Genomic DNA, 72,089 nt, shown 5'->3' with positions numbered 1-72,089 from the left:
AGAGGAGGAGGAAAGTGCCATTAGATGGCGGTTGAGCGCGTATGCGCCCGTGATACGGACGGCGCAGCGAGATGAAACTGCAACGCTCGGTGCCGAGTTAGGCGTGAATCGGCTAGTATAAATTAAAAAATAAAACATGGACCACCATCAATAATTTGAACGAAGCGGGGCCTGTGTCCAATTGGTGAAGGTCGTACAACGAAGTCACTGTCAGTGGACGGCGGGCCGAATCATTCTTTTGGTCACTTGCGTGAAAACTGCGGCAAGATGCCAATGAAATAATCGGCTCACCGATCTCAGGGACGTGGAGCGATATACGCGGTTTGAAATTAGTGACTGAACACGAGAAGTGTTCGGCCACATACGTCCACTAACAATGGGTCGTCGGCGCCTCTCTTTCAGCCGTGATCGTCTGAAAAACATAAATCATAAAATATTAATGACAAAGTGACATGGAGGATTGAAATATAGAAATGAAAATCATAGCTAAGTTCACTTTGACTATATTATAAGCACTCAAGGTACATTTTAACATGCATTCATACAGTCATGACAACGCATCCGTACCTAATAAGAGCGGGAACAGAACAAAAACCAGCGGACGCTAGACAAAAGAATTAAAACATAAAAATGACTAAATAAATTAAACAGACGTTGTACGTCAGCAGATACATCGATAAGTACACACAGATGAAACTATAAGACAGGATGTAATATGGAATCTCTGACTCCATAAATGTCGAAAATAATTTTAAAGGCAAAATAAGTGCTACTAATTAAAAAGTAATACCACAGTGCCCCCCTCGAAGGCTTGAAGGCATACGAACCACCGAATGCCTCAAAGTCTTCGACTAACGTTAGGGTGAAGCCAAGGTACGAAGCATTTGCATATGAATCAGCAACTGATTGACAGTTTAAGTTTTCAGATATTTCGTGCAATGCATCAAATATTCTAAGTAAAAAAAAAATACGTGTTATTTACATACATACTCATGACACAACCATACGAGCATCTTGACATAGAACAGAGGTAAACAAATAACAATTGTTTCTTAAAAGGTCAAATTCCGTAGACAAGCAATGATTTACACAAAGTAGCTTTACAACGAATTGTCAATGTGCAATAATTTAGCTGGAGATGTTTTCATAAAACAGAATTCATCAGACAATAAAATAGCATAAGGCAAAACAGACTGAAGGTCTTGATAATTCTAGTTTTTAAGTTCAAAGAAAAATTGGATGTGTGTAAGCTCAATGTGAACTCGACGTCTTCCTGGTGTTGGTGGTTTCGCCGAAACGTGCAAAAGTTACAGATAGTAGCCGAAGAAACGTCGAAGGTGTAAGGAATTTATATAAACCAAAGTAGACTCGAAGTGTTCTTGCGCTGGTGGTTGCGGACAATGTCAAAGATATAAGGAATTTGTATACACCAAAGTAGACGCGAAGTCTTCTTGTGCTGGATGGCATCAGTATTTTCGATGAAAATGAATGGATACGAACTCAGAGTAGACTCGTGGTCATCTGGTGGAGTTGCGTTATGGAAATGTTAAATTATACAATCTCAATGTAGACTTGATGTTTGCCTCAGCGCGGCTACGGTGGAGCGCGCTTGTGGAGTGTCTGCGCCGCGTTTTTAGAACGCCATGTCGTAAAACTTTGTTAGTACGTATTGAATGTAGTTAAGGTTTTGGTTTTTATTTTTAACTGTATATAGGTGTCTTTCCTTACAGCACGCGATTTTACACAAAAAAAATTTTAAAATAAAAAGGCGAATTTCGTGTTTCTTGGGAACGGCTTTAACAGTTCGGATAAAATTTTACATTTAGGTACGGATTTTGATTTTTAAGTTTATCTGTATTGGTGTTTTTCCTGAAAAAACTCGATTTTACACAATAAGTATTTTATATCGCAATTTCGTAAATCTTTGTTACTATTGGATGTTACAGTAGAAGTGTATCAAAATTTTATGAGATGTCGGTATAACATTATCCGAAGAACACGTTGGACCTACCGTACATCCTAGATATGTTTTAGGTTAGACATGGTTTCCTCTGATCGCTGGTATCTTGGAAATGAAAATTTACATTTAGTCAACTGTTTGCTTTCAACTTTATTTGAATAAGTAGCTTCTCCCAAAAAATATGATTTTACAAAAAGAATCAGAGCTAAGCTCGATCTTCCACACATTATGGTAATAACAAGAGTAATATGCACATTACAGAATTAGATTACTGATTACTTGCATAACTGTATCAGTTTTTTGTCTAAACACAGTTCAAAGCAAATATTGTCACAAACATATACAGTTCAGGCAAGGCCTTCCAGCGCGACTCGTGACGTCATGACTAGGGGTCTGAAATGCCGAGCGGCTTGTTAGGCTCTGCGCCACGTATATGAAAACATTAAACATTTTCCCGGTAGACTACTCATAGTGTTTTATACATAAATTTGTAAACAAACGCTAATCCTTCTCACTGGACAATTAAATCGTTCAAATTTCGTAAACTATAGCTCCAAAGGTGAAAATACTTTTTCGTAAATCGCGTCACTCAGTCGTTTTGCAACTGCGAATTTCTATAATCAGCAGTGTCACGTATATAAAGACATTCAACACTTTCCTGGTAAATTATGCATTGTTTTTTAAGTAAATATGTAAACAAACATTAAAACTTCTCATTTCAGAATTAAATTGTTCAAATCTCGTAAACTGCAGCTCCGAAGGCGAAAAAACTTTTTCGTAATTTCCGTCACTTGCGTTTTGAAAATGCGAATTTCAAATTCCGTAACTCTAACCACTATTTACACCGTGTAAGTCGCCTTGCATTATTTAATAGAAAATGAGGTACCGTAATCGGAAACACTGACAATGAATCGAAGTAGGTACTCTTGAGACTTGTATCTATGTCCAATTTCATTTTTGTATGACATATACCTCATTTGGCAGTCATCTACAGTTTTATACTTAAGAAAACATTACCGTACAGAAACTAGTGCAAGCTTCACTGAAACGTCTACGTACTACATAGTTTAAGAGATTTGCCAGTGGAAGACTAGGTAGTGGTAAGTTATTAGGTATTATAAATTGACATGGTAACCACACATTAGAATTATTACAAACTCTGAAAAACTTGCCCACTGTCAGCCATTGTTTATCAACTTGAAAATATTAACTGTTATAAACCTGCACATTTACACTGTTCTACTGAATACAAAGACTGACTTACCAGAATACCAGCTTAGGCAGGATTTACACTCTCATGGAACTGATGTTTAACTGAAGAATGGGACACCACCTATCAGCTTCGCTATGACATATCTTAAGAACCTGTTATTACTTTTTACTGTACAAACTGATCCATTTATATTCACCCATCCACATACTGATCCCCGTCTTTTAATTAAAATACCTGTCATTTGATACATTGATCATTGGCAATAGGTATTACAGTGTTGTAAAAATTTAAAATGTCATCTGTAGGGTCATCTGTGAAAGCAGATGAGGGGTATCCCAATTTTCAGTAATGCCAGAACTAGAAATAGTAGGCATCTTCACATACCTTACTGCAGATTATCTAAATCATAAACAGCTATGTAGTGAGTATGAAGCTGTTCAACAAACTGCCTCTAGAATGGGTAGAAGCTTAATTTGATTTATTCAAGCACAAGTAGTACAGTTGGTTATCGGTAAATCCTTCCTACTCTCTTGAATGTATGAGTATAAATATCACAGTGATCACTGCTTGATGAGTGTACCATAATTTTCTTAATGATTTCAACTTAAGATATACTGCACAAATCGTTTTAGCTTGAATATTTTACTTTATGGAAAATCTATTGTAACATTGTTTTTTATTTTGTGTAAAGTAATTTTTGTATACATGCTGTATACTTTTTAAACATTTGTCTGTCTATTGCTGCAATAGCTAAATGACAATAAAATTCTTTTATTATTCACTATTTAATGTTGTCCCAGAGGAAAAAAAGCACTGCTATTCCAAACTCCAAAAACGTTATCAAATAAAGTTGTGTATTGGTTGTATTGACAGACTGGACCTGATCTGCAGATTAATTTTTACTTATGATGATGGGAGACTAACATGCTAATACTGGCAATGAATTGTTTTCCTTGTGAGAATAATTAAATTAATTTACTGACTGGAGAAAAGTATATACAAAAACTTGTCAACCATAGAGCAGGAGCAGCATTAATTATATATTTACTGATAAACAGAAAATACTGTTCCCCTAATTCTATGAGATTGGGGTTTCACAGAGAATTTGTGGTAACAAATTAATCTGTAGCAAAGCCTCATGTTTACGGCTGCACCATATCGAAGAGAGCAGAAGGGGTCCAATACATAACATTTACCAACAAGATGTATGAGATAATGTGCATGAAATAAAAACAGAACATAGAAATAAACATTTCACATCATCTTCCCAAGCCCCAAACAGTGAAAATATACAACCACAGTATAATTTAACATTTTTCCAATCTTTTGTACACAGCTACTTTTTTAACAGTAGTTTCATCATTTCTCCTTTTGGTGAAATTGTTTAGCAAAATATTTGCACAGCAAAACGGTATGCAATTCATGACTGAATCAAGTGTGTATTTCTACAGTGAATCCCATAAAAAAGATTGCTGGGAATGTTGTGGGATTCTACCTGCACAAGTACATTTCTCTGATTTGCCTGTTCTAAAAATAAAATTTCCTGGTCTTTCAGAATTTTCTGTAGAGTTAGACATATGTCACACACACTACTACATCATCTGCAGGATATGTCAACCCTCCTCTGTCTTTTACCATAATCAAATCATCACCCTGCTTCATTTCATCTGTAGTAAGGAATACCTTACAATATTCACAATGTGTGTGTTTTTTTTTTAGCTTGGTGTGAGCAGTAAACTGCTATGTAATGCAATGGTGGCCAAGTATTCTCATCTATTCCATCAACATCATTTTCATCTACTGCTACATTTAAAAATTCTGGTATTTATGTTTCTTTTAATCCCTAAATTTCAGTTTGAGTAGAAAAAATATCAGTGGTCTTAATAACAACATCCCCAACTACTTTTGACCAAAGCACAAGGGAAAACATAGACTGTGCCCTTAGGTTTTGTTCAGTTTCAAAAACTTGTCTTAGAGAAACATGATAATTTCCCCCACATAGCTGGCGGTATTTACCGAAACTGTCTGTACTTTTCCTAACACCAAATTTGATCCGTTTCTCTCAGAAAGCCTGTAGTCACTGAAGTCGATCAAAGCAGCAGTTGTGTGTTTCAAAGTGCTATGTGTGTCTAGAGTAAGTTTTCTTTAATCACTACAATCTTCCCAAGAACATAACCATGAGATGAAACACTGTAAGAATTCTTGTATGTGATGGGAATTACTGGTCACAGGTTCTTGGGAAGTATTTCTTAACCTGTGCCCCTTGAGTAATGTTTTTACATTTACAATATCCCACCAACGATTTATTATTTTTATGAATGTTGCAGTACTTTCCCATTTGCTAATTGCTTTCTTTGAATCAAATGTGTCCAAAGCAACAACTGTCATATCATTGAAAATACGCAACACTAACTTGACATTTTGGCGCTCAATTGAGTTAGGAAATAGAGGCTTCAAAGTTACGGAACTGCCATATTGCAGTAGTTCATCTTTTTCTATCGAGTGCAATTCTTTCAGTGCTCCAACAGATGACCAACCTCCCTTCAAACTGTTTGGTTAAACCAGTTATTGCGGATACACTTCAAAATATGGACAGTGTCCACAAAATTATACAATGGGTGATATGGAGAAGACTGTACAGACTGATCGCACTTTATTTTCACATCTGGAGGAGTAGAAAACTTACAAGCGTTATTGTCTGCTACTATACCAACCACCTCAAATCCAACTGCTTCTAATTTAAGAATGACTGCTTTAATGTAAGAGAACAGAACATCACCCTGAATAGTATGAACTGGCAGAATAGATACCACATCCTTGTAAGGTGATTCCATGCTATGAACCATAAAAACATAGGCACTGGTTGCACACAGAAGTTTATCAGTGTTAAAGGCACATCCTACAACATTTCCAGCTTTGTAATCAAGCTGAGACTTCAGATGAATTTCATCCATCAACAGGAGCACAGTTTCATCATCTGAGGATAAAGTACCTACTTCATTTGTGATGTAGCTCATAAATTGATCACCCTGTTGCTCAATGACAGGATTTGTTGAGAGTTAACTACAAAGCCTTGAAAGGGTGTTAGGACTAGGCATAGAAAAACTATCAGTGTTCCTCAAAAATTTCTAAGCATGTGGGCTAATAGAATGTACTATCATAGAGTTAGCATCATACCTAGATTGAGTTGAACTTCTGCACTTCGAAAATGAAATCTGTTCCTTCAAAAATGTAATTTTAGTTTCGTTTCGTGGCAACTTTTCTAATAAATTTTGCAATAACTGGTCAATTAAAGACAAAATGTTATCTACAGGAGCCTCAGAACTATTATACAGAAGTGCCCTTAAGAACATCACTCACCACCTGTATGTTTACTTTCACGGGAAATTTCACCAATACATTTCACTTCAATGTCATTACTGAAGACACTAAGTAATAAACCACTGTTTATAACTACGTGGCAAAAACTTCTTGGGTAAGGATTATGCTTTAGTAACACTAGGCTCACACTGTCAGATTTGTTTATCACTACCCAGTCACTATGCTGTTCACATTCACTCAACTTTGTTTTCAGTTGTTCTAAACTATCGAACGATATCGCACCAATCATTTTCGCATGTGTGTCTACCCTTTCTTGGTTAGCATTTTGAACAGCTCAATTTTCTAAACGCCCCCTACGAATTTCTGGGTCCTCTCGTACTGCAGTTTGATGACTCGACAAGTAAGATGGGCATCCAGGCAACTTCTATGGGATAGCACCTGAAAAAATTAATAACGAGGTGTGAAACAGATCTCACAGCGTAAAAGTGAAATAACGCTAGTTCTTATGCCAGTGCACTTTACTAAGAGCGTGTTTCATAACTCACCTTTTCTCAAGCGTCAAGAGTGTATCAGGTTTCGGGTCATACATGCTGGTACTGCTTAAAATATCGTCCTTGTTAAAATACAGTTCACATATCTAAAAACAAGCATACAGTTCTCTTTAAAACATATAACGAAAATTAATGAGGTATGAGATTAGAAATACATTCTTATGTTTACTGTATTACATTTCAAGTAACTACGACACACTAACCAAACAAACACACTGATACAACAGAGTGCTTACTCGGTGCCCAGTCTTGTCTGTGAACAGCCGATAACCATTTTCATCTTAAATTCTCGTCAGATGGAAAATAAAATACACTGACTTTTCAATTTTGAACTTGGCCGATAATGCAGCAACCGTAGACGAAATTTATAATATTACTTGAAAACACAGCTCTCCGTTTGCTCAGGTAAAAAATTTTCAACTTTACCTAGGTTTCAACTGCTCTAAGGCAGCCTTCATCAGAAGTAAAAAAAAATTTGCATTACATAGAGTAAATAGTTATGACATGGTTTAGAGCAACAGTGCTCACGTTAAAGGTAAAAATATATTTGTACATTATAACTGACTTTAGGTCCATTATTGTAATTGTCCTTGCAATCGGCATACACCACCTTCGGGGCATTGTAACTGAGTATAGATCAAATAACCACTCATGATCAGCACAAAGTACAATATGGAAACGCTTCGAATCACGTGTGTTGGTACCTAGCTTCTCAGTCCCTACCCGTGACGTCACAGGCTCCTTAGACTCACGATGTGTGGCCTTGTTCCTAGGTGGCGTTGGTTTAGGCTCAGTTCACTTAACCTAACCTAACTTAACGTCGTAAGTCTGTGAGAGTATTTCCAGCCCTTGAAAAAACATGCTCACAAGGAACTGAGCTTCCCACCACACACAAACTTCTTAACATGAGCTGGTACAGTCTCGGGTGGTATATCTTATGTTCACTCTACCATCTAAAAGGGTCTGCCTTTCTTCCGGAAGGCTGAATTTCGATGTACTTGTCGAATTGTGTTATTGAAGACGTCATGGGTGTAATAGTTTGACTCGAAGAGCGTTGAACACTGGAGTCAAAATCTTCCCAAAATAAATCTTCCTCCGTGTCTGCCGATTGTTCCTGTTCTTCAGGCTGTTTTGCCTCATCATCGCTGGATGTTCTTAATACTGCAGCTTTTTGTATAACAGATTGTTTTGCTTTGTTGTACGAATTTGTTGACAGAAACGCTTGCTATTTAAAACTGAGATCAAGCAAGGTAGCTTCGGCCAACATAGCTCTATCTTCAATATCTTTTAAACGTCTATCAAGTTCGCCCTTGATTTTTCTAATAACAGATAATACCTGTCTAGGTTTGTTCGTAGTATCGTATTTCCCCAAATACACTTTGAAACATTGCCAGGGTTGAATTCCAACTTGTTTGAAGGTCTTGTTTCACAGTCTGCTCGGGAAGACCCATTTGTTTTTGTATTTCCTTTAATTTTGAAAGTGCATGTGGACTTCGTTTAAAATATTCCACTGCTGTTTTTACTTTTGTTTGCAGCTCTTTTATTTCAGCTATTGCATTTTGCACAACCAGATTTAGGGTGTGAGCAAAACATGGAATACTTTGCCAATGCAAATATCTCACAGCTGAAATCATATTAGCGGCATTGTCAGTCACAGTTGCGACAATTTTATTGTCAATTTCCCACTCTCGACAAACCCTCTTTATTTCGTGGGAGATATTTTCGGCAGTGTGATTTTCACTGAACGCAAAACAATCAAGTAACGCGCTGCATAATTTAGGGGTTTCATCTAAATAGTGCACAGTTATTCCGTAATTTTTTATTTTTTATTTATTTTGTCCTGTTGATTACATTTTATACAGCCAGTGTACAAGTAATATAGGACAAGTCAATTGATGCAATTACAGCAGTACATTAACATTTGTACATCACATTGCACAGACATTGGTTTATTTTACAAGAACAATTACTTGCATGCAGTATCAAAGCCTGCACTATGCTAAAAACAGTTTAAATGGTTGTTTAAAATAGTAGAATAAGTGACAGTGCATAACTTTGCTACTGACATATATAAGGAAGTAAATTTTCTTCATGGTCATGGTTTGAATGAATACAAGTTTTAACGGCATTCCTTAAGAAGAGGTTTAAGTGAATGCTCAAGAATGGTATACATGGGAGTTCACACTTTATCGTAATGAAACAGATAAATTCACATTTTACCACCACAATTTCAGTTAAACTACAAGTAACAGCATCACACTTTATCTTTAAGGGAGTGCTTTTCTTAGGCAGTTTCCCCCACTCTTGTACATCATAACTCTAAGTATTCATTCATTTTATAGAAAGTTTGTTCGATGAGAAATAATTTTAGTTTCCTTTTGAAAGCCTGTACATTATTTATTTCCTTTTTTATATTGATGGGGAGCTTATTGAAGACCTTAATACCTGACCCAGTAACTCCCCTATGTACTTTAGTGAGAGTTGGAGACTTGATGAAAATTTTTCACCTGTCTTGTGTCATGGTTGTGGATGTCACAATTTTTCAGAAACAGTTCCCTGTTGTTGGCTACAAATAACATCAGTGAGTATATATACTGACCTGTGATGGTAAGTATCCTGAGATTTGAAGAGACCTCTGCAAGATGTCCCATTAGGGACCTCACATATAGCCTCACTGCTCGTTTTTGTATTCTGAAGACTTTTTCAACCCCTACAGCATTTCCCCAGAAGATTATGCCATAGGAGAGAACAGAATGGAAATATGCAAAGTATGACAACAACATTATTTCTCTGTCTACTAACTGATGGAGAGCTCTTAGTGCAAAGCACGATGAGCTAAGTTTTTTGACCAGCTGATCAATTTGTTCTTTCCATCTTAGGTGACTGTCTATCTGGATACCTAGGAATTTTGTACGTGTTGTTTCATTAATTTTGTGATTGTTAACATGTATTTCAGCTTTATTTTTTATTTTTTGTCAGAAACTGTATCATATTGGTTTTTGGAATGTTTAAGGTTAGGCTATTCGCAGTGAACCATTTGTGTACTTGAGTAGAGACTGTCATGGCTGTATCCTGCATTGTGGAGTTGGGTCCTTTTACGAGGATGTTTGTATCGTCGGCAAACAGTACTATTTTTGCTCTGTTGTTAATTGTGATTGGTAGATCGTTAATGTATATCAGGAAAATTAATGGCCCCAGAATTGAGCCCTGTGGGACTCCATACTTTATATTTCCCTAGTCTGATGTTAATGCTGTTCCTGTCCTTAAGACAACCCTTTGCTTCCTGTTCTGTAAGTATGATTCTAACCAAGACAAAGATTTGTCTTTAATACCATAATGTGGAAGCTTTTTTAAGTGTGTTGTGATCTACACAATCAAATGCCTTGGCAAGGTCACAAAATATCCCCTCTGGGTACCTTTTGCAATTTAGTTCACCTCAAATTTCATCTGTTAGGTTAAATATAGCTCTGTCTGTGGAGGAGCCCTTACGAAACCCGAACTGTGTAGGAGCCAGTAAGCCATTTTGTGTAATGCGACTATAAATCCTATCGTACAATATTCTCTCAAATACCTTTCAGAATACTGGCAGCAGGGAGATGGGCCGATAGTTGGATATTTCATCCCTTGCTCAACTTTTGTGGATTGGCATCAGTACTGCATGTTTTAATCTATCTAGGAACACACCAGTTTCCATAGATTGGTTACACAAATAGCACAATATATAACTGATTAAGTCTGCACATGATTTTAAAATCCTACTTGATATGCCATCGTATCCACAGGAATCTGAGTTTTTGAGTAATTTTATGATTTTTTCAATTTCTTTAGGGGTTATACTTCTGAAATGAAGTGCTACTTTAGATGTTATTTTCATATGGTTAAGTAGTTCAATAGCTTCTGTGTGAGCCTGTTTATTATGGTTCACTGTTTTTTCCGCTACAGAAAGAAAAAAAGTTGCTGAAGTCTGAGGCTGCAGCTTTGTGTTTATTATTGTCAGGTTTTATGTTCTTATTTATCTCATTTTTTATGATGTGCCATATGGTTTTTATTTTATTGTTTGAATTGCTAATTTTTTGTGCATAGTGCAACTGTTTGGCCTTCTTGATTGCACTTGTTAGAATTTTACAGTATTTCTTGTAATGTAACTTTTTTGCTGTGTCTGTACTAGTCATCTGTTGCACATACAGATCTCTTTTTGTTACATGATATTTTTATGCCAGTAGTTAGCCACTCTTTCCTTTTACTACAGGTTGGTTTGATTTTAATCTGTCTTTGGAGGGAAAAAGCTTCAAAATGTTTAAGGAGTAAGTTCAGGAATGAGTTGAACTTCTCATTCACTGTGTCAGCGTCGTATACTTCGTCCCATTGTTCATGGCATAAACTATTTCTGAACAAGCAAGTAGACTCAGCATTTATTGATCTAACATGTTTAACTTTGTTACAAGGTGCCATGTGTTGTTTTTCTGCTGGCAAGTTTTAGGGTTGTCATTTGACCGTCGTGATCAGACAGACCATTTGTTACTGCCCGTGTCATCACTTCATTGTAATTTGTGGGACCTAGGAACAGATTATCAATCAGGGTCTTGCTGTGCCAATATAATTTTTTTGGGAATGAGATCATGGGGAGCAGATTGAAGGTTAACAGTAGTGATTCTAATAGTTTCTGGTTGTTATTTTTTGTGAGTAAGTTTATGTTAGTCACCACATATGATGACATTACTATTGTTTCTATAAAGTTTAGTAAGAACTGTTTCTAGCTGAGAGAGAAATTTTTGACTGTCTCGCATATGTGACCTGTAAACTGTTACTATGATCAGGAACTGTGTTTCAAGCTCTAATTTGACTGCACAACATTCAAAGTGCTGTTCAATACAGTATTTAGATAAATCTATAACTTGTGACCTAATAGTATTGTGTGTGTAAATTGCCATTCCGCCTTGTCTTAAATTGCTCCGACAGTAGGAAGAATCAATTTTATAACTATTTAAATGTAGCTGATTAATTTCTGTGGCTTACAAGTAATGTTCAGTTAAGCAGAGCACATCAGGAATAATTCTGTCTGTGTCAGCTGTTGCTTGCAGTGAAAGCAGCAGCTCTTCTTTTTTATTCAAAAGACTTCTTATGCCCTGACGCTATATTTTTAAACAATCTAGCTTATCAATTGTATTTTTAACTGGTTCCTTAATGTTAGTTTTCACACAAGTTAAATTATCAAAAGGTACAACATTTACACTGTGCTCTCTTCTGTTCTTTAGCCTAAAAAAGATCTTATTTGAGTGTTGACTACTACTGGAATGTGTTGCTGTGGGAAAAAAATCACTATTTTTCTTTTCTGTGGTTGGCGATGAAACAAATTTTTTCATTACTGTTGAATTTGCAGTAAAACTGTTGCCTGTGCTTCTTTCAATTAGATTTTGTGCTAGGAACCTTTTCCCAAGACTGTTCAAATGAAGCCCATGTGAGGTGTGGAATCTTCGACCAACACCACTTCATCTAGAACATTTACATTTTTAAACTGTTTACATACGTTTGAGAGCTGTTCATTTGCAAGTTTGATCTCTCTGTTCACACAAGACGACTGATGTAAGTCGTACCTCTGTGGAATGTTTACATATATTACATTTGTGTGTCCTAGATAATACAAGCACTTCTTTAGTTCTTGGCAGGCTACTGATGTTTCATTGTGGTACACGTCATTAGAGCTGCCGAGTAGTACAATGAAATCCTTGGATGACAACTTGCCGATTTGTTCTGAATGTATATACGTACATATTTAAGAGAGAGATGCTCGAGGCTTGACAAATCCTGTTGCCTTCACAGTTTCAGCAGTTTCATTTATACGAGAAGCAATCTCTCGACCGTGACTATCGGCAAGAATCACAAGCTTCCTCGGAATACCATAATGCGATTTATGTTGACAGATGGTTTTCGGGACAGGAACAGCAGCATCACACGGAACTTGAAAATCTGCTTGTTGAAATTCGGAAGTGGTAGTGCTTCCAGTAAGAGTTACTGCAGCATTCGATGATTGAGAATGTTCTGTATGAGCTTCAAGAGCATCATCGTTACATCGTAAGAATCGTGCCATCGCAGACTAGAATGAATCGTGAAAGAATCGTAAACAAATCGTAGGAATCGATTAGCAACGTGAGATTGAATTGTAGGAATCGAATCTTGGAAAAGAATCGTGTTGCCCAATTCTAATCTGCAGAGAGGGGAAGTGGTCAGCTGATGGTTCCGGTCAATGACAGCAGGTCGCCCCTCACCACGGAAGTGGCAGGCGCGACGTCGTATGGCTGAACGCATTCCGCTGAATTCCAAGTTGCTGCCAACTGTTGCCCAGTATTCCACGGGATCATGGAACAAAATTTTTCCCGGCATCAATGCTTTGTCCAGGGGACAGAGTATGAAGCTCTGCAATAGGTCTTATGAGGATAGATGATCATATCATAAACTTAATCTCTTATGATATCCGGTAGATCAATAAATACTTCATGGTATCTGAATAACAATTTTAATTGTCCAGCTTGTGAAACGTCAATGCAAATTGCCTCTTTCACCTTCTCCTCTATTGTTGCACCGATGACACTCATGATATTGGGTGCATCATTATTTCGGTTAATGACACTTTTTTGGGTGATCATATTCTAACACCAGCTTTTGTTTGCCGATAGATACATCTAATTCTCTTTTCAGTGGAAGCCTCGCACCGAACTCCCGATTTAGCTTCAACGTTATTGGTCGCTGCCGGTACTTAAGTACACGTGTTCCCCAAGTGAGATCTGTTATAGCCTCCGTCCCGTAAAAGCTCTAGGCCCAGTAACACCGGTATTGATAAGTTTTCCATTAATAAGAACGTGCATATAACGCTATCATTTCCAAAGGAAACTTCAACCTGTATCTGGTACTTTATAATTTGTGCCTTCTTTCCCAGCGCTCCTATAACTCTGCAATTCGTAACAGGCAAAACTGGCAGTCATTTTATTTGCGTTACCTTCTTAAAAAATTATGCGTTCATCACCGATACACTCGCACCTGTGTCGAGGAGGATAATGGTTGCTACACCAATGATGGTTACATTGACGCTTGCCTGAATACTTTTTCTTCCCTATCAGCGCCGGCAGATTCTTGATAGAGTTCATCTTCCATTTTCTTACCATTCTGATAGCGAATTATATTAACATTCTCTTTCATAGACCTATTGCCCTCATTCTTAGTCTCGGTCTCCTGGTGAAGACCAACAGGGACAGAAATTAGTTTGTTCGCTTTGGTATAGTTTGTTTCAGCTCCGAGGATTACCTCCACTATTTTCACATTTTGATTCTACAGTCTACTCGGGTCCCAGCATTGTGGATACTGGATATTCGATATAGGTATAGCCTGTACGTAATTTACTGGCTGACCAGGATTCATAAATTTTTGTTGTGACTGGCAATGATTTGGCCCTGGTTGTCACCAATATTCGTTGTCACCATGCATGATTTTTGGTTTATCCTTGTATGAACTGTCCGATTTATTTTCATTTCGTCTTTTACGATAAGAATTATTATTATTGTTGTTGTCATTTTCATTACTATATTGCCTTTGATTACCATTCGGATGCTGGTAGTCACTGGTTTCCTGGCTATTATTATTATTATTATTATTATTATTATTATTGAAGTAATCAGATTTTTTATTGTAAAGATTTTTACCATTACTATACTTTCCATTGCCATGGGTTTTGTTTTTGTTTTCCTGGAACTGCCTTCGCCCCTATTTCCATGACTACCGTTCCAGGAACCTTTTCCATTAGAACAGTTAGCTCTATTTGTTGCGTCATAATTCTTTCTGGCGTCTTCTTGGACTAAGTCCAACGAGACTGTCACAGATAAAAAGTCGTTAAGATCAGTATCTGTGACGTTAGTTTCTCCCTAATATCTATTGGCAATCTAGCCTTCAGTACTCGTAACAAGCCCCATGTGGTTAGTTCATCCCAGTACCGAGTCATATTAATATATTTTTCAAAGTATTTTCTCAAAGAGCCTGTCTTCGGGTTATATATTTCTGCGTTATACAGGGTGTTACAAAAAGGTAGGCCAAACTTTCAGGAAACATCCCTCACACAAATAAAGAAAAGATGTTATGTGGACGCATAATTTCCATGTTAGAGCTCAATTTAGTTTCGTCAGTATGTACTGTACTTCCTCGATTCACCGCCATGATTTCATACGGGATACTCTACCTGTGCTGATAGAACATGTGCCTTTACAAGTACGACAAAACATGTGATTCATGCAGGATGGAGCTCCTGCACATTTCAGTCGAAGTGTTCGTACGCTTCTCACCAACAGATTCGGTGACCGATGGATTGGTAGAGGCGGACCAATTCCATGGTCTCCATGCTCTCCTGACCTCAACCCTCTTGACTTTCATTTATGGGGGCATTCGAAGGCTCTTGTCTACGCAACCCCGGTACCAAATGTAGATACTATTCGTGCTCGTATTGTGGATGGCTGTGATACAATACGCCATTCTCCAGGGCTGCATCAGCGCATCAGGGATTCCATGCGACGGAGGGTGGATGCATGTGTCCTCGCTAACAGAGGACATTTTGAACATTTCCTGTAACAAAGTGTTCGAAGTCACGCTGGTACGTTCTGGTGCTATGTGTTTCCATTCCATGATTAATGTGATTTGAAGTAATTAAATGAGCTCTAACATGGAAAGTAAGCATTTCCGGACACATGTCCACATAACATATTTTCTTTCTTTGTGTGTGAGTTCTTGAGTCGACGCTGACCAAAACTGGTCGAGAAACGCCTTCTCAGATTCATTAAATACTTTGCATGCTTCTGCTGCGTTCAACTCTCAAAGCGATACGTCACCGGATATGTGTGAAACCACAAACTGTATTTTCTGGAGATCCAAGAGTTTGGAAGAACAATTCTAAAGTTTCTAACAAAAACTACGGGATGAAAATTCTTCTTACTCTCCTCGTTGAATACTTGGAATTGACGGTGTTTAATTATGCTGTCTTCATACATTAAGGTACTTAAGTGCATGGAGTTATTAGCAGGCGGTGTACTGACTTTATTACAAGTACACTCTGCTTCATAATTCGGGTTTCTTGGTGAAACAAAATGCTGGGGTAATTTAGGCTGATTACCGAGACTTGGTCTTTCGTGCTCTGCAATAGAGGTCGTCGGCAAATTTTCATTATTCCTTTGCCTGTCTTTACCAGCGTCCTTGTTTCTGAGTGCTGACATTGATTCAAAATTGTGGATTTCCATGTTCAATATCTTGGCTACTTCCGTTCTGGCTTGTTTCTGTAGTTCTGTCTCATTCTGTATTGACTCCACAGTAGTAGCCAAAGCTTTGAGCTGGGATTCTAACTTATCTACTTCGGTTAGAAGACTATTCACTTGAGTTGGTATGTTTGCCAACGGTTCAATAAAAGTTTTTTATTGGACTGATTTCTTTGTTGAAACGAGTCGTAATTGCTTTATCACGATCGGCTAACACTTGATAAATTAATTCTCTGGACAATTTACTTATCCCGTTCTATAAAAATATTATTTGTTCCATGAATTTCCTCTCAAGCTCCTGGTCCCTGAGCTCGTGTTACGGTTCACGCTCCTTCTCCCCTTGCTCGCGTTTCTGTTTTTCTTTAGCCTTTTCTTGTCTACGTGTTTCCTTTTCCTGTTCCATGATATTGAACTGTTCCATGATATTAAACTTTACAACTAATACTAGCATATCCGGTAGTGGCATAGCTTGAGAATTGCTAATTTCTGCCCCCTTGCTCAGTAGCAATATAATCATTCACTTCTAAGTGCAGGAATGTCAGTTTGTATTGACAACTCCTCAGTTTCATTTTCGCTTAGAATATAAGGTAATAAATTGTCATCAATATTCACATTCAATACTTCCATTCTCAAGTACTTACACTGAAGTGTGCAAAGGTTGATATATTTGAGGGTCCCATTTCTGCATCAGCCTGATCATTCGAATTCACTTATATAAACTGACAGTAACAATTTTCCACAAAATACGTTACAGCTAACACATATACACAAAAAGCAATAGCAAAAATGGGTGAAATGTGTGCACAGAATATCTAAAAGACAAATATACTTGAAAATATTACACTCGCAGCCGGAATACTGTAGCACTACTACTTAGGGCTGCTGTCACTGTAACTGAAGTGTGCTAAAATTTAAAAGCACAGAAACAACCAATGCTAATAGCGTGCGTGTTGGAACATTAACATCCTTTAAAAGCACAGAAACAACAAATATTAATAGTGTGCATGTTGGAACATTAACATCTGTGTCCACCTTGTCAGCCGTCGATGGACAGCACAGCTTAATTGATGTTCCTTACATCATCTCAGATGACATATACATACGTTCGGTAATTTCTCCCGTGTCGGATTGTCAATGTTATACGAAAAGAAAATAACATAAATATTAATTATTAATAATAATTATGGTACACTACATTTGCAAAGAATTACAATATTATAATAAATGTTGTGTATTGTGGCCCCCCCACGTTGGGCGCGAATGTGGCGTGCGAGTATTGTGGCCTGATTGCAAGTTGTACAATTTCAGCAAGATTACAATAAAACTAGTTAGTCATTATCAATGTAACATGAGGTTTTATTTAAACACTGCTTTTCCTGGCTAATGATCTTTATTTTGCTAAAGAAATCGCCACCTGGCAACGTGTAACAATGCTTTCAAATAACTTCCGGGAATTCAGCCAGGTAACACTTTCAGCGACCGCCGATATTGCTGTCTGTCAAGCAGTGTAAATACGGTGGCACTAAGTTCCATATCGTTTATCGAATTTAAAGCTACTGTTGTTAGAAGTGGCAGCACTTTTCTTTAAGCATAATGAATAGTTTTGTCACAAAATACTACACAACACTAATGTAATTTTCCTGTCAAAATCTTTCAGAAAAGTAATGAAATATGCCATGCTGTTTTGTAAACGCATGTTGTTAATAGATTAGTCACTGTGGGGGAGGAGAAGTGTGAGAAGGAATTTTCTTGTTTGTCTTCCAGTGATAACAACCCACAGTTATGTACATCTCAAATCTGTCAAATGCTTACGGTAAAAATTAAACATGTAAATAACATGGATTCATAATGCGCATTATACAGATGATCATCATCAAATGTGCGAGCATACTTACTTGCAACAAGGAATACACAAATAGTGCTGTTGTAATAAAACGCAGTTAATAGGGGGAAAAAGACATTTTAAAGATTTGATAAGCGTTTGTGATTGTACTGCGTAAGATATATTAAAATAAATATGATTATTATCGTTATTAATTAAACACACCTGCTAATGTACTCTTCCGTTTCTCAATCCACATTGCACTTACAAATTTCTTGAATTGTGCATGTTAGTGTATAAGGTGATTCGAAACCATAAAACATCGATGCAATCCTAACGCCCCTGCGTCTCTTCTGCTTTTGTAGGAGCACAAATATCGTTCATATGTTGGTTAGCTGTGTTGTTTATTATTAGCGGAGAATTGTTCCTTCAAGAAAGCACCAGTTCCTGCAAAACTGAATACAGTAAGAATACAATCTGTCGAGTGTCAAGCTTTTTATTTGAGTAGTGACAGGACATAAACATTAAAATGCATAGCTGTATTTATATTCTATCTGCTTTCGCAGTACTGCAGTGCATATTAATAAATCATTTGGGCAAATTGTGAATGCTGTAATAGATGTGAGACAAAACTAATCTCCTCTTGCCAAAAGTTGATGGTAAATGTCCAGGAATGTTTTTCTAAAAACTCCTAATCCTGTAGATATTTCTTAGGCCCATTAATGATGAAACCTCTTGTTTGAAACTTGTGAAATGGATTAATTAGCTCACCGTTCTTCTTGTTTTTTTTTTTAAATTTTTTTTCGAGTTTACCGTATTCTGAATGATTAATAACTTTTCCAGTGCCACAAGGGAAAATGGCTGTCCCTAAAGCTTATAGCTCTTCAGGGTATTGTAGGAGGTGATTTCAACGTGCCAACAATAGTTTCTTCGTCACTCTTTTCGTTATTTAAACGCCACAAAATCACAAGATTATTCGTCATCACGCAAGTATAGTGCCACAACTGTTCAATCGCTATCATTGGTAGCAGTGTGACACAGAGCACAGTCACCATAAAGTGTTCCAAGTGGTGCTCTTGATTCTCTTCATGCACAAATGGTCGCTGTCGATAATCTTTCGCACAGAACTTCCGGCCATCAAGGTTTGAAAAAAATTGTTCGTACCTTAGACAGCATATGACTTGCCAGATAAAACCACACTTAAATGTTCGCTGACACAAAATTACATGAGGATGAAAAAATAAATTAGGAAAAGCCCTTACAAAATGTAATTTTTTGATTGTCACAATCGGCGTGTGACAAACAACACAAATGAATGGATACTGGCACTGACTTGCCACTTTATAATGGATGAAAATTAGTTTCACCCATATTAAAAGTGACAAAAATTGCAGGTCATGACAATGGCACATCATCTATGGCACATGTAAGTAATATTTTTAAAAAGGTTTTCTTCTTTAACTCGTCGATTCCATGCTGAGTTTCGGTTCATTTTTGTGGTCGGTACACGTCGATACAAGGTAAGAATCGGCATCGATTGCCAAGCTTTCCTTGGCAGCTTCACCCCCCACCCTCCCCGTCTTGTCGATAGAAATCTGAAGACGTTGTGTCATTTGTGCTCTGTTTACAGACACAACCAACCTTAATAAATCATTGATTAACTGCGTTTCAACTGCTAAGTTAATTTTCTTATTCATTACTACAAATTAGTAACACATTTGAACGTGGGTCTCTCCGTAATGCGCTTTCTCAAAACGTTGTTACTGCCGCGCGCCATTTATAGCGGCCCGACCAAGGTTTACTTTTGAGAGGTGCATTTCTAATTTGTACGGTAACAAAGTAACAAGTGAGAAACGAATGCGAAACACAACACCACTTGAACCAAAATTAATGCAGCATCACAAATCAGCTTGTCGTGGCGTTACTATTACTGTGTTCAGAGTAGGTAAACAACATGCTTTGGTGTGTGATTTATACGGAAGTGCTTCCATTGTGTTACAAGTCGGAACAGAATTAAAACTATTGGTGGTTTTAAAATGGCGTCAATATTAATGTACATCTTTTACGAAAAAAGACTCCATATTAACCGAATTGGAATTTTTGAATGGTAAAGGAAAACGTTGAGCTATTATGTAATTTAAGCTGTTTACGAACTTGCAGCATGCTGCAGCTGAAAAATAGATCAGCAACTTGACTTTTTATAGAGAAATTACAAATAGATACTACTCAATGCAACTTACGGTGGAGCTACAACCATTTATTTCTATTTTAAGCTGTTGTATCTCAACTCTGGGGAGGCCGACGAAACACTTATCAGGATCTGTCAAGTGTGAACTTTGAGCAGCCCGGTTATATTATAGCAATACATTGGTATGATGGGTGAAGGTGTCAGCACTGCTGTCTCTCCCCGCACCTTTCCTTGCCCTTCATCACTGTTGTGCTCTTTATATCACTCCATGTACTTACCTCTGCAAACAGCGAAACTCCCGAGAAAAATTCTACAAGTTACACACTTTGTCAACTGCATTAAGGTCACGACTGCTGCAGACCTCAGCTATGTAGCGGCTGTAGCACTACAGCAGAGTGATGGGCCTATTATTTTGTATTCAGTGTGAACTCAGCTGAGAAACACCCCTGCTCTCTTCAGTGCGTTCACACTACACCTTTTTACTCCTATCTGCTACTGTTCACCAGCAAACAGACAAACTTAAGGTAGTAGCATTACATGGCATACCAGTACACATTTCCCCTCCTCCATACCTATTCCTCATAGTGATCTTATTCTCCTTCTCCTTCCTCCTGCTTTCCACATGTTTCTAAGATGCTGAAGTTCAACTTGGGAATGGCAAGTAATATAATGCCCCAATTTTTATGAGAATTATTTTTTATACACGAAAGTAATTTTGCACATTAACAAGATGTTGAAAAATAAATTTTTGAGAATATTATGCAAAATTTCGGGCATATTGGCAATTAATTATAACATTATATTTTCTTTTAGGTCATCAATCAAATGTTACCTGTAAACAATATTCATGATAAGACAGTAGTAGTGGTTACAGACAATGTTGCAGTTATGAAAAACCTGCCAAAATCTTAAGGAATAGACATTCACCCTGTTTCTCCCACTGCATCAATGTAGTACTGTAAGACTGTTTCAAAGTAGAATCATTTGCCGAAATTTTATTGAAAACTAAGGCTCTTGTGACTTTCTTTCACAACTTCACACTAGCCACTAAGAAACTCCACAATGCTAAAAAAAGAGCAAACAAAAAAGAGCTGAAACTAACACAACAGCTGCCGACTCGATGGAACAGCTCATACTAAATTTTCAGACGAATTTCGAAGTAACAAGTGAGCTTGCGATTGCAATCAGTGAAAGTTCAGAAGCATCACCTTCCCTCACAACAGAAAATTACTCAGCTATACAAGAGATAATAGGTCTTCTTGAACCTTTTGCATTAGCAGCAGCAACAATATCAGGGGAATCATACATCACTGCTTCCTTAATTATGTCTCTTATACAAGGTGTTTCTGCAAAGTTGTCAGACTGCAAAGCACACTGACAACTAATGAAGCACAAAGTGGTCTGGATCCCTTGATGAAATCAGTCAATGAAAGACTAAAATCATTTAACACACACACTGTTAATATGCCTGCATCATTATTAGATCCTTGGTTTAAAAAACTTGTTTTCAGGACAATTCAATAGGCAAACAACACTGCACAGTTACTTCAGAATGAGTATGGTGCTGTCATGGCATCAACACCGAGAATAATGCCTGAAACAGAAACATCCATGAACAGTGCTAATACGTCTACTGATATGTCTACCAATTCGAAATCGGATGATCTACTTTTTTGCATAGTCAGCAACACCGTCAAGTCGATGTCACTACACCAGTCAGTGACTCCATAAGTGACCCACGTCAGTATTTTGGAAATTGCTGTAATAGACAGGCAAGCCTGCGTATTGGAATATTAGGTAAAATCTAATAGTACGTTTCATGTAACGGACACTAAATTTTTTTTCTGTCCTGCGACTTTTGTTCCTGCAGAGAGCCTTTTCTCTAAGACAGGAGAAATAATTAATGGAAACGCAGCAGAATAAAGGAGAAGAATTTAAGGGTATACGGAACACCCTATGCTTACAATGTTAAATTGAGCTAAAAGTTAGGAACATTTTCTCATTTGTTATTTCGACGATACTCTTGATTTTTTTCACAGAACGCAGAGATACGTTCTGCTTTTATGCTGAATTATTAATTTTGAAAAAATAATGTATAGTTTTTCAGATATTTTATTTTTTGTAAACATTAAAAAAAGTAATACATTTTAACAAGTATTTTAAAATTTACATCCATTAATACAAAATAATTCCACATATCTTTTAATTCAGATATATTAGAAGGTCTTAAGTAACAACTACAGAAAATTTCATCTTTCTACTATAAATAGGCCCTAAGAAGAAGTACCTTATACACAAAAAACTAAAGTTACGGGAAATTAGCTTCAAAGTTTTTACTTCAGTACAAGCCTGCTCCATAGCTTGTATCAGAATCGTCCAACAGCTTCCTCTTGATGGTTCTGCTATGCTGTCTAGCCATCTTTGGATATACTTTTATGGCATTATCTGAAGACCTGAGCCGTTCCTTGTCCAAAGCAAGCATAGCTGCGGCAGTTCGTAGTCCTACACAGAGCCCCAACTTCTGCAGAATTTGCACTCTGTTATATTGCCCTGATTGAATGATGAAACAGCATCATAAACGCCAAAGTGAAGTGTGTTTATACCCACAAACACAGTTTTAGGTAGTCTATTCCATATCGCATGGTTCACACACTCATTTGGATTTTGAGTCCGGCCATGAAGATATTTCTTTAGTAGACTAATATCTGCGAGGTCTCGGAATATTGGTTTTATTTCATCCATTATGGCAGATGGGAGGTGATGAGGGTGATTGTATTGTTTCTTAGTTACCTTGTCTCCTTTTGGACATATCCCATGTTGGGGGATTCTCATTGTTCGAAGCTGTATGAAAAAACAGAGCCCAGACTGCTCTTCTCATTAATTCTGCATCTGCTGTATTCTGTCTTACTGCTAGACCATAGCACTTCTGAATATGATCTATTGTAGCATCTGTCAGTCTATTTTTCCCATCTAAAGTTTTTCCATCGCTCAATTTCTTGCCTTTCATGCTAGCCTTGAGCCGTCGAAGTCTTGATCCCATCTTTTTCTGAACATGGCCAACACACTCCAGTTTGGAAATTTTCACATCGTTACCATAGGGTCTCAGTTCCTCAATTTCTTTGAAAGCCTTTGAGTCCCCATCTTCAAGATAATTTATGTATCTAACGTTGTACCATTTTACTGAGCGTTAATGAATACTTCTTACACCAGCAACTTCCATACCACCACTTGACCCATAGTAATTTGCCATGCACTCCTCTTCATGTTTAGTTTTCATTTTCTCCTTGCATCTGCAATGTTTGGAAAGTATTGCCACATCAACTACCTTACCAGTGTCCACACTTGTAGCTGTTACTACACCATTCAGAGAGGTGTGGCCTCTCTTCTGCCAGCTTCCATCAAAAGCTATGGACAAGTCTCTGCTATTATTATTTTCAACGACTGCTTCCTCAACAGCATCTTTCATGTTTTCCTGTGCCACATCTTATACAGCAGAGCCTATTGCAATTATGTGTTTGTTAAATTTTGAAGGTGGAGGAGGGAGGTTAATCACACTACACAACGTGGCACCTGGCGCCCTGCCCTTTCCTATACACCGTAATCCATAAACCAGTCTAATGTTTATATCGTATAGTTTACCTGTATCTGCAGTAACATGTGAGGAATTGAAGAAAGTAACACTGTGTTTGCAACAACTGCACATCAACTCTAATTCACAAACAAGTCCTACATGTAAGTTTGTTTTCGATGAAACACCACATTTTCCACATTGTTTGCAGCACACATTGTTCTCCAAAACGTCTGATAATAAAGAGACGTTAATTACCTCATTTTGTAGTCCCAGCATTTAGTTTCTTGTATTCTTCTTAAATTCCAGCTAGTTTTCTTCTTGAAGCACTTTCCGGTGTAGTGGCAGCAACATTACTCAATGTATCACTACCAGTGTTGAGGTTAGTCGCTACTGGGACGTCAGATACTGATGAAGATGAATCAGACGAATTTTTAGTACATTTTACTTTCTTGCGCCAATGTACACGCTTTCTAAATACCTTCAGACTAGGTCTTGGCATGTTGAAGGAAAGAAAACTCAATGACTTCTCCACATACGACTTTCACAACAATGACATGGATGTACTCACAAAGGAAACAATAAAAATGGTGCAGAATCTATTGTCAACTGTCTAGCAGTGTAGCCAACAGAAAAGCCAACTCTTTTGTGCTCAATTATATCTCTGGCAAGGCTGTCTATATCAGGTATATTTCGCGTCTCATATACAAGGTGCGGAACATCGTGTGTCGAAATTATTTTAAAAAAATAATTTAAAATAGTTCTATTCACGTCATCCAAATATTTTATACATGGTATTAAACGGGAGAGTCTAAATTTTTCGAAAATGCATTTACCCAAAAATCGATTTTTTCATCGAAAAACTCATTCCGTATACCCTTAAGACACACGGCTATGCAATGCTGTCAACTATATGTTCTGAACGAAGATTCTGGGTGGTTTCAGGTTTTATTAACATTTCAGTCACGAACTGTTGTTCTATGAACTCAGTTTATTTACACTGTTCATAGGTTGGTACGACGCACTGTCTACCGTCTCTGTATTCAACTTCGACCATAGATACGTGGTATTCAATCAAAGAGTAAATATCTCTGGAGTGAACATTCACATGCCCAGAACGGATTTAAAATTAACACAAAATTTGTGTTGTCAACACACACTGCCGGCTTGGTCACGTGTTCTAGGGACGTCGTGTGTTTGTCCGTATAGCGCCCTGTATATTTAGAATGTCACTACATCACTAGTACAGACGGATTCTTTTCGTACGTGTCGTGGATTATTTATATATGTTGCGCAGACATTTTAACAGTATCCATTTGATACCGGGAATAAACCAGCTACGTAAATTTTAAGCGCAGATGATATTGCACTCTACGTCTTTGCAATAGGTGTCACAGTTCAGATAAACTCGATTTTTGGTAGTTTTCGGTATGATACGGCACTTTATAGTATTACAGAGCCTGACGTACATTTTTGCAGTGATAGTCTTGCAAAACGACTTGACAGTACGCTAGTACTTTGCAAGTGTCCCCCCGTCTCCCCATCCCACCCCTCTCCCCATCCCACCCCTCTCCCCATCCCACCCCTCTCCCCATCCCACCCCTCTCCCCATCCCACCCCTCTCCCCATCCCACCCCTCTCCCCATCCCACCCCTCTCCCCATCCCACCCCTCTCCCCATCCCACCCCTCTCCCCATCCCACCCCTCTCCCCATCCCACCCCTCTCCCCATCTTACAGTTTCACATCACAGCTTGATAATGAGGTGTCTATTTTTCCGATATTCGTCACAGTTATTCCGATACTTAATTTACAAGTAACCAGGGCCGGCCTTAGCCATCCAGGTGCCCCGGGCGAGTCGTCCAGTTGGCGCCCTTTATTGTATAAATAGCGAACCTGGCAGTGCTTTGCAACACGGTATTTGACTGTTTTCTAGAAATCGTCTTAAGTGGTTAATGGCGTCAGCTTATGATCATAACATGGTTTTTTCCATCGTAAATTTGAGTATTTTATTTTTTTAAATGGAAATGAAATCCAAATAATCTGAAAGCCCGCTAAGACGCTCCATGTGAGTCTTGTGTAGCCTGTGACGTCAGTCCAGCATGCTGCTGTCGCTGCCGTAACAGTCAGTATAGCAGTGATATTTTGTTTGGGCATTCACGTTTTGGGAAATTGTCTAAAAATATTGTGTAGTACTGCACTGTACATCTACAACAACTCCAGAAAATTGTTTTTGCATGTTCCAAACAAAGAAAAGATGCGTAAAATGTGGTTGAAACAGGCTCGTATATCCCAAATATTTCTTTTCTTTTCTGAAGCACCCCTGTACTAAAGAGAACAAAACAATAACAAAAATTATTCAAATTGGTCAAGCCATTTCTTTGTTTTGGTGAGACTAACACACAACAGTTGATTTTTATATATAGGAGGTAATATGTATAACGTAAAAACACTAATTTTGAATTGGGTACCATATTTTTATTGAATTTAATATAACTGTAAGCCATAAACCTATATTTTCTGTCAGTCATCTGAACACAAAACATATTACGCCTAATGAAAAACAATTATAAACGACTAAAATTTTACTTTTCTCGCTTTTCTGTCGGCAAAGTCTCTGATCAGATTAGCAAAGTCCAGGTTTTCTGCAACTTCATTTTCAATGGACAGTGAGGCCAAACTGGTTAGTCTTATTTGAAACATTGTAGACCGCAAGTACGTTTTTATCAACTTCAGTTTGGAAAAACTGCGTTCGCCGCTTGCGACAGTCACTGGTATTGTTAGCAAAATACGTAACGTTATCCAGATGTTGGGATATAACTCTTGAAGATAATGCTTTTTTATGAAGGCTTCAATAGGCGTTGCCTGGCTGTCTTCGAGGTAGTGTTGCAGGCCTAAAATTTCGTCGCACAGCAAATTTCCATCAATCTCTGACTTCATGTTGACAGTTAACTTTTCTTGTAATTTAGAACAGCATTGTATTAGTTCTTTATTTTGATTTTTTTTAATGTCAAACAAGAAACTCCACGTCGCAGAAAATTCTTGCATCTGTTCAAATCTTTCTTTCATGGATATGTGCACGGTGTCCAACAGTGCATTGAAAAACTCTACTTTAAACTTCTTTTTTGGGTCAGTTATTTGATCATCAACAGCCTCTTCTTCCGGCCTGCGTTTAATACGTCTTAATCGCATTTGTGGTTTAAATAATGGCTGCGTATCAAGATCCGAAGCCAGTTCAGTTGCTGTTACAATAGCTTGTTCGAAACCTGTTTGTCTATATGTTTCCAAATAAGAGCAACATTTGTCAAGGATTCCCATAAACTCGACAAAGTTGATTGTGGGTGACTGACTTGCTTTACTCACAACGTTAATTTGAAACAGAACATCATACCATGTCACGAGAGAAACAATGAAGCTGAAGTCTTTTAATTGTCCTCCTAGTGTTGTCGCTTCGTGTGACACCGCAGCATCGCTTTGTTCAGTAGCATCGGCCAAGGAAACCAAAGCGTCATGCATTTCGCATAATTGATAACGAACCGCTTTGACGCTATCAATTCGAGCTTCCCAGCGTGTGTCACATTTTTCAGGGTGTATATCTTCAAATGGTCGGTCAACATTTTCCATCTATTTACCGATCCAGCAAATCGATTAAACATTTTTTGTAACATTCCGAACAGTGTCACGGATTTTACTGATGATTTTGCCGCATCACACAATACCAAATTATAACTATGGCATCCACATGGCACAAAAAAAGCTAGTGGATTTAACTTCTTAATTCTGTTCTGGACGCCTTTATTTTTCCCCTTCATGTTCGCGCCGTTATCGTAGCCCTGTCCTCTGCAGTCATTAATGTTAAGGTCAAGATCACTCAATGTTTTTAAAATGCTTTCTGTGAGGCCTTCACCGGTTGTATCATCTATTTGCAGAAATGAGATGAAATGTTCTTTTACACTTACGCCATCCATTGTTATGTCGGCGCATCTTAAAGTTATCGAAAGTTGTTCTTTGTGGCTTATATCTGGAGTACAGTCAGCTATGATTGCATAGTACTTTGAACCCTTTATGCGGGATACGATTGTAGACATAACGTGTGATGCCATGAGTTCTATTAATTCATTTTGTATATTTTTGCCGCAATAATGGTCAGCCAAATCACCATTCAATGCCAGTCTGACGTGCTCTTCCATGATTGGATCAAACTTTGCCAATAACTGTACAAGACCTAAGAATTTTCCATTATTTGGGGTAAATAATTTATCTGATAACCCTCTGAATGCCATATTATTTTCAGCCAAATACAAAGTAATGTGCATTGATTTATTTAACCCTTTCGGGACGGAGCGCGTTTCCACAAAGCGGAGCAATTCGGCGACGATGTGCAGGTTCTATATCCCTTAGGTTTCTTTCGTCGCTTATAAAATCTACAGTTTTTGACTTATCGATGTAATTTTTTTGTAAATGAAGCTTAAAACACGCTCTTTACTGGCATACTATTTTCATTATTCCATATCGCACACTTTTTGACTTGGCGGTGGTGTTAAAACAGGAAAAAATGTAAAATTTGATGTTTTACATTTTTTTAGTTGAGAGGTGATGCATTGAATTAGACACTTTAAAATTAGTTGAATCTTATTTATGAAGTTTTAGCTTTAAAACGACATATAAAATACAATTTTATCTCTTATGAGACGTCCGTGGGAAGAAAAATAAAAAGTCCATTGCAAGGGATGAAAAATCTGATTTATGTCAGTAAACTACAAAATTCTTCCTTGTCAATAGTTAATCCAGCTTTAAACCTGATTTCAGCTTCAGTCCATTGAGTAAATGCTTTTTTGTGGTTAGGACTATTTTCATGCATTTCATAAAATATGGTTAAAACAAATTTTACAACTTTGACATATCGATTTTTCGATAGGCAACCATATTTTACAAGTCCTTTCGGTACTTTGCTACTTAGTGCTTCAACATGTATCACAAAGGCACATGGAGAGAAGGGTTGGACGGACAAATTTCGCAAAAAAAAAAGGGGGACCGTTTTCATCCTCCTAGCTTCGAACGATCACTGCAAACGACACAGTCACCCTGTTTTCAGGTGTCCATTCTTGCGATAGCATGGTACGGGCCATCCATCCCAATATGCTCAGAGCGTAGCCTCTTCCTCGATGGGGTTGGTTGGTTGAGCCCTGACGTCCCCCACAAGCTCCTTGATGACTCTTCCGAAACTGCAAATGACTCTTAGGTGTCTCTCCTCTTTTCTTTGCTATGATGACATATAGCAAGTAAGGGTTGACGATCCCCAACTGAAATTAGCCAGAACAATTACTCTTTTGTCAAAAAATAAATTTACTAAGTAGTTCAAGGCCTATTAGGAAAGTGAGTATCGTAACTTGAATAACCAGAAGAAAATATTCCTCCACCTCCAAAATGATAAGACGCGCAGTAGTGATTGGCTCTGTCTATGGCTCCCAGATTTGCCGTGTAGTCACAAATCATTGATGGCGTCTGAGTCATCTCTTCACCACTTCCCCGCTTTTTCCGGGTGATTTCTTGCATAGCATCTTTGTCATGAGTAGATTCCATGATAACCAGCCTTTTGTCTTTCCATGCTAGAATAACTGCCACTGCATTCTTGTACACCTTCACGTCGCCCTTCTTGAGTTTACTTGAAAGTAAAAAAATATGGTAAATTTTGTACAGTACAATTTTGCAAAATATTTAGGGAAATAAGCTAATTATCTCGACCGGTAAACCTTTTCGGTTTGCCATTATTGTCCCGGTTAGATGAGTTTTTTCTTTCAATTCCTTCGCCAACTGTAAACTTGTATAATATCTGTCGGTGTACATGTGCCTCCCCTGAGCCGGGCAATCTTGCTGTAGTCGAACAAACGAGTGGAGGACGATTCGGGACGTAAAGGGAAGTTCAGGGCGCACCAAGGACTCCGTCGTAAGACACCCGTAGTAGGGCTCAAACCTCGAAATGTATCTTGTTTCGGAATCAGCCAGGACGTAGACTCGTAGGCCCCACTTCGTCAGTTTCTGAGGATTATAGCACTTGAACGCCATTCTTTTTGGGCTCGAGTAGCTAATTTTGATGAGCCCCATTGAGTCGGACGACAAATGTGAAAGGCCCGGTAAAGTTGCAAAATTCGGTCACGGCGAAATACTTCTGGAAAATGTCCTGCTTTGTTGTACAATCAGTAGAAAAGTTGGCTTTTATGTCACCTTTTTCATTCATCGCCATGTTGAGAATGCTCTGCTTCTGGTTGTGGTAGATGACGAACTGATCGTGAGACCTCCACTGAATGGATAATATCTTCTTTCGGTACTAGTTTCGGTGCGATTGCATAGTTCATCCCTTTGGCCAAAATTTTTGCGGCTGCATTATCGAATCAGTGAAGGCCTCGGTTCGTCATCTACCACAACCAGAAGCAGAGAAGATCCGACAAGACACAGTACGAGTCTAGGCTCACGCAAAGCGTCCGGAACAAAACGTCAGTGAGGAGGAACGTCATGGCATCAAGGAGCTGAAGAACAACTCTCAGATAGTGATAGTACAGGCAGACAAGGGAAACGCCACCGTACAGCGCTCCTACATAGCATATAAGTATCCAAACTAGTACTCATTCAGCAGTTAGCAATAAAACCTGAAGAAGGCGCCTTGCAACAGTCGCCGAAACGTCGGAATTTTACAGATGGCAATGCGGCCTCAAACCCAGAAGAATTTTATTGACAGCTTTTGTTACTGTCAAAGTCACATCATACCAACCTTTCCACTGCGAACCGGGTTTCAGGGAGCTCATTTTTTCGATCTTATCGCGGGCGTATCCGTTTGTCTCGGCCACAATGTCATTCAAAAGTTCGTCAGAAAAATATAGTTGGAAAAAATCTAGGAAACTCCTACAATTTGTCATTGCTTCAGAATTTTTTTCCATTTGTGGCACAAAATCGATGTCATTAGGAAGCTCCCCTTTTCCTGTAATATCTGTCCACACACCACAGCCCCAAGGAGCACCACTATTCGCGCCACTGCAGTCATTCAAATCACCACCATCCTCTACATTTTCTTCAATGACGTTTTCTTCATTTTCTTCCTCATTGTCTTCTTTCTTTCCCTCTGCATCTTCCTCATCACTACTTCCTGACCACTCACGCTCAGCATCATCTTTGCCTACACTCTACTCTTCATTAATATCATTCAGCAAACTCTCAATGTCCTTATTTAGATAAACGAGCCATAATTATGTAGCCACTAACACAAAATCACGTCATTCAGAAGACAATAAATCACTGAAGCGCAAATATAAACACGACTGCAGGTGTCACGTGAGCTCCCTAGCAACAGCGCGACCAATAATTAGCAGAGCGCTGAGGGGAAGACTGGGGGAGAGCGACACCCCCTGGGATAACAAGGCCGCCCAGCAGTTTTAGTGACGTCACACTAAGCGGCCCATAGCCAACGCAGCAGTCCACGGACACCTCCGTATAGACGCGCCTGATGCTAACGATCTTCTGCCCGTCATACACAAAGGAGCAAACTAATCGATAATTCGAACCAAAGACCAAATTATCTATATTCTTGTAAACAGCATAAAGGTTCATAATGAAATGCCGATTGCATATACGAGCAGAAATAAGTTTAATCGATTGAGGAACTTCGCCACTATTTTATAATTGTCAGAACACTATTTAGCTTTAAAACTCGCATACAGGTGGTGACAAATGCTAACTGACAGCAGGACTTAACATTTTCAAGCCATTACACAGCAAGTAAATTATCTTAAACACTGTCATACATAGCAAAATCTTCACAACTTTCGTTTACAATAAGGTAACAAGAGTTTTTATAAGATAAAGCAAACGTCTGACTATTGTGAATTTACTCATATGTTCATGGTGACAGCTTTTTTCAAGAATTTTTATAAGTGTATCCCCAGTAATAAAGAATGGAAGCAAAGGATAGACATCAAATATTCTCCTTTCAACATAGACATCACTGAACACAAGATTCTGTCTTGCACTATGATACTAAGGGACTGCTATTGAAGATACACTTGCAGAAACAATATTAAAAAATGTTATGAAGGGTACGATTAGTAGGAAATGAAAAACAACCAAGTGCATTACATGCAAGAATGTGAGTGAACGGCTGAGGCTCTCTTTACTTATCATTTTCAATCTCTCTACAGGTTACTTGTCACATAGAAATCAACTAAAAGTCTCATTATTGCTGTCTGGTACTAACAAAGTGCTTTTCTATTAGAAAACCTGACAATTCGATGTTCATACTGGTACTGGTCTAGAAGTAGGCATATATAATATATAGTAAGAAATGTTGAACAACCAAGGCCACATGATGTGTTACTGAACTATTAAGTCTTTCTTTGCCTGACATAACAATGTACTGAAGTAGCAAAACATTGGATGTCAGAATATGACATCTGTGCACTCTAAACAATGGAGTTTTTTTAGCAATCAGTGCAACAGAAACCAGCAATGTTAAAACTGGTACGTCTGTTTTAATATTTTTTAAATCACCACCACTGACTCATATCATAAAACGAAGCACCATCAACATAGACATTGCTGGATTCTCATCACCACCATTCATCTGTACAATTTTCAGTTTCCTATGTGGGTGTACATTTAGTTCTAAGATACTAATAAGTCTTAAATTATTTTCTGATTCTAACAACTACCTACATGATATATGATACTGACTTCCACATAATTGCCAGTAAAGTTCAAATCAAGCTAGCGAGTCAGTTTGAAATTTACCTTGCAGGATATATGACATATTTAGTTCTCCACAGCAGTAATAATTTATCTTCACTAAGCCATATGTGGTAACCCTAAGTGAGGGGCAATTTACCATTCTGCAATTTTAAACTTCTACATTTGTCCAACCAAGTAATGAACTTATCCAGGAAATTGTACCACATATTGCTTACTTTGTTAGTCAGATGTTTCTGAATTTTTTACTATGGGTTCAGATACAGGCTAATGATTGGTAGCAATCAATTCATGCTAAGCGATAAAATAAGATGCTAAGACTGTGCCAAAAAGACTCAGTTTTGTTTCTTACAATTCTACATTTGGTTTAACACTTGACAGAGCATAACATCATTCATTTAAATGCTAAAAGCAGTTTACTTATCTGGAGCTTAGTGACAGGGAGCGAGCAATGTATTTTAAGCAATATTACAAAAATGTTGTAGAATTGTGGCCATTAAGAAGTAGATTTTTGATTCTTAGTACTTTCAAGACACTGTACAGCACTTGCATTTGATTTTACACAAAACACATTTCATCAATGAGTAAAACATTTTGTGTTGGGGACTTCAGGAGTTCAGTAGGAGGTAGCAATAAAATACAGATTAAAGATATTAAATTTTAAAAAAAAGTTTATTTCAAATTGTGGCGTAGTGTTAGAAGTTTCCTCTTCTTAGAACTTTGGAGAGACTGCTCAGAAGTTTCATCCTTTTTTCTTTTCACAAAAATTATTTAGTACTATATTTACAGTGGTCCATGGAATTTTCTTACACATTTCTGATACAGTGTGCTGAGGACAAGAACTTTCACTCAAGAGATCAGCAGTTATAATTATTTTCCAAATTAGTTCAGCTGCTACTGCTCTTTGATTCAGCAGCTTCATGAATGATGATGTTGCCAACAACTTTTGTAGAGTCAAGTAACTCTAGATAATTACTATCACAGGAAATTCATGTGTGAATTTCAAACTTCCTCTGTCCAATTGTCTAATTAAATTAAACTGTTTCTCAGTTGTCATTGACCTATCCAGTATCAAAAAATCTGTGCAGTCACTGCACTGAAGTTTCCTAATCAATGAGTGGCAACAGAAACCAGCAATGTAAGTTAAAACTGGGAGTTCAGATTCAACATTTTTAAATCATCTTCACTGATATTGACATTAAAGGTATGTTCACTATCATTCACACTGATCTCAGTACTTTCATCACAACTACGCATCTCTACAATTCTCAGCTTCTCTTGTGGGTGAACATGGAGTTCTAAAACAGTCATGAGTCTTAACTTCTTTTTTGTTTCTAACAACTGCGTAAGTGAGATATGATACTGACATCCTGATAACTGTCTATATAGACCAAACCTTGCTTCCGGAGAATCAGTCTGGAACTTACCTGGCAAAATATGACATGTTTAGTTCCTTGCAACCGTATTCAGTTACTTGCATTAAGCCATATGTTGTGAGTCGAAGTGCTGTGTGTGTTTCCACAGACAATTTACCATTCCCTGACTCTAACCTTCTCCATTTATCTAACCAAGTAAGAAATTTATCAAGAAAACTGTAACGTATGTCTCCTGCTTTATTGGTCAGAGGCTTCTGCATTTCTTCCTTATGGTGAAGTCCCTTCAGAGGTGCTTTAACGTTAACAATCCCCCACCAAGTCCTAATAAGATTTATAAATGTAGCAGGACCTTTCCAGTTTTCTACATTATGAACTGGCCCAACTCAACCATGCTACTTTCAACATAATCACTGAATATTTGAGTCACCAGCTTAACATTTTGCCTTTCTAAAGATGATGGCCACAGGGCTTTCACAGAAAACCCATAACCATATTTTAACAGTTTTTGGCTTTCTGCGTTCTGTACTTCTCTAACTGCAGCAAAAGATGCATACCTAACAATATCAGAATTATCAAAATCTGGATAACAAAATGTTTGCATGTGGTTCTTCAGATTTATCCAGTTGTTCCTTATGCACTTAAAAATATGGACAGTGTCATGCAGAAAAAACATTGGTCTTCTACCATCTGTAGGAGATGGGTATACAAAACTGGCTTGTGGTGGATTTGCAAAGTATGTAACACATTTTCTGTTAATGGCATTATTATCTGTAACAAGTGAAACAACCTGAAAGCCAGCTGTTTCTATACCTACTACTAAAGTTCTTACTACATTAAACAAGCTCTCTGCAATCAGTTTTTTCACAGGCAATATATCTACAACAGTTTTGAAAGGAGAAAGAATACTATGAATCAAGAATACTTGTGCAATGGTTGCTATTTCAGCAGTATCCAAAGTCATTAGAGTAATATTCGCCCCTTTATAATCTACATATGGTTTGATGTGGATCTCATCTAGCATAAAGGTAACAAACAGTTCATGTGGTTCCAAACATGAAACTTCATCTTTCAAATGACTTTAAAAATTTGGATTACTTGGGTTCACATTTATATTACAACTAAGCTTCCTTGATGTGTTTGAATGTGGTAGAATGACAAAACCGGATGATCGCAAAAACTTGTATGCATGTGGAGAAATTGTAAACAACACAGAACAAAGAATCAAATCCTCTGGATCAAATTTATGGTGTTCCTTGGATTGAAGACATAATGCACATTGTGACCTCAATAATGAAGCAGCCTTCCTCTTACCTTCTTTCACTGGTAATGCTTCAAGAAGGAAGTGAATAACTGACATGTGTAAATCACTTTCCCTGCCACTAATATAGTCTGTACACAGCTTAATCACATTTTCTACTTCAGATACACTGCAAACTTTCTCTCGAAGTGTGCTGGCAACAATCTCAACACCATTTACATACAATTTAACACTGAGGTTTCTACAAACTGTTAAATACACAATATCATGTAGAGTTTTCTCAAAGTTAAGGTAGAGGAACAATATACAGTGTTCTTTCACAACTTTACTCCGCTGTTGATTTAATGTAACATTCTCACTTTTTTTTCACAAATTCACTATAATCTTGAAAACTGTCATTTTCCCCTTGTGCAGAAGCTGTATCTGTACGTTCAGATATAGCTTTACTTAAGGCATCTGCTTCTAGCTATTGTCTTCTTTGACTTGGGGGCTCTCGTTGAACATCTTGTCTTGAGCTTAAATAAGTGTGACAGTTTGGCAGGAAGCATGGCACTGCATTTTCTTTCAGTCTTGGTTTTTCTAGCGGCAATGTCAAAGTTCTCCCTGTTTTCCAGTCAACTGCTGTGCTTCGAAGAGTCGAGTCACTCTGACTGAAGTGTTCTTGACAAAACTGGAAAGGAAATGAAAAGAAGATTGTTCCATAATAATTTCGAAATTAATTAATTGTACTTAGGATATAAAGATTCCACATCAGTAAAACTATGCCGCACATCTTTGACACAATGTGAGATAAGTACTTAACACTACCTTAAAATGTTTTGTTGTTAGTAATGCAAAAATGCTACTCATCAGACGAAAAAACTTTAGGGCGAGGGCATTTGGTAGCCTGACTTGCATTTGTAACTGGTAGCCTAAATCAAGTATACTGCTTACATTGTTATCTATAGTTTTACGTTAACTTACACACTTGACAGTTAATACATACTGAAACATTCTAAATGGGAACAATAAAAATCGTTTAAACAATACTTTCAATGAAAGTAAACACTTGAGTCTTTGTAGTTGTAATTTATTCTTACGAAATTAGCTTCGGGTTTTTTGTCAATAATGTAACTTGTTACTACTTACCACTGAATGTTCAGAGGGAGTGCCATCGAATAGCATGTGTCCACTTCTTCCTCAGATCAGCGTCCTTTGGAAATCTGACCACAGATATCTTTTTCCCAGCCCGGTAGTTGCCAGTACAGCCCGGTACACAGCAGTTACTCACCATAGTGTAACGGACAAGTAAGGTACGTGTACCAAATAAGGCCCACCTAACGTTTAGGATTTTTGTATTCAGAATGTGTAAGTGATAAGATTCCGAGATCGTAAATGCAACATCCTACAACTATATTGAGTACAAAAATAAATGAACATTGAAACATCATTTTAAAGAAAATGTTTAACCGTTGCAAGTGGGCTTTGTTAGGAGACCTTGTTCCTAATATGGCCCGTCGGCACAACCTATTCATATTAACATTCTGGGGCATGTAAATGGCAGGAAAACTGTTTGAATATAGTGCAAGAGTTGTAATGTAACTTTATTTTAGAAATAAGTGGAATGAGGTGATACATAGACCTTTATAATTACTTGTTTTTTACAAATGATTCATACAGAACTGTAGGTACTTACTGCTTATTAGCTATTCAGATTTTTACATTCAATCACCAATCAAAATTGTTCTGACAGCAGTAAGTTTCCTTATCGTAATAGGAACAATAATTCTAATCATTACATTTTCAATGAACACATGAATAATGATTTGTGAAACTGGTTTGGCTCATTTAAATCATTTTTTACAGGTGGGGCACAGGAAATTTAGCACTTTGTCTTTTCGTGTCGACCCTACACAATCTTCATGCACATATTTCATACATTTTCTACAAAGTCTCATGTTGAATATCCTGTCTACACAGCATACGTGACAAAACCAGTCAACCTCTTGCAACACATTCTTAGAGACAGAACTGCTGCTTTATTTTTGCATTTTTTCTTCTGAATATTCATTACTGAGTGTGAAATTTTTTGGCGACGTGAAACTGCCTTAGACCCAGTGCTTTCGTTGGTACAATTTTTCTTTCGAGTCTGCGTGAATAGTGCCTTCGATACGACTTGCGCCTTGTAATTTAATGCCTTCTACCATGGTGTTTGGTTTTTGTTCTTCAGCTTTGGGGTTTGCAAAATTTCCTTTAAAGAACACTCGAGATCTTCAGGTGCGTCACTATCTTCAAGACTGAAGTCACTTGAACTATCCTTTACTGAATATGCCTCGCTTTCTGATGAACTGGAATCAATGGACTGGCGCCCCTTTTTGCGGGAAGCCTTTGGGACTGATTGAGTCTCTGGCAGTTTCCCTGTTTCAGGGGCAATTGTCATGTCCTCTTCTACGCCAGGGCGCTCTGTTGGACGAGAGGGAGCAAATGCAGTGTCTGGAATAGCTTCTGGGTCAAAAGGATAAATCCCTGTTGCACGAAACCCAGACATGACATTTACTGGGGACGCTGCTTTTGGCCGCACCTTGCCGAAGATTTTTCCAAACAAATGTTTATTAATTGCTCTGTTTTCTTCCCTTTCATGTGTAGACCAGTACAGCTGAATTTCTTCATCCCAGTAAGACTCAAACGGCTTGAATACTGATTTATCCATGGGTTGCAGCTCATGTGTTGTGTTGCTGGGCAAGCAGTAAAGTCTGATATTGTGCTCTTCAGCAACGTCAAATTTCCGAGTCCAGATGAGACGATGCTCCATCAAATATCAAAATAACACCCTTTGCAGGCTTGTATTTGGCAAAATGATGTATCCATTTGATGAATATTGCAGTATTCATTGAGCCCTTATCTGTCATTTCTACTGCAGTCCCAGGTGCCAAATAGTCTCCCCATTCTGGCTTGCGTCGCTTTCCTTTGAAAAGTATCATAGGAGGAATAACCTGTCCAATTGCATTCCCACATGAGACAATGGAAACATTTTCCCCATGTTCTGGGGCAACAAAGTGCAAGCGTTTCACACCTTTCTTGGCTAAAACATCAGGAGACTTGTGGAGTGCGAGGCGACATCCCTTTTCGTCCATATTGTAGATAAGGTGGGGTTTGTCTAATAACTCCAATTCGGACAAGACTGTTTTCAGTTTCTGAAAAATGATCATTTACAATAATCTTGTACAGCTTTGCAGCTCTTCCTGGATTCAAGTGTTGTGCCTTCCTTCTTGCAATGTCTGTGTGTCTTTGTAGGAAGAGCTTGAGCCCCTTCCGTCCAGCCAATCTCTTCGTCTCATTAAAAGGATTCTGCACACTATCCTTTTCACAATGTACATATACACATTTTCTGAGCACTTTTGCTGTAATTGGATACCCAACTTCAGCGAGTCGAAAAATTCTTTGGCAAAGTTCTCTTTCCTGAGCTTCGTCCAAACAAGTTTTTCATCCCAAACGTTTGGTTGTTAGTCCAGAACGTATGTAGTTGCGTAACGAATGTCGAGGAATCCCGTATGTTTTCGAAGGGGCTCTGACAGGCATCCCTTCAGCAACAGCTTCTACAGCTCGTTTTAAATTATCTGCATCCCATGTTGCTCGTTTTTTCTGTGGCTCCATCTAAAAACAAACATTACCAGTAAGCCTGATGTTCCTGAATTAGTTTTGTAAAACTGTGATTATATATATTTTTAAAGTACCGTACTTCAATTATAGCTACTAAACGTTATTGATCTAAATGCAGATCGCCCTGTCACAAGGATTACCAAGATTGAATTTAAAATGTTTTCTTTTGACATTTCTTGCAACGACCAACTAATAGCTGACCAACTAATAGCTGACCAACTAATAGCTGACCAACTAATAGCTGACCAACTAATAGCTGACCAACTAATAGCTGACCAACTAATAGCTGACCAACTAATAGCTGACCAACTAATAGCTGACCAACTAATAGCTGACCAACTAATAGCTGACCAACTAATAGCTGACCAACTAATAGCTGACCAACTAATAGCTGACCAACTAATAGCTGACCAACTAATAGCTGACCAACTAATAGCTGACCAACTAATAGCTGACCAACTAATAGCTGACCAACTAATAGCTGACCAACTAATAGCTGACCAACTAATAGCTGACCAACTAATAGCTGACCAACTAATAGCTGACCAACTAATAGCTGACCAACTAATAGCTGACCAACTAATAGCTGACCAACTAATAGCTGACCAACTAATAGCTGACCAACTAATAGCTGACCAACTAATAGCTGACCAACTAATAGCTGACCAACTAATAGCTGACCAACTAATAGCTGACCAACTAATAGCTGACCAACTAATAGCTGACCAACTAATAGCTGACCAACTAATAGCTGACCAACTAATAGCTGACCAACTAATAGCTGACCAACTAATAGCTGACCAACTAATAGCTGACCAACTAATAGCTGACCAACTAATAGCTGACCAACTAATAGCTGACCAACTAATAGCTGACCAACTAATAGCTCGGTAAAAATGTATAAAATAATTTAGATTTAATTTACAGATAATAAATACGTGTTACAAGAGGTTTCCCAGGATACACTGAACTTAATATGCATTGCAGTTATGCACAGCTCCATACAACAGGGTGCGTAATAAGGGCCGCCCGGGCCTTGTTTGGAGTGCCACGGATGGGCCTTATTGGGAACAACCAGTTTAAAACGCGTGTGCGTTTATTGTTTAAAAATAAACTTATTGATAGGAAGATAGTTGCATATCTTAATACAGCACAATTTTCTGTTCATAAATACATATTTACTAGTACAAATGTTTCATAACCGAAACGATTGCATTAGATGAAATGTACTGTGCAAATAAGAAGCAGCCCTCCTTTGCTGAACACCGTGGCACAACTGAAAGTAAAATGGCCAGCACGAGAGCGGGTGTGGAAATAGTTGTTGCCTTGGCCACTAGATGTCAAAAGGTGTCACTACCAAATACATTTCGCGCTGTTTTCAAACTTTCCATGCTAGAAAATGAGAGTGGGCTTTATTAAGAACCGGGCCTTATTTGGCACATGTACCTTACTTTGCGGTGGTGAAAGAGATGTATCAAAATAACAACAGTTTCAGCAACTCACCACTCGAAAGCAATCCAATCACAGCAATATACTATCGCCATATTGGGTCGCTTGTCGCAACGTCACGGTGGCATAGCAACCCCTGTTAGTTGGCCTTGTTTTCTCGGGGAGAGGCGTTGAGCACGTGCCGATCACCCGCGCTCCGCGTGTAGTTCACATTTTTCCCAACACAGTGCGCCCCATCCCGTGTCGATACTCCAGGCCAGTGCCTAGATTTGACTGGGTGTGTCACGCGACAATCGGGCCATGTATATTGGACCTCGTGTCCCATAGCGACTGCTGCGTCGGGCCATGTATACGGGACTTGTGTCCCGAAAGGGTTAACATGACAAGATTAGGGCCATCAGACCACCTCTTACACCTAACCAGGCATTCTACATATTTTGCTTTCATATGTTTTAGGAGGTGTGTTAAACTACATCTAGTAAGAAAAGTGAAATAAACAATTATAAAGGTACGTTTGCAAAAATACATACACATTTACATTCATAGATGATAAGTACTGCAATAATTAGACATTATGATAAAAACAGATTTTAGATAGGAGTGCTAGCAGTGGTTGGTATGAAGGAAACAAGTGGTGAAGGGCAGGGAAGAATAGGGACGTGGTGAAACTCAGTTTAGGAAATAAAAGGGAAAAGAAGATTGCGTGGCTAATTGAGATGAAGAGGAGAAAGGTGCAAGATAGGAGACACTAGCTTTGCCGTTTGACAGGGGCGAAGGTTGGCCATGTACATTAATTTTGTGGAAAATGTTATGAGGATGATAGTAGGAAATGATTCAACTTCTTCTTGAAAGCAGTACGGGATTGAATTTTGCGGAAGGTAAAGGGCAGTTTGTCCCAGAGGCGGACGGCGGGAACAGAGGAGGAGTTTGCAAATGTTTTTGTTTTGTGAGTGGGTACAGTTAGGATACCAAATAAGTGACATCGTGTTTCGATTATGATGGCATGACAGATGTTTAATCTCTGAAGCAAGGTATTTGAGGTGCTTGCATGACGACGAGCCGGTGAAATAGATATGGTGTGGTAGTCACGCAATTTGTCTGACCGTGTCCACATAGGTGGGAGTATGAAGCACTAATATGATCCATCGGTGAATGTTGCAGGTGTAATGCCCACAGGCATTCATGGTTAGTTCTAACCATCTTTTGTTTTCACTACACATGCTATGTTGAATTGAATACCTGCCGGTAAAAACGTTGTGACCCGCAAAATATAAATTGTACAGGAGGCGCAAAAAACCATTACCTATGCAACAGGTTTACGAACGGCAGAAATAGCATTCACTGTAACTTGAAATGAATCCATTACTGATTAACTCTTTGAGGGGCAGGTAAACACCACTAAAATTTACCCTAGTGGGGCAAGAAAACTTATTTCAAATTTCTTTTACTTGTAACACATTTATTTTATTGTTTTGACATGTTTTACACATTGAGTTTGTAAAAATTCACTTCAACAACAACAACAACAACAACAACAAAATATTAACATTAAATGTGGTCACTACAGGTAACCACCACCCCATTACTGTATACAAATTCGATATTTGGAGGTTGAACTTTGAAATATCTAGTTTTTAATTTTCGTGGTATCTCTTGAAACAATTCTTGCCTGCTCTCAGACACAAAGTTACTGTACGCACTGAACACATCCACACTGTTCGCACTGGATTTTTCTTTGAACTGCAAATTGCCCATCTTCTAGATGAGTGAATTTCTGCTTTCGTGGCGAATACTTTCGTCTACGTATGGTTTGTGTGATTTGATCTGGGCTGCTATACTACTTTAGTTTCAGTGGCGGCTAATTGTTCTCCTGTATGCCATTTTGGGAGCCAACAAGATTTTGTACACCTCTCAACGGAAGTCTTTATTGGAGAACTGCTCCATTTCGATTTCTTTGTGCGTAATGAACGTGTTTGTCTCGTCTACAATTTCTTGCATAGGCAACATCAAGGACAATGGGGAGCCATTGTCCTTGATGTTGCCTATCATGCGCATGGACTACTCAGTCTGTATATTTTGCTTATTTTTTTCATAGTTCTACACAACTTCTTCCTGTTTTCTCGATTGATCTGTGTTCAGTTTTTCAAGGCCTATCCACTGTGCCAACTTATAACTAAATCTGAGGGGGGTGCGATGGGGAGGTTCCCTTGTGAGTACCAAGGCTGCAAGTAGTTATGGCTCTTGCGGCACTGAAGTACTGTTGGGGAGTCTGAAGATATCTTCATCCAAACATAATCCGTTATTTTGCTTTTTGGGTCTTTGCGGACGTGCTTTTCAATACCGCTTAAATCAATAAAATCGTCATGCTCCATGTACCAAACCAGAAACGAGTTGTTTGGTCGTGCAGTAGCTATTACCTGAACCCATTCAAATGGTTCATACGCAGAGTAGTTCTTCTTATCTCTCTCAATTGATGCGAAATCCCTGTCATAAGGCAAAAAGCCGTGTCCTGTGATAAGGAACATTTACTCCACAAAGGTGAAATACTTCATGTTCAGAAGATATTGATACAAAACAATAGCTTTACAGTTATTGTTCTGCCCTGTACATCAATCTGACCACACCACTAAAGGTCTTTCTTCACACGGGTTGTACTGAAAATGTAGATGTCACGTATTTCAGAAGGCACGAAGTAATTTCCGCTGATTCCCGCGTAGCAACAGTTTCTGGCCATACACACATCCACACCTTATTGTAGGTTGACAGCAGACGTTGGTAGAAAACCGCAGAATGGGTAAGGGTAGGACAATACAGCACCTGTTTGAGGTTTGTGCATATCACAACATAGGTTTCGTTTGCTTTAGCTTTTGCTGTATCCTTCTTCAGCATTGAGTACGCTGCTTCCGCATGTAAATGGTGCAGTTTGCTTTCTTCGTCGATTTTCTTTCTCTGTTTCATTTTTATTGTTAACTAACTAACTGCAGGAACAGTCTGTCACAATACCCACATGAATCCGAACGTGGTACTCCAAAACGAAAATTATATTGTCCCCTGAAAAATCTCTGTTAGCTCTTTCACTGCTCTGTACTGTCGGTTATCTTCTTTAAGAGTCTGCAGAGTTTAGAAATACTCAAATCGGATCTCAGGCAGAGCTTTTCATTCTTATGTCTTTTGTAGTGGGTTTCTGGTTTTGGTAGCTTCTCAGTATGGTTTCTTCTCACGTCCTTCAAGCTGTCCTGCAGCTTATTTGGACGATTCACATGCTTACCCCTTCTGGCTTCTAATGGCACACCACATTTCATTTTCCCTTGGAGCATTTGTACACACCTAGCTATAATCCTATATACCATGCACAATTTTTTTTTTATTTTTATTTTTTTCGTACCTGAATTTTTTCTGCTCCTCTTCTTAACACTCTATTGCCCAAATTATTATTTCCTGTAGAAAAAAATATTTATATGCACAGAATATTAGAGAATAATGTATTTAACACATATAAGGTGAATTTTTGTTTTTGAAATAATTTATTTTTTAAAAGTAGTTCTGTGACTCTGAGGTCACAGTGGGCAGTTAAATTTTTTGTTCAGTCTTGTACAAATAATTTAGTATTTCTAATTCGAGACAAGAATAGAGCTGCATGTTACGGTAAAATTGGAAGTAAAGAATAATGAGATAACAATTAATTACAGATAAAAACATACACAACACAATAATTAAAAAATACGAACTTAAAAATGGATTTTAATGTCAGCAATATTCTGGTTATTTTTAGTTTCTGACATGAACTACTGAGTATGAAAATAAAAAAAACAGTTAGAATTTGGTGTGAAGCAAAGACGCACTTTACATTTTGTGCAAAACACTTTTGGTGCACCATTACATCCTGGTTTTTTCAACGACCTCTTTTTTTCTGAAAATTGAGGCCAGTGGCCAATTCCATCCTTCCTCACTTCTTTTTCAGGCAGTGGTGCTGCTGACCCAGTTTTCTTCTTCAACTGAATTGCAGTTTCCATTGACGAACTACTAGGTCTTCCTCTTTTTTTCTGTCCATCCTTATTCTGTTTGCAAAGACAAGCAGCAACAGTAGCTTTGAACTCCAATAGGCTGAACTGATCTAGTTTTCTCACGTTACACTCTGTACAATCTCTTCTGTATAGTATCCAAGCATTGACTACAGTCAGATCAAGCAAGTGAAATACAATTCTCAAATACCATTTCTTCTACCAGATCTTGATGCGATACAATGCTATCAGTGAGTCCAACAGATCAACACCACCCATGCACTGATTGAACGATACTGGGGCATTCAACATTTATTTTTTCTTTCTTTATACGGTCCCATCTCTCCACTGTTGATGTTGGATGAGCACCAGCAAAAGTACTGAGCAAATGAACAGGCTTGTTATCATACCATTTTACTGCACTCAAAGTAATGCCATCAATTTTAGATAAATGTTCCTCACAACTCTCTCGACTCTTCTTTTTCATGACTTTGTCAGAAGTGAACATACAGCCTTTGAGCCGATTAGGTCTCACAGTTCCTAAATACTGAATACCCATCTTTTCTAGTTCAACTTCTAACCGAACTCCTGTGAACCAATTATCAAAATACAGTTTGTGAAACATGTGTCTAGGTATTACATAAGCCAATCTCAGAACATCATTTCCACTCACACCTACATCAGGTATGGATGGGTCATGTTTCACTTTCCCTGAATATATCTCTAAATTATGTGCAATTCCATGTGAATCACACAAGACAAATGCCTTGTAACTCCATTTTTTTAGGTTTATTTTTGACGTAATTCTTAAAGGTGTGTCTTCCCTTGAAAGGAATCATCTGTTCATCCACTGACAATTTTTCACTCATGGGAATTCTTCGAAAATTTTCAACCAATGGCTCCAGAAAGGGTCTGATCTTGTACAATGTGTCAGCTTGATCTATAGTTTCGTTATCATTGAAATGGAGCCCTAGTTTTAGCTGCTCCCACCTATTGCGGCTCGTTACATCAGCAACAGCTGGAATCCGAGTAGTAGTTTTCCAATACATACGAGACGATGGAAGTCCATAAATGGACATGCACATATATCAACCAAAAAATTGTTCAGTCTCATTTTTATCAGTGTTTATTGGTTTAGAAATGTCTTTCTGTATTGCATATAAGTTGGTTTGATCTACAGCATTTTCCACAATTTTATCGTCTAACAACTGCCTAAAATAGGTCATAGGTAGATGAGGTTCTTCCAGTGCACAAGGGAGACAACACTTCCATGGTTGAACAGGACGAATAATACGATTGCTAGAACGTCTCCAATCATAATTGACTTGAAATTCATCACTAACATTCTCGTTATCACTAACATTCTCGTTATCACTAACATTCTCGTTATCACTTTCATTATTCACAAGTAGAGCATTATCACCGTCCTCTGCACTATCATTATCACTCTCGCCTATAATTATGTCACCTTGACGCTTTTCTACTATATCGATATCACCCTCACAATCTGAATCTAAGACAGAATCTTCTGATTCATATGCAGGAATAGTTATAACTTCATATTCTTCACCTTTCTTATGTTTTCCATAAAACTTATTAGGCTCCATGACTCTGTAACAAAGTGAGGTTATGATTCCATTATTGCCCAACGTGACTTCAGAGAAACGGACCCAAATTCGCTCATAGCACATGCAATATTTATAGTTCCATGAAATGCAGTGTTTATAATGAAGAATAATACTTACATTTCTAACTAAGTATTTTTGTTTCATGATAAATGACAACAGCATCACTGTAAATAATAGCTAAACTTGCACCAGCACAGGAAGACGACAAATGACTGCAGTCCAACATTCAATGCTACCTACCAATGATAATATTATTCTGGTGACAGTGCAAACAACCTAAATATAAAGCAGCCATATTGTAACACTCAAGGTTAACTGGTCAAGAAAGAAATAACGATTCTAATGCCAAATATAACGATAAAATTTGACGTGACTTCAGTCACGGTGGGCAGTAGAGGGTTAAAAGGTACTTGAATGTGCCGTGTCCGCGCGAAATGGTCTCCTCAGTCTCCCCACGTTTCATGTCTACTATTTCAATGCACGACGAAGCCAAATGTCTGGTTTGTGCATTATAATCTAAAGCGTAGAATTCTTGGAACAGCTCTCTGTTGTCCTCCATTTTTAGTGTTTTACACTGGTATCTACATTTGCAGGTAGCAATCTATAAAGAGAGCACGACGTAATGATAAGTATAGTTAGCCACATTAATGTCAAAGGTAAAGGCTACGACAGTGCATTACAATATAATGTTTGCAAATAACGTATGCAATCTCCCATTTCACAGAAATATTGTGTTAGATTGGCATACAACGTTTATGCACCCTCCTGTTCAGCAGAAATTTCCCAGGTACTAGTTTGCTATTGGGGGAGGGGGTGGGGGGGGGGGCTAATATGGTTGCCTCGAATTCCGCTTGTGTTACTTCGCATTCCTTTTCCATTCACTATACTTAATTTTCCGTTTCCAGCCCCTATGTATATCTTCGCACATGCTCTGACTTAACGTCACACAACGTTCCTGCTCCATGTTTACTACGTTTTTGCACCCGAGACCCTCGCGACGAATAGGAAACAAACGAAAAATGGCGCATAATGTACATGTTCGCAAACATAACTTCATACACGCCTTACTCTTGGCACATACAACGTTTATACGTGACAAACCGGTTTCTTAGAAAAGTGAGGGCTACAACGTTTTTGCCGGCAAGTATTCAATTACATCACAATAGTGAAGATTCGGTAGAATGAGGGCTTGCATGAGCTGGTGTCCCACCTACTGTGGAAATACGTTACGAAAATTTTCGAGAACATAGAGGCAAGCGGGTGTCTTAAAGTACACTGCGACTGTTTTGTCTGCCCAGTTGAGACGCTCATCCAAAGTTACACCAAAGATCTTAACTGTTTTCTGATATAGTATTGGAATACAGCTGAGAGGAATGGGAGGCGGCCGTTCGTGGAAATCTGAACTTAACTAATTTTCGATGAGCTATTAGGATTACTTGTGTCTGTTTTGCATTTAGTTTAATCCCCAGGTTTTCCCCCCATGCTAGTACTGAAGATAAATCATCATTCATCTGAACAATTGCAGTGTTTACATCTTCAGGTCTGACACTTAGATAAAGCTGGAGGAAGTCGGCATAGATATCATTTTTACAGGACGACAGAACCGACGAAATGTCATTGACATAAAGAAAACAAAAGTGGGCCTAACACAGACCCTTGTGGCATCCTGAGGAGACATGTTTCCAGCAAGATTTTTCAGTTACACAGACAGCACATTGCTGTCAGTTTTTTTAAAGTAAGTTTCAAACCACCTCATTGCACTATCAGAGTAATTATGCTGTCTCATTTTTCTGAGCAATATGTCAAAGTTGAGTGTCAAAAGCTTTACTGAAGTCTAGTAGCGTCAATATTGTTGCCTTTCGGCTGTCGATGGCATATTTCAGGTGCTCAATTACTTAATTAGAGCAGTGTTTGTGTTGTGGTGCTTACCGAAACCGGATTGAAAATTGTCATGTAGGTTGAATTCATGCAGGTGTTCAGTGATATGATCATGAACAATATATTCAAGTGCTTTGGAAACAGCAGGGGGTATGCTAATTGGTCGGTTATCAGTAGGCAGTTGCGGGTTTTCGATCTTAAGCCGGTATTACACTATAAATTGCTTTGACAAAGATCTTTGATGTAGTGCTAGAAGGGGTATTACACTGTCATCAAATTTTTCGTCAAAGTTTAAGATGGCTGACAACTACAAATTGTTATTAACTGCAGCAGTTGCTTGCACCACAATTGCACTGTGTGCACATGTGATACAGAAGCGGGGGGGAAAAAAGGAAACAGACCTGGGTGAAGAGAACATAAAAGCATTCAACAAAACTTGTTACGTGAGCTTATAGTGGAGGACGCCAAGTCATACATAAATTACTGACGAATGGATGAGCATACATTTCAGTGTGTGCTCATTGAAGTGATTCCTCATATCTCAAAGCAGAATATTCACTTAAGAACTGCTATATCTGCAGGAATTATGGTACAGCTATTGTAGTTACTGACAAGCCTTTTTCCTTGTATACAAAGAACAGGAGACGTGTTAATGCTAATGAAAGAATTAATATTTGGGTTAAGATTGATGGTGCACTAACAAATTATATTAAAGTACAAGGATATGTCACTGTATATTATCATCCTTAATAAAAACGAACCATCCTTATCTATCCCGTGAGATTTTTTTTTTTTTTTTTTAATTAAAAACATCAATCAGCTACTGAAGCATCTGTCTCTAATGTGGGTTGCAGGGGTTACGACCCCTGGGGAGGTGGGTGGGTTTTCTATATGGCTGTGTGCGCCGCCATATTGGCGGGTGACCTTGAACGAGTTTCGCTCCTTGCTACAGGAGAAAGTCGCTCTAGCTTACAGTACAGCACTTGAATTCCACAGTACACATTAAGTTAAATAATACCTGAAACGTGTGAAGCAATTTATAAAGCACTAAAGGACCAATGTCTGAAGGTAAATAAATGTTCAATACACTTTGTTCACTAAGAACAATTTTTATTTTATTAACATAGCATGTACCAATTGGTGTCTGAAACTACAAAATTAATAGAGATGAATGAAGCTGATAAGGGGTTTTACAATGTGGGGCATCCTGAGTACAAAAATAGACTATGAAGATTACAAAATAGATTACGAAGATTGGAGAGATTATACCAGCCTGCACCAAGGCAGCTTGGATATACCCAGAGGCGGACGGTTGTGCTTGTTGAGTTGTCGCATGCAGTAGATCCCACCCGTCCATTAAATATCGCTGCAAACCGTGCATTGTGGCCGTTGTAAATTCCTTGCCACCCACATTATCCATCTCACACAGTTCTGCTGCGATGTGGGTGCCAAGGGCACTGTAGTGGTCTTCTGGGACAGGCTGGGGCAGAGTCCTGGCCATATCAGCCACAGCCTTCAATGTCCTGCTGGCCTCCACAATGACGTCTGTTGCCACATCTGTTGTGCTTTTCCCTCATTATGTGGGAGGCCACTCTTGCTACTGGGGCTGTGGCTCGCTGCATGCAACAGAAGGCTCTCGTTGAGCCTGCATCTCATGCTATAAAATAAGAGATGAAAGCCATTGGTTACATACTTCCTTGCACATACATAAATCTTATTTACAGGTACCCACAAGCAGAGAAAAGTGGGAGCAAATTGCAGAGGATTTCGAGAAGTAGAACTGTTATTAATACTATAGGCGCAATTGGTGGAAAGCATATTCATATTAAATGACCACAAGCTAGTGGATCTCACTTTTTCCAATTACAAATCCTTCAACAGTATCATTTTATTTGCCATGGTAGATACTTCCTACAAATTTTTGTATGTTGGTGTAGGAACTAATAGGCGTGTTGTTGATGCTGGAGCGTTTCCAAAAAGCAAATTAACGCGAGTGTCTCATTGACCGATCTATTCTCAACATTCCTGAAGGCAGGAAGCTTGGGAACACAAACATTACAACCCCAATGGTTGTACTGGCAGATGACTCTTTTCCTCTGAGTTATAACATTATGAAGCCGTACCCCTTAAAAGGAATCACAAAAGAAGAAAAGGTTTTCAATTACAGACTGTCACGAGGAAGAAGATTAGTGGAGAGCAGCTTTGGCATTCTTGCAAGTCCTTTCAGGATTTTTCTTACTACCATTAATCTGCCTCCAGAAAGTTACCACAATTACACTGGCTGCTTCCACACTGCACAACTTGTTAACTGAGAGAAGAAAACACTTGTACACTCGTCAGGAAACAGTGTCTGCCGTAGTAGGAGACTGCACTTCCACTTTCTGTGCTTTCGATGTTACAGACACTCTCGTCCGCCTCTGTCGCCTGGTCCAGGAACTTTAGCATGTGGGACCAGTATACTTGCGGAGTATACGCCGCCTGTGCACTGGCTCCACTTTTTCTTTTATGCATCTGCAATAATAGTAATGAAAATAATGTAAACTACTTATAGGTTACTTAGAGATTATTGTATGCTTCAAGCCGCTGCAGTGAACAAATTAATGCTAATCATTTGTATGACATGTAAACTTTACTTGCATAAATAAAAAGAAAGAAATATCTCGATACGTACTTTTGCTTTCTCGTACGAGTAACTTGTGCGGAGGCCATTAATTTTCTTCTTTATGTCCTCAGCCGTACACCCGGGGCCGTATGACACGGCTAATAACCTCCGCAATATTTTTGTAGCTCTCCGATCTTCGTAATCTATTTTTATAATCAGGGTGCCTCAGATTGTAAAGCGCCTCATCAGCTTCATACATCTCTATTAATTTTGTGGTAGACGCCACACACACCAACTACATTTTCCGGCCATGTTTACAAACACACTAAAGATGACAGAACGCTGCAGCGATGCTAGCGCTCCACCTGGTAACATATCGCATTGCAGTGAACAGAAGACAAGCGACTTCAATCTACAGCGAGGCCCTAGATTTAATCAAATATTTGACAACATTTGTCAAAGTTCCCTATTACACCATCAAATTTCTTTGACAAAGGTATTGGACAAAGAAATTTGATAGTGTAATACCGGCCTTAGGGATGGGTCGGATTATGCATTTTTCCCATACAATGGGGTATATTCCGTTCACAAGGGGAAAATTAAATATGTCAGTTAAGACAGGTACTAAAATATCGGCAACATTCTTAATCATGGTCATACTAATACTGTCATTGCCTATCACATCAGAAGAGATTCTCATTATTGCTTTTCTTGCCATATTTATTGTTGCGTGTTTTAGATGGAAGGTATTGTGGATAGTTATCCAGTTGGGGGATTATTGTGGACGGTAATTATCAGCCGTATGGGTGTTCAGATGTGCAACGAAGAATTCATTAGCTGAGACATGAAAAGCAGTTTCCGATTTTGCCTTTCTCAAGTTGCGGAGATCCTTCCACAGAGTTGTGGCCATCATATCACTACATACAAGGGAGCGAATGTGCCTGGTTTTGGTATTGCGAATGCATCGTTTCAATCTGTTCTGTAACTTTCTCTAGTCTTCGAAGCGCTTGGGTTTCGAATCTACCTTGAAACTCCTATGGGCAGCGTCCCTTTCATTCATCATTTGACATAGTTCAGTTTCCATTGAGCAGGGATTTTCTTACACGGATTGTTCATACTGGTGCAGAGGGCAGTGAATTTATCACCAAGTACATTAATTTTGCCGTCGATTGTAGGCTCTCTGATTATTTGCTACCATGAGATTTCTGAGCAGTCGGCTGTTAGAATGTCAAGATCAATACGTTTATGTTCCCACAAATTATGTAAAGCAATTTGATGTTTGGGGTCTGCTGTATAGTAGTCCAGGAATATTATATCATGTGCTGAGAGGCCTGAGGCCGAGGTTTGACCATCTCTTATTTTGTCAGTCCGTTTCGTTGCGATTACATATGAGTATGACTGTGCGCCGTATGGTGTGTAGGTTGTAATGGAAGAATGTTCATGTGATTACAACTAAACTATCTTCTTAGGTTTATTGTGGAGGGAGTGCCTCAGCAGGTCTACGTTCATATCTCCCATTACGATGGCATGTTCGCATTGACACTGAAGTGAATGTAATTTTGCCTGTAAGTGTGGTGTTCTGTCCAGTAGTCACTTGTAGGGTGCCAACTCTTCCACAATGAAGTGTCCCAAAGCATCTGGAGATGGGTCTCCAGTTCTCCAGTATTGTATTTAGTAAGGGATTATTATCACTCTTGCTCTTCTTCCGAATTTTTGGTGTAGTGGAATATGCACTAGAAGCAACTGGAGTACTAGGCACCTCAAATTCAGCACTGTCATTAACTACCACCACATCCAGATTCAATAATCGAAAAATGTGTTAAGGAGGTCTGTTTAAGTTAGTTTAATTTCATTAATGGCTACTGTTATCAATAACAGTAATGCTGGGAGGTTAAGATTTAATCTCTGTATTTGCAAGTTGGAATAAACTTATTTGTGTAGAAGGTTATGAACATTACCTGAAGTGAGTCTTTTAGTATATCAATTATTACTTACTGTACAATAAAAAGGAAAAATGTTGTTGATCCGACTTACATTACTACTCCCATCATAAAAATTTATGATCTCAGTCCTGTTGATTTCTATCACTGAGTTGTCAGGCACCTTCCCAGTCATTGGGATTTCTGTACCAGAGTTGTAAAAATCTCTCATTTTAGTTGCGTATTAGACATCAGGTTGCTTTGAGCATGGCTGCAGAGAGGACAAACCAGTAACTTTATGACACACTGTTGTATATAATACACTCCTGGAAATTGAAATAAGAACACCGTGAATTCATTGTCCCAGGAAGGGGAAACTTTATTGACACATTCCTGGGGTCAGATACATCACATGATCACACTGACAGAACCACAGGCACATAGACACAGGCAACAGAGCATGCACAATGTCGGCACTAATACAGTGTATATCCACCTTTCGCAGCAATGCAGGCTGCTATTCTCCCATGGAGACGATCGTAGAGATGCTGGATGTAGTCCTGTGGAACGGCTTGCCATGCCATTTCCACCTGGCGCCTCAGTTGGACCAGCGTTCGTGCTGGACGTGCAGACCGCGTGAGACGACGCTTCATCCAGTCCCAAACATGGTCAATGGGGGACAGATCCGGAGATCTTGCTGGCCAGGGTAGTTGACTTACACCTTCTAGAGCACGTTGGGTGGCACGGGATACATGCGGACGTGCATTGTCCTGTTGGAACAGCAAGATCCCTTTCCGGTCTAGGAATGGTAGAACGATGGGTTCGATGACGGTTTGGATGTACCGTGCACTATTCAGTGTCCCCTCGACGATCACCAGTGGTGTACGGCCAGTGTAGGAGATCGCTCCCCACACCATGATGCCGGGTGTTGGCCCTGTGTGCCTCGGTCGTATGCAGTCCTGATTGTGGCGCTCACCTGCACGGCACCAAACACGCATACGACCATCATTGACACCAAGGCAGAACCGACTCTCATCGCTGAAGACAACACGTCTCCATTCGTCCCTCCATACGCGCCTGTCGCGACACCATTGGAGGCGGGCTGCACGATGTTGGGGCGTGAGCGGAAGACGGCCTACCGGTGTGCGGGACCGTAGCCCAGCTTCATGGAGACGGTTGCGAATGGTCCTCGCCGATACCCAAGGAGCAACAGTGTCCCTAATTTGCTGGGAAGTGGCGGTGCAGTCCCCTACGCCACTGCGTAGGATCCTACGGTCTTGGCGTGCATCCGTGCGTCGCTGCGGTCCGGTCCCAGGTCGACAGGCACGTGCACCTTCCGCCGACCACTGGCGACAACATCGATGTACTGTGGAGACCTCACGCCCCACGTGTTGAGCAATTCGGCGGTACGTCCACCCGGCCTCCCACATGCCCACTATACGCCCTCGCTCAAAGTCCGTCAACTGCACATACGGTTCACGTCCACGCTGTCGCGGCATGCTACCAGTGTTAAAGACTGCGATGGAGCTCCGTATGCCACGGCAAACTGGCTGACACTGACGGCGGCGGTGCACAAATGCTGCGCAGCCAGCGCTATTCGACGGCCAACACCGTGGTTCCTGGTGAGTCCGCTGTGCCGTGCGTGTGATCATTGCTTGTACAGCCCTCTCGCAGTGTCCGGAGCAAGTATGGTGGGTCTGACACACCGGTGTCAATGTGTTCTTTTTTCCATTTCCAGGAGTGTATTTTATCAACATATACCTGAAATTGTTCCATGCAGATCTAATAGTCTGACTTTTAATGAAACATGACTGATGACTTACAAGGATGCTATTCAACTGAACTGACTACATAAATACTGAAGAGTTTTATTCTGCAGTTTTTTCATTAAATGTTGAATTATGGCAAACTGGAATTCATTTCTACATTAAATGGATCACAAGGCCACATATTTCAAAAGAGAATTTCCAAATTCATGAGCCTTATTGACAATATCATTATCCATCTGAACAACCACATTTTATCACAAATGTTACCCAAAAATTTACTGCAATCAAGTTTTCATGCCATGAACAATTACTCAACATAGTTCTGCTCTAGTTTTCGTACTATCCACAGTGAGTGATATTAAGCTGCTATCTGGTCTGATTACACATTAATGAAGGTGTCGCTAAACAAAACTCATCAAGAATAAGCTGTTTTTGTAAGCAGTCAACATAAATATTATACTGCCCAATCCACCAAACTATGAGCTTTCTCTACACCATTTACAGCTAAGACATATCAAATTATTTCAAATGTTTAGTGTCCAGTGGTTAGTAAAGAGTAATTGAAGGGGTTTCATATTATTGTAATTGAAGCAATTTTTTTGGAAAATAAGTAATGAGTGAAATACAGCTCAGAAGTAAAAAAATAATTATGTAAGTATAATGAAGTAAATTTCATTTAAGCTGGAGACCAATTAAGTGGTTAAGTAATATGTAACTGGCCAGTGATGTGTCAAACTGTATATCCAGCAAAAGAACCTCAACAAAAACTGAAAACCATTGACCATCAGTGTGTGTTAATAGTTACAGGTAGAAGAAATGGTATATCCGATTGCATACTTTTTCTTATTACTTTCGATTTGCATTGGGAGAGAGTATTCATAATTTTGACTACACTTAGTACAAACATTCACTACACCGTAATTGGGACAGTCCACTTGAACAATGAAATAAAAGTATTACAGGGAGAGTCTGTAATGATGTTACCAACTTTGATATATGATGGAGGGAGGTAAATGTATCATTTTGAGGTAAGAGGCCGTAGTCAAAAACCAGTAAAGCTGTAAGTCAAATGCAAAAATTGTTCTCATACCTCTGACGGAGAAATTCTTGTACTGTAATCTCTTTTCTTTCTGTATTTCTGGGAGGAGGTAGTACAAACCAAATCAATAATTTTTTTTTTTTTTCTTTTAAATTCAGTATGCATGGGCTTGAAAGTGCACACCTTAAGAGCTATAGAAACACTTATTCATATTTGCTAGTATGAAACATCTCTTCTACCGACTAAGTGATCATGGCGCCTAAGGTACCGGTATGTGTTTTAGGACCCATGTTTACCAGACAATTTTTTTCTTGTCTTGATCCATACTACTTACTCCCAAAGTATGGTAAGCAAAAACCTTGCATTAGAAAAGTGTCATTGTCAAAGGCATCAGTGGTTTCCACCTATAACTTCTGACTGTAATTTCTGGAAAAGGGTCCCTTCCTCCAAATAGATACATCTTAATCATCTCTAAATGATTGTAACATCACAGAAACAACTGGAATACAGTGCTAAGTATTTTCCTTCCAAAGAAGAAGATTTATGAGTACTTCCACATTTTTACTTTCCACACCACTTCAGAGCTAAGTGACAATGACATTGATGTTGGTGGCATTTAGTCATACAAAACTGCTAACACTGGAGAAGACCCTGTGGATTTCCTGTCAGATTATAAGTGGGCTTTGCAGCTGACACCTCTATATTATTTAACCATAACATACCAGAATACTCTCCTCCCATTGCCACCAACCCAAACAGAGAACTGCCTAGTTGCTGGAAGAAAGCACGGGGTACATTGTGTAGATACTATCCCATGGAGTAAAATACATTATCAGACAATTTGTTTTATTCACTTTAGTCTCACCACACTACCAAAGATATTTAACACTCAGCAGGTACATTGAATACCCATGTAGCTGACTCGTATTCATGGTAATGTTGTGGCCCACAAGTCTTAACACTTGCTGGTTACGGTACTGGTATTACATTAACATCTTGCAGATTAAAAAGAGTCACATGTGGTGCATTAGGCATTAGGCTGCACTACAAACCAATCCTTACCACACATTTTGTTTGCATTCACAAATGTCAGCTCCCCAAACTTTCAACGAAATTGACACCACATAATCTAACCCAGACCTCAGGGTATGTTACACATCAGTATGCCAACACAACAAAGAAATCATGTAAATGGGGACTGGGGGGGGGGGGGGGGGGTGGAGGGGAAGAAGGGAGGTGAGGGGAGTTAGCACTAAAACACTAACCCCTTCTAACCAATATTTCTCTGTTTTTAAAAATAATGCTAAGCATGAGTACAATGCCAGTAGAAAAACCTCTTAACAGTAATGTAGTGGAATTGATAAGTAAACTAAATCTAGAGTATATCCAGGATCTGGGCTGGGAAGGAGGAAGGATAGCAACTGATCAATTCTTTGGTGAATGGCAAAATAATTGAGAATTTACAACGAATCACTATGGGTAAAGCTTGCTGTATCTGTCACATCTTGCTTTTCTTCAGGCAGATATTAATGTGTCACATCATTTTGTGTGTTGGGGTAAAATGTGACTTCCCTTTGTGAAGACAATTTCTTTCAGAGTGTGGGAGGTACTTGCCCCACTGAAGATATGTATACAAAACTGTATTACATGACTGGTTTAGGTAGACATGCAAAGCAGCCACACTAAGCCCACTCTAACTACTGGGTATCTTATTGACTGTAGGTACATTCATAAATTAAAGATGTATTGTTTGGCAAGTTCTTTTACTCCATGGAGGAGTATCTTCACAGAAAGGTTTCAATTTGATTAATATCAGCATTGAAATACTATAATATTTCATGACAATGTGACTTTTCATTTGATTAAATAAAATGTTTTGAAGCTTGGCTTCTTTCAACATATTAGCTCCTAAGAGAGAACTTTGTAGAGAACAATAAACAGTAACTTATAAAACAGGTTACCAAGAAAAAATTTACTTTTTCATAGAGAATGTATCTCATCACCTTTGAAAGCTGTACAAAGGAAAAGCAAAGCTAGCAATCACACATAGATAACAGCAGGGATAAGAACCTATAGCCACAATTAGAGTATTGTCCACAAAATGTATAATACCACAAAGGCTTCCCTACATGCTTACTATGAATCACGCACTAATGTAGCTTCTAAATAAATAAAGAAAACTTGCCGAAGGAATGAACAATGATGATCACACAAATAGCTCAACAACTGAAGTAAACGTGATGTGGAATATTGAGTATGTTAATGGTAAGTTAAGTAGTGGCTGTCATGTCTTAAGAACTGAAAAATCTTGTACCAGAGTCTAAACAGTTATGAGCACTTAGTATGTTGCACTCAATTGTGCCTAAATTAAAATTTAATATTCTGAGGAAACTCTCCAGTAAAGCGAAGTACTTTTAAATACAGAAGAAAACCTTCAGAATGAATGGAATTAAATAAGGAAATTACATTTGTTTTCACAGCACTTAACATACTTTCTCTGCCAAGCATTTCTATTTGTGAAACATTCCAACTCTTTAACATATATTTAACTGCTAAAGAAGCTGATCATTAAAGTAATACCAGGCTCAGCATAAACCACCACCCAAGAAAACACTTCTTTACAATGCCAGTGCAGATTACACTGTTAAACTCACTGAGAAATCTACCTGTGAAATGAACTACATTAAAAAAAAAAACCACGCAGTCATAATTATTGTCACTGCTTCTACTCAGTCCAGAAATATATGCACTTTTATTGCACAGTGCTCAATTTTCTATTCATGTATGGTTCATTTAAATGTACAAGCTGAGTATGAATTGTAAAGTTAGATGTATAATACATGTTTCATTCATGAAGCATTTTAAGAAATTAATTCTGCAAAAAAGTAGTGCACAATTTCAGTGAATCTGGCTAGACATATCGGCAGCAGTTACTGCCGTTATAGATGCAATGGACAAATACACATACTAAATAGAGCTAATGTTCTATAACTGCCAGCTATGCTACATTCACTGAACGGCTCTGTAGTTATTACTTCAAGTAATATATAAGTTATTCCCTAAAAGTTAACTATGTTTTACTTTACTTATAAAACATGCAATTCGATCTCTCTCTTCTTCTTGCATTTAATACCTAATCTCAGAACTATGCTCAATATTCTATTAAATATTCGCTAAAATCTCTTTCTTCATCTCAAGGTAGCACCAACAGCATTGACAAACTTAACTTTGTCAATAGAAGGCACTGTTCCAAACTGCTGTATATGAGAATAAAAAGTTAACTAAAAACACTTAAAACACCATTCAGAATGTTCACTCGGCATAGTCTGTTGATCATTGATCTCACTGATCCACTCACGTCGTGGTTGGCTCCTGATTTACACGCAGACCCTCGATGCGCACTCAAATCGAGTAGTCGATTTTGAGCGGAAAGTCGTTCCTATAAAACGGGCTTAAGAAATCCGATGATTGTGAGAAAGACAAAACATAAGATACTGAAAATTATAATGGATGATAATTGTTGAATTGTATGCATTTAGTGTTTATTAATTTGAAAATACATTAACATTCAAAAATTGAAGTTCTTAATTGACTCCCATTGCCAAGGGACAAAACCACTCATATTAAAATACTCACAGTATCTGTCTTGACATCCTTTGCTTCCCTCGCAGTTCTGTTTCCATTCTGCTGGTGTGTGTTTAGGGCGCTCAACTACTAAGGTCATTAGCGCCCAGTCACAAACGTTAGTGCAGTAATTGCGTAGAAAAACGCAAGGGGGCATCACCAGAAAATACTTACAAAGACGCAGATAAACAAAATAAAAGAGTTAGATGTTTTTGGACAAGTCCGTCAATGTAATAAGACTAAGGACACGAGCAGCTGCTCGAGCGTCATCAGCTAAAAATTCCTGTAAGGTAGACGGCAGGCACAGGACAACACGAGAGTGGAAAAAAAAATGGGGACAGGACAATAAAACATTGCGCACCTTCAATGGATGACCATAGGGGCACTGCGGGGCTTGGTCAGCTGACAACAGGTAGCAGTGGCTAAATCGGCAATGCCCAATCCGCAACCTGGCCAAAATGACCTCCTCTCACCGGGAAGGGCGTGAGGAGGTTGTCCAAGCTGTCGGGATCGGTTTGATGGCCCTAAACTTATTTTCATGGAGAGAGGACCAAGCCTCATGCCACAATGATGAAACGCGCCGACAAAGAACCCCACTAACATCAGTTGATGGGACCCAAAATGAAGTTGGCCGAGGCAGGAGGACAGCAGCCTTGACCGCAGCATCAGAAGCTTCATTCCCAGGCACAGCAATGTCGTCAGGAATCCACAAAAAAAGGACACGAGCGCCGGTATCAGCTAGCGACTGAAGGGACTGTTGAATTCGTTGCATGAGAGGGTGGTCTGAATAAGGGTCACAGACACTCTGAATGGCACTCAAAGAATCGGAGCAGATAGCCTAGGGAGAATGATGATGGTGGCGAATATACTGAACAGCCTGATAGAGAGGAAAAAGCTCAGCTGTAAAGCTTTAACACTGGTCAAGGAGCCGGCATTGAAAGGTATCATCCCCAACGACAAAGGCACATCTGACGCCAGCAGTAGTCCTGGAGCCATCTGTGTAAATAAAGACGTTATTATCGAGCCTCTAACGAAGCTCGACAAACCTCCAGCGGTATATCAAATCCGCAGTCCTCTCCTTTGGGAGCGAGCTGAGTTCAAGGTGAACGCAAACCTGAGCCTGGAGCCTAGGTGGCGTTGGGCTCTCATCCACTCGAAAAGTCGTAGGGAGGGTAAAATTAAGTTGCTGAAACAGGGGACGAAAGCGAACTCCAGGAGGTAACAGGGCAGACATATACAGCCTGTATTGGCTGTCGAGGGAATCATCAAAGGAGGAGAAATATGACGGGTGGTCATGCATTGACATAAGTCGGCAGCTTCGGCATACAGACTCCCAACAGGGCTGGTGTAGAATGCTCCAGTCGCCAGATGTAACCCCCAATGGTGGATAGAGTTTAGACGGCTTAAGATGGACGGTGGGGCAGAAGAGTAGACAAAGCTCCCATAATGCAGCTTTGATCGGACAATGGACCGATATAAGTGAAGCAGGACCATTCAATTTGCTCCCCATGACGTACCGCTGAGAACACGGAGGACATTAGGGGTACAGTGAGCAGCCAAGTAAGACACATGTGGAGACCAGCCAAATTTCTTGTCAAATGTAAGACCTACAAATTTTGTTGTCTCCACGAATGGGAGAGCAGCGGGACTGAGATGTAAGGATGGTGGAAGAAACTGTTCGTAACGCCAGAAGTTCATACAGACCGTTTTCTCACCAGAAAAACGGAAACCGTTAGCAACACTCCGGGAATATAGACGATCTAGACAACGCTGAATACAGCACTCCAGGAGACGTTCTCTGAGCGCTGCAGTACATCGTAAAGTCGTCCACGAAAGGGAGCCTGAAACGTCAGCTGGAAGGCAATCCATTATTGGATTGATAGCTATGGCAGAAAGGGCCACGCTCAAAACGGAGCCCTGCGGCACCCCATTCTCCTGGCGAAAGGCATCTGACAAAACAGAACCCACACGTACCCTGAACATTCGATCCATTAAAAATGCATTAATAAAAGGAGGGAGGCGACCACGAAGGCCCCAAGTGTGCATGGTGCGGAGAATGCCCACTCTCCAACAGGTGTTGTAAGCCTTCTCCAAATCGAAGAACACAGCCACCGTCTGGCACTTACGCAAAACGTTCATAATTAAGGTCGACAAGGTAACCAGGTGGTCAACAGCAGAGTGGCACCTACGAAAGCCACATTGGACATTGGTAAGGAGGCGTCGAGATTCAAGGAGCCAAACCAATCAAGAATTTACCATGCGCTCCATCACCTTGCAGACGCAGCTGGTAAGGGAGATGGGGGCGATAACTGGAAGGAAGGTGTTTGTCCTTTCCTGGTTTGGGTATGGGAACAACAATTGCTTCACGCCAGCGTGTGGGAACATGACCTTCAGTCCAGATGCGATATAGGCGCAAAGGAGAAAGGTTCTTCAGCATCTGAACATGGATACCATCAGGCCCCGGAGCAGAGGATCGGGACCGGGTGAGCGCACTTTAAGAGTTCCCGCTCGGTGAAGGTGGCATTGTAACTTTCACGATTCAAAGACTGGAAATAAGGTGGCCGTGCCTCCTCTGCTTGTTTTCGTGCGAGAAAGGCAGGGTGGTAATGGGCAGAGCTCGAAACGTCCGCGAAAAACCGGCCGAAGGCATTTGAGACATCCTCAGGATCCACAAGGACTTCATTCGCTACAGTCAGGCCAGAAATCGGGGAGTGGACCTTGGTGCCAGATAGCCGGCGCAGGCCACCCCAGACAACCAAAGGAAGAGTAAAACTGTTGAATGAGCTGGTGAGAGTCACCCAGCAAGCCTTTTTGCTTTCTTTGATAACACGACGATATTGTGCACAGAGTTGTTTGTAAGTGATACTCCTGCTTTAGGTGATTGTTCACACCTCCCGAGAAACGGACGGAGGGACCAATCGGCACGTTCAGAAGGTAACATCTCAGGCAATCACCCCTCCCTGGGGCTGGCCTTGACCAGGGGGTACGTGCATGCCTTACTTGTCTACCCAGGGCGGGGAACTACGCGTTACCACATCACCGGCTATGTGTGAGTTGTCCTTCAGACACGCACAGGGAGGAAAGAAGAGAGGAAAGAGAGAGAGAGGGATAGAAGAAAGAATCTCAAACGCCGAAGCGGAGAATAAGGCACGGAAAAGAAGACAAGGAGAATGAGGCAGAGATAGAAGTAAGGGCATGAAAGCAAGGAGAAGAGTAAACATAGGGAAAGACCAATAGAGGAAGAAAGCGTGAGGATGGAGAAAAACGAAGGAAACAGGGACCTGGAGTTTGCAAATGTCCGTCTCCGGACGAAGGCTTGATACATTACTCCCAAGAAGGGGAGGTGGGGGGGGGGGGGGGGGGTGAAGGATTGTGGATGAGGAGGGATGGGGAAGGGGGTAGGGCAGCCCGGGAACGCACGAGAATTGCACTAGCTAGGGGCCCCATGCTCACCATGTACGTATCCACAAAAGAGTTGTGGACCCCCTGGGGGATGCGCGGGAGCGTTGTCGTGATGCAGGAGCCACACGGCAGAACCCCACAAAGCCGGACATTTTCACGACAAACTTCTGTGAAGCCATTTCATAACCTCCAAATAGAATTGTTGGTTTACTGTCTGGTTTTCAGGGACAAATTCAGTGTGTACGATCTCTTTGATGTGAAAAACAGATCAACATCGATTTCTACATCTACATCTACATCTACATCTACATTGATACTCCGCAAGCCACCCAACGGTGTGTGGCGGAGGGCACTTTACGTGCCACTGTCATTACCTCCCTTTCCTGTTCCAGTCGCGTATGGTTCGCGGGAAGAACGACTGTCTGAAAGCCTCCGTGCGCGCTCTAATCTCTCTAATTTTACATTCGTGATCTCCTCGGGAAGTATAAGTAGGGGGAAGCAATATATTCGATACCTCATCCAGAAACGCACCCTCTCGAAACCTGGCGAGCAAGCTACACCGCGATGCAGAGCGCCTCTCTTGCAGAGTCTGCCACTTGAGCTTATTAAACATCTCCGTAACGCTATCACGGTTACCAAATAACCCAGTGACGAAACGCGCCGCTCTTCTTTGGATCTTCTCTATCTCCTCCGTCAACCCGACCTGGTACGGATCCCACACTGATGAGCAATACTCAAGTATAGGTCGAACGAGTGTTTTGTAAGCCACCTCCTTTGTTGATGGACTACATTTTCTAAGCACTCTCCCAATGAATCTCAACCTGGTACCCGCCTTACCAACAATTAGTTTTATATGATCATTCCACTTCAAATCGTTCCGTACGCATACTCCCAGATATTTTACAGAAGTAACTGCTACCAATGTTTGTTCCGCTATCATATAATCATACAATAAAGGATCCTTCTTTCTATGTATTCGCAATACATTACATTTGTCTATGTTAAGGGTCAGTTGCCACTCCCTGCACCAAGTGCCTATCCGCTGCAGATCTTCCTGTATTTCGCTACAATTTTCTAATGCAGCAACTTCTCTGTATACTACAGCATCATCCGCGAAAAGCCGCATGGAACTTCCGACACTATCTACTAAGTCATTTATATATATTGTGAAAAGCAATGGTCCCATAACACTCCCCTGTGGCACGCCAGAGGTTACTTTAACGTCTGTAGACGTCTCTCCATTGATAACAACATGCTGTGTTCTGTTTGCTAAAAACTCTTCAATCCAGCCACACAGCTGGTCTGATATTCCGTAGGCTCTTACTTTGTTTATCAGGCGACAGTGCGGAACTGTATCGAACGCCTTCCGGAAGTCAAGAAAAATAGCATCTACCTGGGAGCCTGTATCTAATATTTTCTGGGTCTCATGAACAAATAAGGCGAGTTGGGTCTCACACGATCGCTGTTTCCGGAATCCATGTTGATTCCTACATAGTAGATTCTGGCTTTCCAGAAATGACATGATATGCGAGCAAAAAACATGTTCTAAAATTCTACAAGAGATCGACGTAAGAGATATAGGTCTATAGTTTTGCGCATCTGCTCGACGACCCTTCTTGAAGACTGGGACTATCTGTGCTCTTTTCCAATCATTTGGAACCCTCCGTTCCTCTAGAGACTTGCGGTACACGGCTGTTAGAAGGGGGGCAAGTTCTTTCGCGTACTCTGTGTAGAATCGAATTGGTATCCCGTCAGGTCCAGTGGACTTTCCTCTATTGAGTGATTCCAGTTGCTTTTCTATTCCTTGGACACTTATTTCGATGTCAGCCATTTTTTCGTTTGTGCGAGGATTTAGAGAAGGAACTGCAGTGCGGTCTTCCTCTGTGAAACAGCTTTGGAAAAAGGTGTTTAGTATTTCAGCTTTACGCGTGTCATCCTCTGTTTCAATGCCATCATCATCCCGTAGTGTCTGGATATGCTGTTTCGAGCCACTTACTGATTTAACGTACGACCAGAACTTCCTAGGATTTTCTGTCAAGTCGGTACATAGAATTTTACTTTCGAATTCAATGAACGCTTCACGCATAGCCCTCCTTACGCTAACTTTGACATCGTTTAGCTTCTGTTTGTCTGAGAGGTTTTGGCTGCGTTTAAACTTGGAGTGGAGCTCTCTTTGCTTTCGCAGTAGTTTCCTAACATTGTTGTTGTACCACGGTGGGTTTTTCCCGTCCCTCACAGTTTTACTCGGCACGTACCTGTCTAAAACGCATTTTACGATTGCCTTGAACTTTTTCCATAAACACTCAACATTGTCAGTGTCGGAACAGAAATTTTCGTTTTGATCTGTTAGGTAGTCTGAAATCTGCCTTCTATTACTCTTGCTAAACAGATAAACCTTCCTCCCTTTTTTTATATTCCTATTAACTTCCATATTCAGGGATGCTGCAACGGCCTTATGATCACTGATTCCCTGTTCTGTACATACAGATTCGAAAAGTTCGGGTCTGTTTGTTATCAGTAGGTCCAATATGTTATCTCCACGAGTCGGTTCTCTGTTTAATTGCTCGAGGTAATTTTCGGATAGTGCACTCAGTATAATGTCACTCGATGCTCTGTCCCTACCACCCGTCCTAAACATCTGAGTGTCCCAGTCTATATCTGGTAAATTGAAATCTCCACCTAAGACTATAACATGCTGAGAAAATTTATGTGAAATGTATTCCAAATTTTCTCTCAGTTGTTCTGCCACTAATGCTGCTGAGTCGGGAGGTCGGTAAAAGGAGCCAATTATTAACCTAGTTCGGTTGTTTAGTGTAACCTCCACCCATAATAATTCACAGGAACTATCCACTTCTACTTCACTACAGGATAAACTACTACTAACAGCGATGAACACTCCACCACCGGTTGCATGCAATCTATCCTTTCTAAACACCGTCTGTACCTTTGTAAAAATTTCGGCAGAATTTATCTCTGGCTTAAGCCAGCTTTCTGTACCTATAACGATTTCAGCTTCGGTGCTTTCTATCAGCGCTTGAAGTTCCGGTACTTTACCAACGCAGCTTCGACAGTTGACAATTACAATACCGATTGCTGCTTGGTCCCCGCATGTCTTGACTTTGCCCCGCACCCGTTGAGGCTGTTGCCCTTTCTGTACTTGCCCAAGGCCATCTAACCTAAAAAACCGCCCAGCCCACACCACACAACCCCTGCTACCCGTGTAGCCGCTTGTTGCGTGTAGTGGACTCCTCACCTATCCAGCGGAACCCGAAACCCCACCACCCTATGGCGCAAGTCGAGGAATCTGCAGCCCACACGGTCGCAGAACCGTCTCAGCCTCTGATTCAGACCCTCCACTCGGCTCTGTACCAAAGGTCCGCAGTCAGTCCTGTCGACGATGCTGCAGATGGTGAGCTCTGCTTTCATCCCGCTAGCGAGACTGGCAGTCTTCACCAAATCAGATAGCCGCCGGAAGCCAGAGAGGATTTCCTCCGATCCATAGCGACACACATCATTGGTGCCGACATGAGCGACCACCTGCAGATGGGTGCACCCTGTACCCTTCATGGCATCCGGAAGGACCCTTTCCACATCTGGAATGACTCCCCCCGGTATGCACACGGAGTGCACATTGGTTTTCTTCCCCTCTCTTGCTGCCATTTCCCTAAGGGGCCCCATTACGCGCCTGACGTTGGAGCTCCCAACTACCAGTAAGCCCACCCACTGCAACTGCCCGGATCTTGCAGACTGAGGGGCAACCTCTGGAACAGGACAAGCAGCCATGTCAGGCCGAAGATCAGTATCAGCCTGACACAGAGCCTGAAACCGGTTCGTCAGACAAACTGGAGAGGCTTTCCGTTCAGCCCTCCGGAATGTCTTTCGCCCCCTGCCACACCTTGAAACGACCTCCCACTCTACCACAGGTGAGGGATCAGCCTCAATGCGGGCAGTATCCCGGGCAACCACAGTCGTAGTCCGATCAGGGGATGCGTGGGACGAGCTGGCCGTCCCCGACAAACCCCCATCCCGACCCCCACAGTGATGCCCATTGGCAACAGCCTCAAGCTGTGTGACCGAAGCCAACACTGCCTGAAGCTGGGAGCGAAGGGATGCCAACTCAGCCTGCATCCGAACACAGCAGTTGCAGTCCCTATCCATGCTAAAAACTGTTTTGCTAAGAACGTCTGAACTAATCTACAGAGAGCGTAAACAAATCGACAAAATTTAAACGGTTATTAAAATACAAGATTGCCTAGTAAATGCAGTAATGCTGCTACTTGCGCACTGCTGACACTGCTCGGCGGCGGAAGGAGACTAAGCGAAATTACACTATTCAGGTACTAAAACACGATGCTACACTCTCAAATACTATAATACGCCCGAAATTTATGAATTAAACAATGCAAGAACCAAAAACACGCAAAGAAATTAAGAATTAAACTATGTAACAAATGAGTGAGCTAGGAGTATACGACTTGCTGCTCAGCTGCTTATCCAACGGCGGCAGGGAGCACACTGACTGCGACCAACCGACACTGGCCGTTCAAAACAAAACAGTAGACAAACGACTACGCGAATTTACACTATTCAGGTACTAAAACGCGATGCTACAACTCTCAAATACTATAATACGCTCGAAATTTATGAATTAAACAATGCAAGTACCAAAAACACGCAAAGAAATTAAGAATTAAACTATGTAACAAATGAGTGAGCTAGGAGTATACGACTTGCTGCTCAGCTGCTTATCCAACGGCGGCAGGGAGCACACTCACTTGTTGAGCTTTTTTTTGTCGAGGTGAGCCAGGTGTGTTCCGTTGTGATGACTGTTGTTTACTTTCTGGATCTGATTTTGTTGAAAAAATGTGGATCATCTTTGAACACATCCTACATTTCAAGACAGGCTTGAACGCGACGATCCCTTTGATCTCCGGTAAGAAGCTTCAGCACGAATTTTGCTGCCACTCTTCACATCCCCAAATCAATGGTCCAGATGCGCTGAATTGAGCTACAGGACAACCCAGACAAGTTCTTGAGTTGGTCGATTGTCCTTCTCTTCACTTATGAGATCACGGATTTTGTCGCTGTTGTCTTCGCTTCGAGCAGTTGAAGGTCGACCGGAACGGGACTGACCTTCAACCATCATTTCTCCCTTTTTAAACTGAGAAAACCATTCGTACACTTAAGTTTTACTAAGAGCATGGTCTTTGTAGGCTGTGTGAATCATCGCAACAGTTTCTGCTGCGTTCTTACCGAGCAAGAAATAAAACTTCACTGCTGCATGTTGTTCATAAGAACTAGCCATTTCGTCGTGTTATGTCGGCACTGTACACACACTCAAAGAACTGCCAAAGAAATCACACTTTTCACTGTTGGGTGACGCCGCATGGCAGAATGACTCAGCAGAGCTCCTACTACAACCCTCTGGCGGAGCAACCTGCTACTACAAGTACACGATGTGCAGCATTACGGTTCCGGTTACTTTTGGGTCCCCCTCGTATAAGCAGATTGTCTGTGTCGTCTACCTTATGTTCTGTTAAGCCAAACAGTCCTAGACTATTTTGCCTTTGGTACTGCTCTATACCTTGTCCGTCATGGCAGATAGTTTCACTTCCAACTCTCGTGTCTTTTTCTCATACTCAGATGCATACTTTTTTAATGTTGTAATTTCAGCAGTATGGGCCTCAACAGTTTCACGCTGCTGCCGTTACTGCATCTGGTACGGTGCCTGCTATCAGATTGAGAATGTCTGTATCATGAAGCGCAGTGCGGACAAGCTCTGCTATACTGGGAGCCGCGGCCTCACCTTACGCTGAGAGCAGGCCCGCCGCACCTGCTGCTTCCCGCTGCTGGACGTGCTGCTGTTGACTTTCCTGTTTACCATTTTTCCAGCGTAGATATTGGTGGAATCCAGAAAAAATAACACTGCTGCACAAAACGCTGTTGTTTACACAGTTTCCACTGGTACCAGACAACAATTCTTGTGAGAGCACTTAGAATTCAACTACAATTCACGAGCCAAACTTAACACATATTACATTGCAGCTGCCATCTCGACTCGATGTGGATGTCTGTTTGATGTCTTGTGCTTAGGATGTATATATTTCTTTTATCTTTCCAGCATACAGCTAAAAGGTTCCCATTCCTACGGAAAATGTGCTCTCCCGTTTGTATGTAAGTTAATTTCAGTGCTTGAGGCATATTCCCCTGCCTGTTCTTCATTACTGTTTCAGCTGAGCCTGTCTTCTCCTGTTCTAACTGCCTTGCAGGAATAGGGCTGTTTTAAAAAATCGATGCATAATGTATGCCCCTTATGTGCTAGGGTCCCAAGCAGGTTTTTCACAATGTCAAACACAAAATTTCTTCAATCACAGAAAATTTGAAAATTCCACATAGAAACAGTTAGTAAAGTCTGATAGCTTATATAATTTCATACCATATTTGCTTGTTTTTTGTGACACATACACTATGTGATCAAAAGTACCTGGACACCTTGCTCAAAAGTTCGTGGCGTCCTCCATCAGTAATGCTGGAATTCAAAATGGTGTCGGACCACACTTAGCCTTGATGACAGCTTCCACTCTTGCAGGCATACGTTCAATCAGGTGCTGGAAAGTTTCTTGCGGATTAGCAGCCCATTCTTCCACTCTTGCAGGCATACGTTCAATCAGGTGCTGGAAAGTTTCTTGCGGATTAGCAGCCCATTCTTCATGGAGTGCTGCACTGAGGAGAGGTATCGATGTTGGTCGTTGAGGACTGGCACGAAGTCGGCATTCAAAAACATCCGAGAGGTGTTTTATAAGATTCAGGTCAGGACTCTGTGCCGACCAGTCCATTACAGGAATGTTATTGTCGTGTAACCACTCTGCCACCGGCCATGCATTATGAACAGATGCGTGATCGTGTTGAAAGATGCAATCTCCATCCCCGAATTGCTCTTCAACAGTAGGAAGCAAGAAGGTGCTTAAAACATCAATGTAGGCCCGTACTGTGATAGTGCCACACAAAACAACAAGGGGTGCAAGTCCCCTCCATGAAAAACACGACCACACCATAACGCCACAGCCTCCAAATTTTTCTGTTGGCACTACACACCCTGGCAGATGACTTTCACTGGGCATTCGCCATTCTCACACCCTGCCATTGGATCACCACATTGTGTACTGTGATTCCTCACTCCACACAACATTTTTCCTCTGTTCAGTCATTGGCGTTTACTGGTGTGATGTGTGGCTTCTGAGCTGCTGCTCGACCATAAAATCCTAATTTTCTCAGCTTTTGCCCAACTGTCATAGTACTTGCAGTGGATCCTGATGCAGTTTGGAATTCCTTTGTGGTGGTCTGGAAAGATATCCGCCTATTACACTTTACGACCCTCTTTAACTGTCCGCAGTCTCTTGTCAGTCAACAGACGAGGTTGGCCTGTACGCTTTTGTGCTGTATGTGTCCCTGCACGTTTCCACTTCACTATCGCATCAGAAACATTGGACCTAGGGATGTTTAGGAGTGTGGAAATCTCGCATACAGACATATTACACAAGTGACACCCAATCACCTGACCACATTCAAAGTCCGTGAGTTCTGCGGAGCGCCCCAGTCTGCTCTCTTAAGATGTCTAATGGCTACTGATGTCGCTGATATGGAGCACCTGGCAGTAGGTGGCACCACAATGCATCTAATATAAAAGACATATTTTTTTTGGAGGTGTCCAGATACTTTTGATAACATAGTGTATTGCTTGAAATAAATTGTGCCTCTGTATTTACATGTAACTTCATCAACCGTTATGTCTTTGTCAAGCATATACGCCTGCTGAAACCGTAAACAGATGGTTTCAACCAGAGGACGGGCCTTGTTTAATGGGTCATACCAGGTCCACCTTGCTTGATTTTCAGTGAATTATCATTCAAATGGAAGTATGACATAATCTGTAGGCATCTATTTCTTATCAATAGATTTGGGCTGTAAGAGACACAATCTTGGTAAAATGTTCCTAGATTGATTGGGTCTTAATGACTGGCCCCGGTAGATCACAGTGGTTCTTCATTTCTTTCAGCAGTGTACACAAAGAACAAAAATTACACACGAACTACCTTCCACTCCTCCTGTGGGATGACACATACACTAACAATCTTAACTCCAGCTAGTGCCCAAGAGTCGGGCAGAAAATAAACAATCTACAGGGATAGCACTATAAATGAAGCTTCAGAGCTAATGAGGGATAGCAGTGCAGTTGGCACATGAGGTGGCCAGTTCTCGATGACAGGAACTCTCCATTGTTGTTTCCCCACCCCCTTTATTGTAATTTCATACCTCTGCCCACAAGGCAGAGGGAAAGGTGTAGATAAAGTGGTGATGTTGGAGGAAGGTTTCATTGAGGATGAAGCCATCAAGTTGGTGCTTGAACAGGATATGCGTGAAGAGAGGTTTGTTAGCAGGGAAGGAACGGATGTTTCAATAAAGGTGGTGATAACTGTCATCACACCAGGATGGAGAGGAAGCAAGGGAAAGGAGGGGAAGTGAGAGACTTCGCAGTGGGGGCAGGTGAGAGAATTTTCACAGGTGGAGGTGAGGTTAGGTGATTGTTGTAAACCAGGAATTTTTGGCAGTGGTAGAACTGTGGAGGGGAGAGGTAAGAGTCAAGAGGGTGGTGGCAGCTACAGATGAGGGCTCCCTGGGTGAGTAGGTTGTCAATGGCAGAGGCAGATTCTGCGAAGATATGCATGAGGAAGGTGGGTCTGGAATCATTATAAATGCGGCGGGTGGAACGATTTAAAGGGTGGGGTTGCATTCAGTTCCACCAACATCTATGCCTCCACAACCATGGGGCTGAGCTTTGTGATCACAGCAGTGAGGGTTGCAGAATGGTAAGGGGGTTGGGGCTGACAGGGATAGGGGGACAAGGTAGGGTGTGAGGGTGGCACAGGTGTAGAGATGACATGGGAGATCTTTTTGATGAGGTCGGTATGGAGGGAGGGATAGGCGTATGTTATGAGGACAGAGCCTTTGTTAGGGATGGGTTGGGAGTGAGGTCATTGGGGAAATATTTATGGAAGGTAGGCCCTTCTTGGGGTGCAGACGTGCCAAAATGAAATGGTGACAGTGATTCTTCCGGGGCAACTACGGTGGACTGGCGAGCAACGACCCGGGTGGGTGAAAAGTTTTTAATTACACATATAAGTAAAAGGTTAAAAATATCAATTTAAACAGACAAATTTGCAACAGATGTTTTTTTTTTTTTATTTTCTTTATTAGTATCACATGGCTTTCCGCATCACCAACAGAGGTTCTAAGCACGATGCATTACTCTTTGTTTTATGTGGCGGGTTTCCCCAGTAGGCCTACAAACCATGTAATGTATAGCATCACACACATCTAAAACTTAGTTCTGACAGTACTTATGATCAGAATCAACATGAATATTTAATATTTCCATTTCTGGCTGCCTCAGTGCAAGATCATTATTTGATTTTTTGGTAAGGGTTGGTTTCTTGAAATCACCCTTTGTTGCATTTACCAGATCTTCATAGCACTTTCACCTTGTCATTGCGGGGGTGATGTAGAGCTTCCCTGCAATCTGACCAAAAAACTGACAGCAAAATGTGCTGCATCTTTTTGCATTGATTTCAGGATTATTGTACACACTTTACCTGAACTGACACGGTTTTTCAAAATCTGATATGTGGACACTACTTCCTGGGCCAAAGAAGTGTTCTCATGAACATAACTATTTGCTCTTACTGAACACAAAATGGCAGAAGCCTCTTCAATCACTGTTGTTTCACTTGGTTTAAATTTTGAAGTAGTATGTAAAGCATAGATCATTTATATGAATGATGTACATATCTTCAAATGAATTAAATC

The 72,089-nt window shown here is 40.0% G+C and overlaps 1 protein-coding gene across 1 annotated transcript; it reads right to left on the bottom strand.

Moving 5' to 3' along the window:
• Positions 1-44,091: 44,091 nt before the first annotated feature.
• LOC124605944 (piggyBac transposable element-derived protein 3-like) lies at positions 44,092-45,449 on the bottom strand. The gene is made up of 4 exons (XM_047137904.1): positions 45,131-45,449; positions 44,635-45,087; positions 44,206-44,534; positions 44,092-44,148 (listed from the first exon to the last, which is right to left on the bottom strand). Exons 1-4 carry the CDS (start codon positions 45,447-45,449, stop codon positions 44,092-44,094), a joined length of 1,158 nt encoding a protein of 385 aa, XP_046993860.1.
• Between the last annotated feature and the right edge of the window lie 26,640 nt (positions 45,450-72,089).

This window comes from Schistocerca americana, chromosome 3 (genome assembly GCF_021461395.2).
Source record: "Schistocerca americana isolate TAMUIC-IGC-003095 chromosome 3, iqSchAmer2.1, whole genome shotgun sequence".
NCBI classification, from domain to species: Eukaryota; Metazoa; Arthropoda; class Insecta; order Orthoptera; family Acrididae; genus Schistocerca; species Schistocerca americana.
Note: the sequence above shows the minus strand (reverse complement) of the source record. Positions and strands in the feature narration are given on the sequence as shown.

Bases quoted from the DNA above. Each gene is read 5' to 3' on its own strand.
- LOC124605944 (XM_047137904.1), bottom strand. From the start codon at position 45,449: ATGTGCATGTCCATTTATGGACTTCCATCGTCTCGTATGTATTGGAAA. The intron at 44,535-44,634 runs GTTGATCTGTTG...ATCTGACTGTAG, and splicing joins TCAATCAGTGCATGGGTGGT to TCAATGCTTGGATACTATAC. The intron at 44,149-44,205 runs GTGCGTCTTTGC...CATACTCAGTAG, and splicing joins TGTTTTGCACAAAATGTAAA to TTCATGTCAGAAACTAAAAA.